This window comes from Glycine max, chromosome 4 (genome assembly GCF_000004515.6).
Source record: "Glycine max cultivar Williams 82 chromosome 4, Glycine_max_v4.0, whole genome shotgun sequence".
Taxonomy (NCBI): domain Eukaryota; kingdom Viridiplantae; phylum Streptophyta; class Magnoliopsida; order Fabales; family Fabaceae; genus Glycine; species Glycine max.
This window is the reverse complement of record NC_016091.4, coordinates 18,700,610-18,772,698: the sequence shown is the minus strand read 5'-3', so window position 1 is coordinate 18,772,698 and position 72,089 is coordinate 18,700,610. Positions and strand designations below refer to the sequence as shown.

The 72,089-nt window shown below is 35.2% G+C and overlaps 3 protein-coding genes across 3 annotated transcripts; all 3 read left to right on the top strand.

The window, feature by feature from the left end:
* The first annotated feature begins 23,105 nt into the window (after window positions 1-23,105).
* LOC102669613 (leucine-rich repeat receptor-like kinase protein THICK TASSEL DWARF1) lies at window positions 23,106-24,619 on the top strand. The gene is made up of 3 exons (XM_006579109.1): window positions 23,106-23,189; window positions 23,929-24,242; window positions 24,370-24,619. Exons 1-3 carry the CDS (start codon window positions 23,106-23,108, stop codon window positions 24,617-24,619), a joined length of 648 nt encoding a protein of 215 aa, XP_006579172.1.
* A 57-nt stretch (window positions 24,620-24,676) lies between these two features.
* Window positions 24,677-25,603, top strand: LOC102669479 (uncharacterized). The gene has a single exon (XM_006579108.1). It carries the CDS (start codon window positions 24,677-24,679, stop codon window positions 25,601-25,603), a length of 927 nt encoding a protein of 308 aa, XP_006579171.1.
* Window positions 25,604-26,584: 981 nt separating this feature from the next.
* Window positions 26,585-28,378, top strand: LOC102669343 (uncharacterized). The gene is made up of 3 exons (XM_006579107.1): window positions 26,585-26,677; window positions 27,177-27,448; window positions 27,547-28,378. The coding sequence occupies exons 1-3, from the start codon at window positions 26,585-26,587 to the stop codon at window positions 28,376-28,378; spliced, it is 1,197 nt and encodes a 398-aa protein (XP_006579170.1).
* The last annotated feature ends 43,711 nt before the right edge of the window (window positions 28,379-72,089 follow it).

The following is a 72,089-nucleotide window of genomic DNA, read 5'->3' as shown; positions in this document are numbered from 1 at the left end:
TTCAAAGAAAAATATAAATGTAATTTTTACAATCAGTTAAAATTTATACAAGTTTACTAATGTTATGTTTGGTGGGGGAGGAAAAAATTGAAGGAGAGGTAGATAGGTGCATGAGAAAAAAAAATAGAAGTTGTTTGGTACACGAAAATAGAGTAAAAATAATGAAAAATAGTTTGATTGTTTAAAAAATAGAAGAATTAAATTTAAAATAGAATTATGTTAATACCCCTATAACATTCGTGTGTTATTTTGTTTTATATTGTTAACGTGATTTTACTTTGTGAAAATGGATACTAAAAAACAGGACATATAACGGACATAATCGATCATATGGAAAAAGTGGTTGTATAATTTATTATATATACAATAATTTATATAACCTTCACAGGAACTCATTTTTTCACATGGTCATATAATTAATTATAACCTAACCATAATTGATTATATGACAATTTTCATATTTCAAATTTGTTCAACGGGGCATATAATCTATTTATGCCCCTCACGATCTCACATAATCAATTATATGACCTTTGACAATGAGGAATTTGTTATGGATGATGATCACGAGGAGAAGGGTAATATCATAAACTTTGTGGAGCAATGAAATTTTCCATGTCTTTTTGCTCGTTTTCGAATGGAACTTTTGAATCGTAGGCCCTACAAAGATTTTGAATATTTCATTTATTTTTTCGCTACCAAATCACCTAAATTGAAAATGATCCGCATTCTTCTATCATCTTCTCTTCTCTTCCGCACTATTTTTGCACTACCAAACACATGGCAAACATGAGTTTAGGGATGACTAGATGTGAGTTTGCCTATCCCATGCAAAACACGACCGATTCGAGTTTAGGTTTATAAAAGATGGGATGAAAAATAAAACATAACCTCATTTTCCATCAAATTTGGGAAATCCATCTCATATTTTTTAATAAAATTATTTATTCATATATTTTAAATAAATCATAAATTAAATTATTCATTAAATTTTAATTCAATTAATATATATAATTTAATAAAAAATAACGTAAAAATATTTAAAAATTAACTTGTATTTTTAGTTAAATGAATAGTTTTTAATTTTGTTATAACTAGTATTATAATTATAATATTATTTATTTAACTATTAAAATAATTATTCTATATTTTTAATAATTATAAAAATTAAAATATGAAATAATTCATAATTAACAATTACATATAATTATATAATAATTCAACTATATAAATATATAACTACATTATTAATAATTATAAAAATATACGTAACGAGATAAGTACTGGAGTGAGAAGTGACATATCCATTCCCACCCCCACTTTTCCTAGTTGAAAAAAATTCAACCCTAATTCTTATCAAAGCAAATTTTCCCCGTCAAATTTGAGACAGGTACCTACAGGTTTGGTTTTTATTACCATGCCTACATGAGTTTAAGTTCTTATTTGGTAGTCTTATTTATATAATGGTAAGACTTATATGGATTTTAACTAATAATAAAAATATATTGGAAAAATTATGTTTAAGAATATAATATAATTTAATTTAAATGTATTGATAATGTAAAATATTTTTTTGACAGTCACAATATAAAGATATATTTTTATTTATGTTAAGTTTATTTAGTTTTACAATAATGATTTTAAAGATCATATTTATCATTATTTTAATAGTATTATAAAAGCTAAATTCAAAAGAATATGCTATTAGTATTTTTTATTTTTTTTTGTATAAAATCTTAGGTGAGTTAAGTCTTAGAAACTCTCTAGATCAAGCATTCTAAACTCACAGTATTTAAAGAAGTCCTTAAACATGTGGAGAGAGATTTAATTCTTTGACCATCCATAAATAAAAATACCATACTTTTAGAGAGAGAAAACTTACAAATCGCCCCCCAATAACATCAATATCCAGACATCTGCTATTAGTATTTCTCTAAACTCAAATTCTGCTTCACTTTTTTTGGGTAAGTTAATCAACAATTTTAACTAATTAGTAGCAACATCGGTCTTTTGAAAGGACTTCCATCTCTGCATACCTTGTGTATCACCAACGATGTCTGTGAAAGAGAGGTTATGGTTGCAATCAACTCCAGGAGTTCACACAAGCAACCACACGTTGTTGAGTTCCTCGGCCTTCCCATAGTGGCCATTAAACCATTTTTTGTGGTGGTAGGAAATGTGAATCCATTTTGTGTAGTGGATGTTGTTATAATGTGCCATTGACTATGGCTAACTAGGGGTGTGTTTGGTTTGTATTTTCATTTCTTGTTTTCATTTTCTGAAAACTGTTTTCATTTTCAAAAGATTAAAATTCTGAAAATATGTTTGGTTTGACTTCTTGTTTTTTGTTTTCATGAAATAAAAATACTGAAAATTTATGATATATTGACTTCTTATCTTTTTGTATTTTTAGATTTGCTTAAAATTACATTCATTGTCACCACAATTTCATTTTATCCGAAATGAGGTTTTTGTTCTCAACTGAAAACGAAAATTTATTGTTTTCATTTTCTGCTTGTTTCCTGTTTTCATTTTCACTGAAAATGTTTTCAAAAATCCAATCAAACACATTTTCATCACCGTTTTCTGTTTTCAGTGAAAATGAAAACAAAAAACAACCAAACCAAACACCCCCTGGATTTTTCACATTTCCTTTTATATATTTCCAATCCATGTGCAAACCTCGTGCTCGGAGTGCAATGGTTACAGACATTGGGTGCATCATTGTCCGATTACATTGTTCCTTCCATTTAGTTCACTCACAACAGTTTACCAGTCACCCTTGTTGGTAATACTTCTATCTCTACCGCTCTGCAGCCTATTAACAACTTTTGTCGTTTCATATTCACTGATACTATTGAATTTGTTCATACCATGGCATGGTCGGATGTCTGTTATTCGAGCCTTGCTGAGGAGCCATCCTCTATTAGTGGGGACTTTCATTCTTTTCCCCAGGAGATTGCATTGCTTTGATTCTTACTTAGTTTGCGATTGTGTTTGATATACCCAAGGACCTTCCTCCATATCATATCCAGGATCACAATGTTTCTCTTATTCCTTATGCTAAACTGGTCAACATTTGACCATATCAATATCCCTAATATCATCGACAAGGATGACAAAGATGAAATGGTTTATGTTAAAATGAACATTTTATGTTAAAATGACCATTTGACTATGTTATTTTAACATAAACCATGACAATACAATAAGTATGGGGTATTCTCTCTGATGTTCTTTTTCTATATTTTCTCTTAATCACGAATCTTCTATCCCTTGTGGTGAACTCCATAACAATAATGTCGTCTTTTTTGGGAAATTAAAATTAAAATTATCCCACTAAATATAGACTTAATGTGATTAACTGAATCAAATGAATTGAATTTATTGTATGTTTTTATTTTACAAAATTAGGTCTATCATATCTTGGGATGTTTTTCTTATTATATCTCTTTCCCATTTTTTTCAAAATTTCAAATCCTTAATTTTTTGGCAATTTTACACGGTCAAGAAAATTATATCGCTTTAAAATTGTTAGTAAACATATCAAATAAGCTACATTAAACTGGTAGCCCACATGAAAAGTCATGCGATAGTCACATCATTGCTTAGCAATAATATTTGATGGAATGGACAAAAATAGTTATGAATATAGTTGAGAAATTAAGATGGATCAAAAAATTGTTGAAAAAATAAGATTTGCGAAAAAATCATTAAGGGACTAATAATTGAATTTTGTGAAAATGAGATAAAAAAATGCTGAGGAATTAAAAGTAAATTTTCGGGGAAAAATGAAGGATTAAAAATATAATTTATATAGAAAGGTTGAATTATAATTTTGGTTCTCCTATAATTTTAAATCAGTGATTTTGGTTTCCCTATTTCTAAATCAAGACATTTAGTCTCTTATTTTTTAGAATAAATGTTTTTGGTCATACCGTTCTATCTAAAGTTAAATGTTGATTTTGATGTGCTGAAGTTGAACTCATGACCTTTTATTTAATTTAAACACAAAATAATAAACAACTAAAATAATTGGTCTGTTCAGTTAATTTTATAAATACTATTTTACACATATCATTCGTCAAGAGTTATTAATTTCTTTACTAATTACAAAAATTTTAAAAATAAAATATTTAATATTTAATTTTACATGTCTTTTTATTATAAAATTTATTTTAGTATAAATTAATAAATTATTATATAAAAACAATTGGTTCTTATTTTACTATAATTTTTTTAAAAAAATTACATAAATTATTTTGTGTAATTTATAAAAAATACATAAATTTAAAAAATATAAAAATTAAAAATGTATTATTTTTTATAATTAAAAAAATTGGTATTATTTATATATAAAAATAAATTTACATAATTTTTAAAAATTACATAAAGTAATAATATATATATATATATATATATATATATATATATATATATATATATAATTTACATATTAATTTATGTAATTTTCTTGATTTGTATAATTGGTATTAAAAAAAACTTATTTACTAAATAATTCTTTATAGCTAAAATGAAAATATTAACACATAAGTTTCCTTAAAAAATATTAAAATTTATTAATTTATATAATTAGAATAAAATAAATTTATGCAATTTATATCATTTATATATTAATTGATGCAATTATATTGATTTACATGATTAGGGTAAAACTAATTTGTATATTAAAATTAATTTACAAAATAATTGATGTAAATAATTTATATATTAATTTATGGAATTTAAATAGAAATTGGTAAAATAAAAATAAAAATATATAAAATGTTATAAAATAAAATAAAATAAAACACACTTATATTAAAAAAATTAATTTTATAAAATTTTATAATTCAAAAATAATTTAAAAAATTTACACAAACGATACATACAAATGTTATTTATAAATTTAATTAAACAAAACAAGTCTATTATTATCTTATCTTTAAATAAAAGGTCATTTGTTCAACTTCTATTAAGATTTCTTTTATTTTTAACTTTATTTAATTCCTTGTCATTGGATCTAAAAAGACTGCACATAAATATTATTATACTAGTTGATGACATGATGGTTATACCATAACTTAAAGTAATACTTGATGGTAGAAACTAAGATATAACAAAACATTATGTACTAAGACTTCTCAAAATTTTAATTCAAGACTAAAAGAAATTTTTTGAAGAAGTTTAGGTACAAACAAATATCAAAACTTAAATTTATTTAACAATTTTTCTTACAAAATTAGGTCTATCACATTTCCTAAAATTGAATTCAACTAATCATGTATTTTGTATTTTTTTTATCTAATATTCGAGAAAAAATTTCTTCATCCGACCCAAGAAAAATTTTCTTTAAAAAATATATTTTATTTAGTATTTGAAATTTAAAAACTATTATTAAGTTTTTTATGATAAACTTTTTATTGATAAATTAGAGTGTTTGTGGGCCAGTTCAAACCGATTTTGATTAAATTTAGGACTCAACCTAATCAAATTTGATCAGTTCGGTTTGGTTCGATTATCACAATTTTTTTAAGTCAACCCAACCCAACCCATTCATGAACGGTTTGGTTTGGTTCAGGCCAACGGATTACCCATTTGAATTTGGTCTTTTTTTCTTAGAATTGTTATTTTATATTATGATTCTTTCAGATATCTAATACAATTAACACAATATTATTACATGTATGAAAGTAATAGAATTGATTCATTTAGCACCATCAACTTAATATTCTAAAATAGACTAATATTAATTAAAACAAAATATTCTTCAATGAGATTTACTATAATAGTCTGAAACAAAATTATTTCCTACAAACTAATTTCTTGCAACCAAATTTGTTGAAACAAATGAAAAAAATATGATTAATTAATATTATAAACATGATAGAAAAAATAAATATGAAAAAAATGTGAAACAAATAACAATGAACCTGAAAGTAATACTTTAAAAAGTTTCAACACTAGTAGTCCACACTTGGAGTCTCAATACTCGTAGTATTTAAACCCAAACCAAACAACTCTAAAAATTTAAGTACAACCATGTTAGCACAAAAATTAATTGACATTTTATACAAATATAAAAAATGAAATAAGAGATTACACATATGATTCAATTTTTTCCGCTTCATTTATTTCAACTTGCAAGTCATTAACATTTTGCTCAATAGATCTACACCAATTTTGGGCATAAATGAGAGCTTCGACAGTAGTAGGACTCAAGGAACTACAAAATGAATCTAGAATTCTACCTCTTGTACTAAATGCAGACTCAGATGATACAGGAATAACTAACATATCTCCAGTTATATAGGAAAGAATATAATATTTGGATGCTTTCAATTTTCACCAATTCAAAATGTCAAACTCAGCGTGGTCATCTTCAATATCATCCTCCAACTACCTATCTAACTCATTTTTTTGCACCTCACCCTATTTTTTTTTTCATTTTCATTCTAAATTCATCATCCCAATCATCACCCTTATCACCCTTATCAGCGTGTTTGAAGCCAATGTACTAGAATTGGCTGAATTGCTACTAAAATAAGAAATTGGATGATCTAGTACATATTGTTGAATCAATTTGTGAATGAGGTGTTTTAATTTTTTCATCATGACCATGCTCTTCTCCACACCATACATATGATTAAAACAAAATTAAATGTACTCACATTTATAACAAGGATCAAGAAAAACAATAACAACCAAAAGGTAGTTAATTCCACCACTTTCCCAATATTTGTTAAACTCTAACTGCATATTTGTTGTCATCCTTTGTATCACTAAGTCATCACTATGCCTCCACTTATTTAGCGATGTTTGAATACTAACCAACTTCTTAAAGAAAGTGTTAGCAATAACATGCAATGACCCATAAAAAGAAAGAGTTGCATCACAGACAGTCTTTAAAAAGCTAATAAAAACACAAGCACGTTGCTAATCAATCTCTTTGAGACATCCATCCCCTTCACTAGATATGAGATTTAACACATATGTAGCCTCAACATACTCATAGAGATCAAATGCATGCTCATATTTTTAAGCAACATATAACATCAAATAAGTAGAGTTCCACCTAGTTGGTACATCAAGTATTAACATGACCTTAGTGGATTCACGTACTTCTTTAGCACGCCTCTTAAAAGTTGCAAATCTACTTGGAGAAGACTTCATAAACTTACATGCAACTCTTATTTTTCTAATGAATAGGTCAATTTCTTTCAATCCATCACTAAAAATTAAATTCAAAATATGAGCAAAACATCACATATGCATGAACTCTCCATTCAACAAAGTATGCTCATTCCAAACACTTAATGCTCTAGCTAAATATGAAATAGTCAAGTTATTAGCACTTGCATTATCCACTGTTACACAACAAATTTTTGAAATCCCCCATTATTTTAAACAATTCTCTAGGGTTATCCTCATGGTTTCACCTTTGTGGTAAAAAATAAACAAAATTTCAATATTTTGTTATTCAACTCCCATCATTCATCAATGTAACAAGTTGTCACACACATGCAATTCATATTTTGAATTGACGTCCAAGTATCTGTAGTAAGTGAAATCATTTGTTTATTTGCAGAAAACATATGCTTCAACTTCTCATTTTCATCATTAAACATATGCAAGCAATATCTAGCAATAGTGACACGCGAAGTGTTGAACAAGTGGCCTCAGATATCTTAAGAAGGGGGGGGGGGAGGGTTGAATTAAGATATCACAAACTATTCCCCCAATTAAAAATTCTACTTTAATTTTAACCCAAGTCCCAAGATTCCTTTTAAAATGAATTCCTAAATAATAATTCAAATTAAACTTACTGAATAGAAACAATAAGCAAAAATAAATAAAAGAGTTTAAGGGAAGAGAAAGTGCAAACACAATTTTTATACTGGTTCGACAAAGTTCGTTGCCTATGTCTAGTCCCCAAGAAACCCGCTTGGGAGTTCCACTATCTCACAAATCCTTTACACCTTCTGAAACACACAAGGACAACCCTTTCTTTGTGCTCAGATGCTTTACAACAAGAGACTCAGAGTCTCTTAGCCCTCTTTTAGAAGTAAGAAGAAGAAGAAGAAATGATCTCTCTTGAAAGAGATAGATGTTACAATGAAGCCCTCAATTCCTTATTGAATAACACAAGTGTTTGGCCAAGGAATTTTCGAAGATAAGAGATTTTCGTTTGAAAGGATTATGCCTTTTGTGAACAGTGAAAACTCTGAAGAAAATTCGTGCCCAAGTCACCCCTATTTAAATGCCTTTGATGGCCATTCATAAATCCAATGAAAAGTTGTGACTGTTCGCAGATTTTCTCGAAAATCCTCTTTGGTAATCGATTACAACATTGGCATAATCGATTACACAATTATTTTTATTCAAAATTCAAATGTCCAACATTCAGAAGCTCTGGTAATCGATTACATATGATGTGTAATCGATTACACACTTACAAAATCATTTTTAACCATTTTAAAGCATTGGTAATCGATTACGTAGTTTTGGTAATCGAATACAACTTTGAAAACTTTGAAAACATTTCTAGAAAGCTTTGTGGCCACTGGTAATCGATTACAACCTTTGGTAATCGATTACCAGAGAATAAAATGCGTGGAAAAGTTTTTGTTAAGATAGAAACTCACTTGGCCAATCATTTGTGCTTTTCAAAAACTTTTCTAAGAGTCTATCTTAATTCTTATCTTGAGATCTTTGCTTTGCTTGACATCTTGCTTTCTTCATCCTTGAAATTCATCTTGAATGATCTTTGAAATTCCTTGGCATCATCAAAATAATTCTTGAAGCTTTGCTTCTACAAGAAGGAATTTTAAATTTAGGTTGAGCATATTTCATGAACTTCCTAAACCCTTCATTTTTAACAAACTTAAAGCAAGTTTACCAATAATTATCATCTTTGCAAGTGCTATTAGAGTATGCTCTTGATTAAAATCAAAAAGTTTCATACTAACTTTATCAGATTAAGGTTGTTGTCCTAGCCCTTGTTGTGGTGGAGTTTCATGTCCTTGTGGTTGTGAAGGAGCTTTTGTCCCTTGCTGTGATGGACTTTGAGTATGATATGGAGAGAGTGCTAATTGGTGGAATTGGAGATGAATCATTAACACTCCATGTACCTCTTTTCTTTTCCAATTGTCTCATTTGCAAATTCTAAAGAACCTATCCACAATAAAACATTACACAGTTTACACCTTTATTTGAGGATTTCAAATTTATTTTAACTTTTTTTATTTAATTCCAAAACCTCATGCTAACTGCTAATTCCTTGATCCTTGAGGAAATCATTCTAAGAGTCAAACTCAAAATAAATAAATAAAACGATACACGATCCAGATAAATCAATTTTGGAGAATAAAAAAATATGCTACTCATTTGGAATCTAAAATCAGGAAGTTGCCACTCAAAATAAAATAACCGCATCTTGATAAAAAAAATCTTGATATGGATAAATGTCCATATCAACATAATATATTTTTCCAAAAACTAAATTAGGGTTCGTGTAAATTAGAAAAAATAACCAAATTTTATCTGGGCATCAAACAAATAAAAAAATATGAATCCCAATAATCTAACTATAATAGTTACTTTGATACCACATAAAGTTTTAATAATATTTATAAAAATATGTGATACATACAACACACAATCAAAAAATAAGTGGTATATAAAAAGAGTTGTTAATTATGTTGGTTGGTAAAGAAAATCTGAGAGTCGAAAGTGAATGTAAAGAAGCATGAAGCATAATTTGTTGTGGAGTGAAAGGATTGTTACCTGTTGACTCAGAAACAAAACGACATGGCACAACACAATAGAGCACGAGTTTTCCTTTCAGTGTATGGGTGCTTTTTATAACAATTCAAAAATTAGGTTAAATTCAAATTTTAGCCCTATATAAGAAAAAAAAGAGTTTTTGATTTTATCACCGCACGAAAAAATATTTTAAAATTAGTTCTTTTTAGATATAAAGAAAAAATAGGATAATAATTATACCCATTTTATGAGTTATTTTTTTAACGAAAATATTTTTATCTACAAAAAATCTTCAACTAACGTTTTTTTATGGATTTTTCTTATCTCTTTCTCTCCTTTCCATTTGTTTAAAGTTTAATTTCAATATTTTTTTTTTAAAAAAAATTATCAATTGTTGAAGTTAATCTTATATCACAATATAAGTTATTTATCATAAATTTTAATTATATAAAAAACATTTATCACAACATGTTCTTGGTATATTGCGGTTACGAGGTGGATTTATCCCCCAACTAATTAAATTGTTACTATTTTATTAAAAACACTAAAGAAAATAATGCATTACCACACCTTCCTTAATTATCAAATTATTGTTTTAGTTTTTAAAAAATATATATATATATATATATAATAAAATTTATATTTTAATTACGGGTTCACGGATCCGCAACAGATTTATATATCTAAACCTATGATCCAACCCTTACATGAACCATTTTGATCAGTTCGATTCGATTTTAACCCAAATACATAAATGGTTCAACCCAAACTATTCAGATCGGTTTGAATTAATTCAAGTTCGCAGGTGACCCAAGCCTATGAACACCCCTATTGATAAATTTATGTTTCTTTCATATTTTTTGAAATTAAAGTTTTGAAAAAAATATAATTTATGAACTCGAGAATTCAAATCAAATAATGACACTCTTTGTTGAATTAATTTAGTTTAAACGTGTTGAGAAAGAAATTAAATTTAATCCAAAGTAAATTAATTAATTGTTAAATTACTCATTTGGTATCATATAGTTTCACAATTCATACATTTTTAGTTCCTATAGTTTGAAAGTGATTTTTTAAATCCTTATAGTTTACATTTTAATTCTCTTTTAGTCTTTATAGTTTAAAAGTGGTCTTTTTAGTCCTTATATTTTATATTTTAATTCTCTTTTAGTCCCAATAATTTGAAAGTTATCTTTTTAGTCCATATAATTTAAATTTTAATTACCTTTTAGTCGTTACTACAAAAAATATATAAAAATAATTAGTTACAAATTAATTATAATTTATCAATTATTTTTTAATTATAAATTATCTTGCGATAAATTAGTTAGAATTAATTACTAATATTTTTGTAGCTAATTGTAATTGATAATATTACTCATATTTTGATGGTAAAGACTAAAACAGAATTAAAAATATAAAATATAGAGACTAAAATGATCACTTTCAAACTAAAGAGACTAAAAGAAAATTAAAATGCAAATTATAAGAACTAAAAAAATCACTTTCAAACTACGTACACTAAAAGATAATTAAAATATAGATTTTAGGGACTAAAAGATAATTAAAATATAAACTATAGGGACTAAAAAAATCTTTTTCAAACTATAGGGACTAAAAAAGTATGAATCTTGAAACTATAATGACCAAATGAATAATTAAATCTTAATTAATTAATCTTGATTAAGTTAAATTTTTGTTCTAAAAAATTGAAGTAATGTGACTCGATCAGTCCAAGGGAAAAAAATGTAATGAGACTCGTGTACGTTGTAGCCTTCAATCTTCATTTCTCACATCACATAAGTAAGAATCAGGGCTGAGCATCGGTCGGTTTCGATTGGATTTGGGCCTAAAACACTCAATTCGACCAAAACTGAACACTGATATTTGGGAATTGCTTGGGGCACCCAGCATTTTTGCTGGGGCACCCAACAAATTTCCTAAATGTTGAAAATACCCTTATGGTATTTTCGGTTATAAATACCAGTAGGATTTTTTGATTTCTGCAACGCCATTTTTTTCCATTAAGGGCGGTTTGGAAGTGTATTTGTTCTCCAGTGGTGTACGTGCGTTGGTGAGGAGTATACGGTGGATTCTGGTCGATTTTCATTGTTGGAGAAGAAGAGGTATGCGAAGTACATATGGATTGGTGATCTGTATGGGTCATACGGATTGGTGATCTGTATGACCATACGGATTGGCAATCCGTATGAGTCATATGGAATTTTTTTTATTTTTAATTGTTAAATTAATTATTAATAATTTTGTAATTTTTTTTACTAGTTTTAGTAATATTACATTGCTTAAAAATGAATATACCAATGATTAATAATTAAACAAATTTGTATGAGAATGATTATGTATTTAATGTTTTTTATTGAATGATGTATTTATTAGATTTATATGATATTTTAATGAAAACGTCATGTAAAATATTTTGTGTAAACAACTATATTTTGTGTGAATTGAATTTGAATTTGTTGTTATTGAATTGAATTTGTTAAATTTTTTATTAAGATGGATGAAGACCAGTGGATGTATGATAGTATCATGTCTGAAGAAGTTGAAATGAATGTTGAAAATGAGGAAGATGCTGACATTAAAGTTGATTGTTTTGATGCCTTTAATACTTTTGAGGTATTTGTGCAATTTGTTGTTGTTGGTACAGTAATTATATTACATAGATGTTTACTCATGGCAAACCTGATTTGAATTGTGTTCTAGTTGTTTGGTAGCCGTGATGAAGTTTTATAATGGGCTCGATCGTTGGCTCATGACATTGGATTTGTTGCCGTTATAATGAGGTCAGACATCAATACCGATGTTCGAGGAAGAGTCTCATTTCTGTTGATAGCTTGTGAAAGGAGTGAGGAGTATAGGCCTAAGAAACATAATTTGGTAAGAACATGCACTGACAGTAGAAAATGTGGATGCCTGTTTAAGTTGCGTGCGAAGCCAGTTTCAGGAGGAGACGACTGGATGGTCAAGTTAATTTGTGGGATTCACAATCACGAAATGGAAAACTCATTGGTTGGGCATTCATATGCAGGTCGAATGACAAAGGATGAGAAGATTGTTGTTGTTGATATGACGAAGTCTATGGTGAAGCCAAGAAATATTTTGTTGACGTTGAAGAAGCACAATGACAACAATTATACAACAATCAAACAAATTTACAATGCGAGACATGCTTACCGTTCTTCCATAAGAGGGAGTAACACCGAAATGCAACAACTGATGATGCTGCTTGATCGAGATCAGTATATTCACTGGCATAGGCTGAAGGATGATAATGTTATACGTGACTTGTTTTGGAGTCATCCTGATGCAGTAAAGTTAACCAATTCTTGTAATTTGGTTTTCTTGATCGACAGTACCTACAAAACAAATAGGTACAAACTGTCGTTGCTTGATATTGTTGGTGTTACACCAACAGGAATGACATTCTTCGTTGGTTTTGCTTACTTGGAAGGAGAACGTCTTAATAATGTTTTTTGGGCTCTAGAGCGGTTTCAGGGTCTTTTCATGAGAGTTGATGCACTCCCCGGGATTATCACTATTAGAAATTACACTTTCAACATCGATTATTTTGGGCATTCTACATCAGCTCTAAAACCGATGTTGAAAGTGACGATGTTGAATGTATCATCGGTAACATCGGTTTTGAAAAATCGATGTTAACTTAAATATGATAACATCGGTTTTCTAAATAATCGATGTTAAACACAAAGAACTACAGCAAAAAAAAGTATGCATGACGAAAGTTGACATCGGTTTTGCAGTTAAACCAATGTTAATGTTATATATTGACATCGGTTCTCTAGAAGAACCGATGTTAATGTAATATATTAACATCGGTTTTCTAAACCGATGTTAATATATTACATTAACATCGGTTTTAGTCGAAAACCGATGTCAAAGTTGATGATGCATATACTTATTTGTTGTACGTCTTTGTATATAACATCGGCTATTAATAGAAAACCGATGTTAATGCACAACGTTAACATCGGTTATTTATAGATAATCGATGTTAACATTTGTACATTAACATCGGTTAGGTATAGATAGCCGATGTTAACTTATGTACATTAACATCGGTTATGTATAAATAGCCGATGTTAATATATAAACTGTAACATCGGTTATGTATGAATAATCGATGTTAATATACAAAAGTTAACATCGGTTTTTTGTATGACCGATGTTAAGGTTCATATTTACATCGGTTTTTGTAAATAACCGATGTTGTTTACCATATTAACATCGGTTTTTGTTAATAACCGGTGTTATTTTCAAGTATTTTTTTATATATACTTTCTGTTTTTATAGTAAACCCAAAATTGTACCTGTAAAATGCAATTTCAAGTCCAATTCACAGCAAATAAACATTTTATTCTGCTTTCAAGCAGTTTTAATGATAATAAACATCAAATAATTGATTTATCATAAAGAACAATCATCAAATGAATTCAATGCTCATATTACATAGAAAATGTCAAAAATGTTAAACCAAAGTAAATTAAGCTAAAGATAATGTCCCTAAATCCTAGGCCTGATCTCTAACTCGGAGATAAAACTGTGCCCACTGGATCCGCAATGCCTTTAATCTCTCTGGCTCCAATGGTCTAGGATCGTTAAAATACTGCATGATGAAATAAATCATAATAAGTTAATAATGTAATACAATTTATAAATAAACCGATTTTGTTTGAAATAAACTTATCGCTTCCCAATTATTCCTAAAAGTTCATAAAATGATGGTGGACATCCAGTGCATCACATAGTAGCCGCACTCAGTACTTCCTTTTTGTCTATTACACTAAATACATAATGAAATTTGGATATTAATTAAACAACTAGTGTACAGACACATAAAGAAATATATATATAAGTGGAAGTTTTATGTAAATGACGTACCTTGACGACAATCCACCTAGCAGGAGCCTTCGATTTAGGCTGTGGAGCATCATCAAGACCTTTTAAAGCACTGTTCCAGATGAGTAACAATTAAAAACTAGTGTTGTACGTTGAGGTATTTCAATGCAAATGTATTGAAAAGAACACTAACCTATTAATAATCCCCTTAAGGTAGTTGTCTGGCCTATTATGCAATGAACAAAACCAGACAACTAGGTGTTCTTTGGGCAGGATGACCACCATCTGCCAGTGTCCGCTGCAGTGGAGATTAATATGGGTTAGTACATTAGTAAACATTAATTAAATTCAGTTATTTTGTGACTTACCCATTTAGGTAGGCTCCAAGATAGACATCGCATTTTGAACTCTGCATCCAAGTCTTTATGTAACTTTCAGACTCAAACTGTGATTGCCTAGACCTCTGAATGGACTGTGGCTTGAGGAATCCATAGATATCAGAATTTCCCGCTCGCATACATGTTTCAGTGAGATGCCTGTTTATGTTAAGTCAAAGTTAAATATTTATGAATTGAAAGCAATAACTTAGGTAATTAAAAGTAATATAAAATGACTTACAGAATCCACAACTGTAACACTGATATGCTGAGACATTGACCACCGTGTGCGATTTCGGAGAGATCTTCGTGCTTTATGTAGAGGGGGAAATCTGGATTAAAGACCCCAAACACGGTGGCATCCCATCTAACTTGATAAGGCCTCAGGAAAAGCTTTGGGATGGTCAATGTCATCAGATAAAGCGGATCATCGACCTCCGGATCGGGCTTTGGAGGTGGTTTTGTCAGAGACACAGCTAGCTGTTCATGAAACAAAGTTAAATAGCCTAATTTGAGGCACGCTTAATGAATTAATTTAAAAAGAAGAAACATATAGTAAGGACAATAAGTACCTGCTGTGATAAAGACTTGACCAGATGTGTCGGCCAAGCAAGGAAGGTGTGAAGTGTTTGCTCCACTAAGGAAACCTCATCAGTGGGTACAGGAACTGGAGCATCTGCATCTGTAACCTCCTCCACATTCACCTTTACTTGGCCAGGCAACAAAGGAGTGTTATGAACAACAGTGGATCCCTCATAAACTCTCCCCATGGCAACCAGGCGGGCAGGATCTGCTTCTATGTACAAGCCACACCTATCAGAGTCACCTATCTCAGGATCGTTTCCTGAGGGATCAACACAACTCCCCTTTGTGCTCACTCGAGGACCGGAGGGACCAACCAGAGGGTGCAAGTCCCTGAGATTGCATCTGCGACTGAATCTGGCTGAAGGATGCCATGACCTGCCGCGTCACTCTCTCTGTGATGGACTCCTCTAGCTGGTCCCTGATTTGTTGGGTCAGCTGTTGCAATTCTTCAGGAGGCAGGGAGGAAGAGCTGCGGGACATCCGTGGAGCCGATCCAAAGTATTGCTTGATGGTGACACCGGCTCCAGCAGCATGGACACGTCCAGGGTGCTCTGGACGTCCAATAGCAACGGTGAGAACATCCTGATGCCCATGGGGGACGAAGGATCCCTGTGTGGCCTGCTCCTCAAAGGAATCCTGCACAGAAAACACACAGTGGTACATGGCATTCACAAAATATTGAAATATAATTGTAATAGTTAGTTGAAAATGACTTACAATCTTCTCAGCGATTTCCTTTGTGGCCTCAGTCGTCATCTCCTCTGTTTTCTTTGTGCGGACCATCTTCCACTTCACGTGGCGTCTGACTGGGGATGGAGGGTCGATGACGCCATCAACGCTTCCTGACTGTGCAGGTTCTTCTTCGTCTTCTCAGCCAGGAGCTTCTGCTCTAAATACTCATAACCCCCACGAGACAAAACGTGGGGGGCAGTATTCTGCTTCTAGATGGCCTGTGCCTTCTTGCGCACATCCTGAAAAAATTAAACAATAATGTTTCAAATTGGTGGAATGAAGTATAACAACATCATGTTTTTTGAAAAACAACTTAAATGGCAAGGAACATACCTCCCAAGAAGGGTCTCTGCGAGTCTGGCAAAACTGGGCCCATTTTTCCTTGCTGATGCCGTATTTCTCACAGACAGTGTCCTCGACACCGTCCTGCTCGGCTGCAAGGGCCCATTTCCTCGTGAGGTCTGATTTAAACTGCCTCCATCTCTCCCCCACGGTCTGAAGTAACTTCCTTTTTGTCCTACTGTCAGAAGCCTCTGGGATATCAAATTCCGCCTGACAACATCAAATAAATTTTATTTGTTACAATAATGTATTTTTTGGCTATTAATTAAACAAAATCAAATAAGAAAAGAAAAATACCTGAATATCCTCCCAAATCAGGTCCTTCTGAGCAATAGGGACCTCCTTCCAGTTCTCGTAGGTGACGTCCACCTTATCACGCGCCACAATCCCCAAATATGTTCTTAATTTCTTCCTGTGGGGACCGTCGGCCTTGCCGGTAGCAGGATCAACATGGACCACTGGTCTCTCAGCACCAGGTGGTCTAGTGGACAACGATCGTAGTCGTGAGGCTTTGCGTGTCCGCTTCACGGCAGACGGCAAAGCCGATGCGTCCAAAGGAGGAGGAGGAGAAGGAGGAGGAGGAGGAAGAGGAGGAGGGGAGGTAGGTGGAGAACCCATGATCTTTTATACAATAACATACAACAACATACAAAATAGGATTAATCAAAAGAGGATAAGTCATAAGTGATTTAGTTGTGCTTTTTAATTGTGATTTGGGGCAAGCATGTTAAAAAAAGTCTATTACATGTAATCAACAGTCAATGGATGCGTGATGGAATATAAATACTATATCTTCAGAAATACACATGTACATGGCATCCTTAGGACTTCATCCAGCTGATGTTTGTCGCCAGTTTCATCATCCACCACCCTTACCTTCTATGCCTTCTCACGTTTATTGTTGTTAAACCCATATTTATGCCTTTTTCCCTTCATGTCTTGTTTTATCACAACTTTAGCCGAATTTCCTATCTTCAGCACAGTTGAATCTCCTGTCTTATTCTCCAATGACACACTTTGATGGCCTGTATCTCTTTTCTTCATATGTTCTAGTGCTTCAGCTTCAGAATGCATAGAGCAATCTAAACTTTCCAGTGATCACCAAAGGCTTCTGCATCAGCATTGACACTCTCCACCCTCTTTGGTTTATGCTTCTGTGCTACATTCCGTGCTTCCTTCTTATAATTCTCAGATTTATTAGAGGTTGCACTAGAAGAATCAGCACCAATCCGTGCCTCTTCCTCCTCTACCAGCTCAATATCTTTCGTTTCACCTTTGCTTTTGTAAACTACACTGTAATTACAAAACGAACGAAAGTTGAAAGGAAAGATATTGAGCTGGTAGACGAGGAAGAAGCATAGATTGGTGCTGATCATTCTAGTGCAACCTCTAATAAATTTGAGATTTATAAGGAGGAAGACGAAATACAACACAGAAGCATAAACCAAAGAGGGTGGAGAGTGTCAATGCTGATGCAGAAGCCTTTGGTGATCACTGGAAAATTCATATTGCTTTATGCATTCTGAAGCTGAAGCACTAGAGCATATGAAGAAAAGAGATACAGGTCATCAAAGTGTGTCATTGGAGAATAAGACAGGAGATTCAACTGTGCTGAAGATAGAAGATTCGGCTAAAGTTGTGATAAAACAAGACATGAAGGGAAGAAAACATAAATATGGGTTTAACAACAATAAACGTGAGAAGGCAAAGAAGGTAAGGGTGGTGGATGATGAAACTGGCGACAAACATGAGCTGTATGAAGTCCTAAGGATGCCATCTAAAACAAAATACCGATGCCTCAATCAGAAAAAATGTAGTTGTCACTTACTTGCTTTGGTGACCTCTGTCTCTGTAGAAAATTGCATTAGACGATGTTAATCAATTCTCCTTCATCATGATCATTACGATTAGCATGAACTTCGTCAGCTTCTTCTTCTCCGACAATGTTAGGAGTGATTTGAGCGGTCAAAGGACTAACATAGGTGTCCATGTATGAATCATCATCTTCTACATTAACACCAATTGTTTTGCCCTGTAGAACCACGCACCACCTTTCATCACAAGGGTCTTGCACGTAAAATACTTGTCTAGCTTGTTTTGCCATGATGAAAGGGTCATTGTGGTAACCAAGTTTCTTTAGGTCTACCAGCGTAAATCCTATATCATCGATGCGCACACCGATGTTGTTGTCAACCTATTTACATTTGAAAACACATACCGTAAATTTCACATAGTTAAGCTCCCAAATTTCATCAATGAACCCAAAGTAAGGGATGGAAAGCTACACAGGGATTGGCATCATTGACACTTGCAAAGTGTTGAGATTCAGCCCTTAGGGTGACCCCACTGTTCTGCATTGTACTTTTGTCATCTTGTGCTTTTGTGTAAAATGAATACTTGTTTATGTCGTATCCTTGCCAAGTTATAACATTTCTTTTAGGCCCATCTGCTAGCTTTCTTAATGTTTCTAAAGCATTCTCATCTGCAAAGATTGTATCTTTAAACCAATCACAGAGAGTCTTGTTATGCTTTTTCAACACCCAATTCTTTGACATTTTTGGATTATTCTATTCAACTAAAGCTTCATGCTTAAGTATGTATGGCAAAAATTCATTACTGTTGTTCAAGACATACAAGTGAGCTTGTAACAAATGTTCTACACTTGGAGTGATCACATGCAGTCCTCTTGAACCCTTACCACCCACTCTGTCATCATGCCAAGACTCAGGAAGGCCAACAGGTTTAGCCTTCTCTAAGTATTTTGAACAAAATTCAATGGCTTCTTCTGCAATGTACCTCTCAACAATAGACGCTTCTGGACGATATAGATTCTTTGTATACCCTTTTAAGATCTTCATGTATCGCTCAACCGGGTACATCCACCGTAGATAAACAGGACCACAACATTTGATTTCTCTGACCAGATGCACAATCAAGTGAATCATGATGTCAAAGAAAGCAAGGGGAAAATACATCTCCAACTGGCACAGTATAATTACGGCCTCATTTTCCAACTCATCAAACTTGACAGGATCAATGACTTTGCTACATATAGCATGGAAGAAAAAGCACAAGTGAGTTATCGCTAACCTGACTTTGTTTAGCAAGATGTCTCGTATAGCCATGGCTAACAATTGTTGCATGAGCACGTGACAATCGTGAGACTTTAACCCTACAAGCTTAAGCTCCTTCAACTTCACAAGGCTCTTAATATTTGAAGAGTATCATTGGGGAACCTTCACCCGACGAAGACACTAACAAAAACTTTTCTTCTCCTTCTTGGACAAAGTATGGCAGGCTGGGGGTAAGTAAATATTCTTCCCATCAGACCTTGGATACAACTGTGATCGTATACCCATATCAACTAGATCTTGACGGGTATTCAAGTCATCCTTCATCTTGCCTTGAATGTTAAGGAGCGTCTCAATCACACTGTCACAAACATTTTTTCTTCTTTTAGTTATTTTGTGTTTAAGGAAATTAGATGGGTTGTTGAATTTGTTGTATTAGCAAACTGTCAGACCCTTTAATTGTTATAAGATGAAGTGGATTAAGTGGGCTGCTATTAGAAAGCTTAATTTAAAGTATAAAGTGGATCTTGTATGCCTACAGGAAACAAAGAAGGAGAATTTCACCAAGCTCATTTGCCAAAACATATGGGGAGATTCTAATGTCTCTTGGGACAGTGTTCCATCAGTACACACAGCTGGAGGCTTACTTTGCATGTGGAACAATTCAGATTTCGAGGTGGACAGGAGGGTGAAAGGCAGAAATTTTTTAATGCTTGTAGGGACATGGATTAAGGACAATTTGAAGTTGTTCATTGTCAATGTATATGCTCCATGTCATCTTGCTGGGAAGAGAGATTTGTGGGAAGAACTGAGGCAGTTAAAAGCTTCTAATCCTGAGGGTTTATGGTGCTTCCTTGGGGATTTCAATAGCATTAGAAGCCAGGATGAAAGAACAGGCTCATCTCAAAGGAGTGTGGGCACATATGATGGTTTTGGTTTCAATGATTGGATATCAGACATGGAAATTCAGGAAATTAAAAGCTTTGGTAACAGATTTACTTGGTGTAGGCCAAATGGATATGTGAGGAGTAGGCTCGATAGATGCTTGGTTTCAGAACAGTGGCTACTTAAATGGCCTGATTCTTCACAACAAGTACTCCACATGGATTATTCTTATCACTGTCCAATTATTTTGAAAACAGATCTGGTGGATTGGGGCCCTAAGCCATTTAGGGTGATGGACTGTTGGCTTAAAAATAAAGAGTATCAAAGACTGGTTAAAGAAGTGTGGTGTGGTGACCAACAACTTGGATGGGGGAGTATTGTGCTTAAAAACAAATTGAGGAACCTAAAATCCAGCTTAAAACAGTGGAGTATAGAGAATGGGGATGTCAATAACAACAAAATTCAGCAACTGATGCTTTAATATAAAATCTAACAACTTTAACTTCCCAATCAACTGTAACTATTCTAACTGTTTAGCTTTTGCCTCACTTCCATGTTCTTCAGAGTGTACATCATCCTCACTTTCTTTTCATTCTTCTAGGTTCCATAACTAGTGTACTCAGATGTACAGTACTAAAGCTATAACGGTTTGAGAATTGGGTTGTATGCATCCCAAAAGATCTTTTCGTTAACCTTTACCTCTTATAGCCTAGGCTCAAGACAATAGATTGGAAAAAGATAGCAAATCACCAAAGTGAAAAAATAAAGTATAGTAGCTATGTTTTTAAAAGTAACTTCAAAGGAACATAGGGCCCTTAACTCATTTGAATAAAATTAGATGCCATCAGAAAATAAAAAAGTCATAGCCATAAAATGGTGTTTAGCGGGAAACCCACTATGCTATAGCACCATGGCTGCTATTTAACAAACAATGGATATGAAATGCATATAGCCCAACTAATCTACTTGAGTAGTATTTTTATCTATTCCTGATTTTTCTTATCAAGTGCATTAGTCAAAACAAACATGTCTAAGTTTAAAGATTATTTTAGAGGGCAAGAGCTAATTCTAGCTCTGTGTGTGTTCTAAATTCTAATTACATCAAAGGAGCTACAGTGAACAACACCAAATCTAATTATGAGGAGCTCAAAGCTATTGGCAATTGGCACAGGATTGAGGAAACCATTTCTTAAAGCATTCTCAGTGTAAGAAATTGATTTCAGCAAGCATGAATCAATCTTCAGTAATAAACTAATCTTCGGTGACACCGGACTTAAGAAGTTTAGGGGCAAGAGAAACCAGGTTGAGAAGGGAAAGCTTTTTCCATTCTTCTACTTAGAAAGATGCATCATTAGTTCTCACTTCTCATAGCCGCAAGGGCAATCTAGGAGTTGTTTTGGTTATGTAAAATATGTCAATTGCATTGATAGAGCTACCTTATCAACAGATTTAAAATTGGTTGCATATATGAACTAAGTTCAACATAATAACAATTTGTTCAAGCTCATCAAGCCAGTCTTCAGATCCCTATCAAATAAATTTAAAATTATGGAGATACTACATAACTACAATTATGTGTAGTCATCAGATCCATGATAAGAAAAATAGACTCTGAATAACACATGATAGGAGAGACAACAACATTTAAATTACATCACAGTCAGAATTTGAAGCATCAAGAGCAAGAAAAGAACAAACTAAGATTTGAAACATAAAATTGGTTCACTTTAAAAGCTTAAAAGTTAAAGAACCGAATTGAATGACATTTATCTATCAAGTACTTAAATAATAGATTTTATATTACAGCAGCTAAAATAACAACTCCTATCTTCTTCTTCTTCTTCTTCTTCCCAGGAACTCTATATTGCCTACACAAACTACCCTTCTCTTATTTCTTTTTTCCTTTCAATCTCATTATTATTCTTGTAAGTTCCTCTTTCTTTTCATAATTCATAATCCAAGTTTAGTTCTCTTATTATTCCAATTCTTGTTTTTTACTTGCTACAAATCTACCAATTGGTATTTTGAATCCGATTTGTTTACACACTCTTATTATTTGTCTCATGGTTTATATAGCTACACATAGGATTCTTGTTTTCCTGTACTGTATGCACTCCTTGTCAAGTTAATTGGTTGTCTTAAAATTGTTTGGCCTCTCTTTAGAACCAAAGGACAATGCTAAAAACGTGTGTTCCTGTTTTCTGAAACCTCATATTCGATTTGGATTCCTTTTGTTTTTAATTTCTCATTGATTTGTTTATTCTCAACAGCTGAGGTTTATGTACACTTGCAAATTTATTATGATCCTGTGATACTGTCTCATTTATTAATACATAAAAATAAAGCTCTTTTATATTAACCACTGATACAGCTCATAGATACACTATGTCCTCTCTGCAGAACCCAACAAGAGGATGCATCCCATCTTTTCTTTCACTGCAGCAAAGTACAACCCATATGGTGGGAAACCATGTCATGGTTGCAAACTAAGGGTGCTTTTCCATTAGGCCCAAAGCAGCACTTCCTTCAACATTTGGGTGTTCAAGCTGCTGGTGTAAGAAATAATAGATGGCAATGCTGCTGGCTAGCTTTAACTTGGTCCATTTGGAAACTTAGAAACAGTAAAGTCTTCTCTAATGCAAATTTCGATGCTAATAAACTATTTGAAGAAGCAATATTCCTCCTATGGTCTTGGCTTAGGAGTTTTGAGAAGGATTTTACAGTGCATTTTAATCACTGGTCAAGTAATTTACCACAAAGTTTTATGTATCAGCAGGGGATTGCATAGTTATGAGCTCTATACTTTTAAATTCATATGCATTATGTATCCATAGCTTGGTTCCCCCTCAGGATTTTGCAGACTATTGAAGCATGCAATGCACACAAGTAAACTTCTGACTGACAACATATTTATTTTAACATTTCTAGAAAATTCTCTATAGAGACTAAATGGGGCTCTATGATGGGCAGCTATTCTTTTTCAGAAGAACAACCAATTCCGGTTGGATGGGAGGAGTTTCTAATAGAAGTTGCTGCAGAAATCCTAACTGATCCATCATTTTCACGGCAAGAAACTTCTCTTTCTATGTTATGTTCTATAAGGGAGAATGAGAAGCTAATAACATCTTATTATTTGGGTTCTGAATACAACTAAGTTGTTTTACTTCTATTCTTTATAAGACTGGCTTATTTGAAGGCAGAAACAATATAAGTAGCATCATTTTGTAACTTTAAAATTGTCGATCAGATTATGGATTAAGTTTTTAATTTGAATTTTGTTATTGTTTTATCAGCTTACAGGAAGAAGTCATGTCTATAGCTTTGGAGTGGTGCTGCTACAATTACTAACAGGGAGAAGGCCAGTGGGGAATTTTGGGGAAGAAGGTCTAGACATTGTTCAATGGACCAAGTTGCAAAAAAATTGCAGCAATGACAAGGTGGTGAAGATTCTTGATGAGAGGCCATGTCACATTCCCTTAGATGAAGCAAAGCAGGTATACTTTGTGGCCATGCTATGTGTTCAGGAACAAAGTGTGGAGAGACCAACCATGAGGGAAGTGGTTGTAATGCTTGCACAAGCAAAGAAAGCAAACACATTCCAAAAGCAGTTTATCCTTTGGGGGGGAGAGGAAGCTAGCTAGATGGAAACAATGCAATTTATCCTTTGGGGGGAGAGTGACCCTTATTCAATCCACCCTATCATCGATCCCCATTTATTTTCTATCTTTTTTCAGCTTACCCAGAAAAGTAGCAGATAAGCTCATTGGAATCCAGCGCAGCTTTTTATGGGGAGAAGGGTCGGAGCAAAGGAAAATAGCGTGGGTCAAATGGGAAACTATCTGCCTCCCAAAACAAAAAGGGGGCCTGGGTATAAAAGACACAAGGACCTTCAACAAAGCTCTTCTTGGGAAGTGGAGATGGTATTTGTTTCACCAAAGCAAGGAGTTGTGGGCCAGAATATTGGCTTCTAAGTATGGTGGGTGAAGATCACTGGTGGATGCTAAAAGGGTCAACAATGAGTCAGTGTGGTGGCAGGATTTGATGGCGGTGACCCATGACCAACAATTCAATAATGTACTTCAACAGGGAACAATATGGAGGGTGGGTTGTGGGGATAAAATTTGTTTCTGGGAGGATTGCTGGACTGGAATTGGTCAACCACAAATGTTGAAATACCCTAGGCTATTTCAGATATCCCGCCAGCAACAAAAATTAATTCTGCAAATGGGGAGCTTCACAGATTCAGCATGGGAATGGAACCTCTCTTGGAGAAGGCCCCTATTTGACAATGAGGTAGCCTCAGCTGTAGGTTTTTTGGAAGATATATCTCACACTGCACTCCAACAACATGCAGCAGACAGCTGGGTATGGAAACTTGAATCCAATGGATACTATTCTTCTAGGAGTGCCTACATTCTGCTGCAAGGGAACTCAGAGGAGGGAAACATGGATGATATATTCAAGGACTTATGGAAGCTAAAGATCCCAGCTAAAGCATCAATTTTTGCTTGGAGGTTAATTAGAGATAGATTATCGACTAAGTCTAATATGCGGAAAAGGCAAATTGATATAAATGATAGCCTGTGTCCTTTCTGCAGTATTAAGGAGGAAACTGCATCTCATCTCTTCTTTGACTACAGCAAAACACATCATTTTTGGTGGGAATCCCTATCATGGATAGGCACCTCGGGGGCCTATTATATAAATCCAAGGCTCCACTTTTTGCAGCACAACAATGGGATGAAAGGTGGGAAGAAATACAATAGGTGGAAGTGTTGGTGGGTAGCTCTAAATTGGTCTATTTGGCAACATAGAAATAAGGTTATTTTCATGAATGCTCCATTCAATGGCAGTAAGTTGCTAGAAGATGCACTGTTTTTGGCATGGACATGGTTCAGAACAATGGAGGAAAATTTTACAATGCATTTCAACTATTGGTCTAGCAATCTACCAGCTAGTTTTCTGTAAACTAGGGTAACACCAGTTGTGGTTTTGTAATTTTTGCCGCTTTGTAGTAGGCTAGTAAGCTCCTATCAGTCTGTATTCAGCCTAATATGAGGATTTACCAGCCTTACTTACATACTCTTGTATTTATGGTACCTCTGGTACTCCCTCATATATTAATATATATTATTTTTGCTAACAAAAAAAAAAACATTCCAAAAGCAGTGATCTACTACCAAAGAAACAAAAGACAATTTGTTTATGACTATATCTGACCCTAGTCCTACATATAATTGAATCTATGTTACAAATTTCCATAAAATAAGCTTACTCCTGCTTATGCCACATCATTTTTATGCTATGGTAACTTAATGCGTGCAGACACCACAATATAAGTTATATATCAAACAAATTTATATGGAAGGCATTTGAAACATTTGTGACATACCAAACAAGTGCCCCAAACTCCAAAATAATTGCAAGAAGTGTCAGTAACTTGTTATGAACCTGTTTAATGCAAAATAATGAGATTGTGAGCTAAATTACTCACAATAACAGGATCCTTATCACTAGTAATCTCTATTGGTGCTCCAAGAAGTCTATAGATTTAATAGAGACAAACTTCAACATGTTTCCTAAGTAAACTACAAATGAAAAAGAGACCAAGCTTACCTCGAACCCAAACAGTGACAATGGCAGTGAGATCTAACAAAATGGCACGAAACTTTAAGCTTTCCTTGTACCTCAATCAACAATATTGCAACTGAAGACATATTATTATTATTATTATTATTATTATTATTATTATTATTATTATCAATAATACATGAACACCCACGGAAACTTAGCATACAAAAAGTTGACCTATGTACCTCGCGGAGAAAGCATTGAGCTTTGAGCACCCACGACTATTTCAGCACCCTAGTAGCAACAGTGTATGTTAGGTTTTCTTCAAGCCAGACTTCCAAGAACAGTGTAGGGGTTCTGTGGGTTCGAGCGAGGACAATGTGGGTGTTGAGGGAGCGGTTTCCGGCAGCTTTCAGGCGGGAGGAGAAAGAGAAGAGTGATTTCAGGTTTTTGAGCAAGAGGGAGGGCAAGGTTTTCGAGCGCGCGCGGCTTGTGAAATCTCAATTTTTAACATATAAACATAACAACATCGGTTTTCATCGGTTTTTTTATGGATAACCGATGTTAACTGAATATAGTTAACATCGGTTTTTACAAAACCGATGTTAACATCAAATACATTACATCGGTTTTTTAACAAATCGATGTTAAAATCAACTCCTTAACATCGGTTTTCTCAAAACCGATGTTACCATATTCATCTTAACATCATGTTAACATCGGTTTTTTAAATAACCGATGTTAACATCAAGTAGTTAACATCAGTTTTGCTATAACCGATGTTAAGTAACTCCATTTAATTACGAAAATGCCACCGCGCTTTCGTTAACATCGGTTTTAGCAATAACCGATGTTAATAGGGCAATGTAGAAAGCCTTTTTTTTAGTAGTGTATTGTCACTAACAGGGATTTGTCTTTGATGGATGCAGTAAAAATTGTATTCCTGAATGCTACGAACTTGTTGTGTTAGTTCCACATTTACAAGAATGTCAAGGCAAAGTGCAAAACCCCAGTTGCTCAAAAGAATGCATGGGATTATGTGATGGAGGCTTGGGGGAGTTTGGTTGATTGTCCCAATGAGAGTTCTTTTGATGAGTACCTTAAAAACTTTGAAATGGCTTGCTCTTTGTGGCCTATGTTTGTGGACTATGTGTGTCAAACATGGGTGACTCCATACAAAGAAAGATTTGTGAAAGCATGGACAAACAAAGTGATGCATCTAGGAAACACAACCACTAGCAGGTATGAATATTGATTTTTGTTTGTTTTCATTTGTTGAAGTGTTGATTTAAATGACAATGATGCGATTGTTTACATGTTTTTGTATATTTCATCTGTAGGGTTGAGAGTGCTCATTGGTCATTAAAGAGACTCCTACAAAACTTTGTTGGTGGCATATGCAAGACAAGCATGCATGTGGTTGGTCATGTGTTTAAAGTAACCTTGTACGAAAAACTACTTGGCATGCTATCAAGGCACACTTTAAATGAAATTGCTGCTGAGTATGAGCATGTAGCTTATGCAGGCAAAAACCCTTCACGATGTGGATGTGTCATGAGGAGTACCCATGGTCTTCCATGTGCATGTGAGTTATTCAAATATGTTGTTAGCTCCATACAACTGGAGACAATCCACATTTTTTGGCGAAGACTTAGTTTTTCAAATCAAGGGTTAAGTGAGACACAGGTGACCATAACTGAGGAGATGGAAACCACATCGAAACGCTTTGAGCAGCTCGATGTTTGTGGTATAATACATTTGAAGTCAAAGCTGCGAGAAATTGCTTACCCTGATATGAACTCCATGTGTCATCCTCCAGAAAAAGTGAAGACCAAGGGTGCTCTAAAAAAACCGCTTGCCAAACAACAAAAGTCAACAAAACGCAATCCGTCTTACTGGGAGTATGTTGATGCGTTACACTCTATACAAAATAGTAATTCCTTAGTGAAACGTAGTGCATCATCATCTCAGGACCCAATACAGAGACGAAATATTCCAATGTTGAATCAATTTCATCCTTGCATCCAGTATTCTATTGAAAACATTATTGATGTCAAAGCATATGGTAATTATGGTTATTGTGCAATAGTTGCATTATTGGGTATGAGTGAAGAATCGTGGTCATTGGTGAGGAACCATCGACTAGCTGGTCCGAAGAGTATATCAACCTAGTTGGTGGCATAGAGAGATTTGAGGAATTAAAGTGTTCTCTACTTGTTGACAACTTATCTAAGGTGCGTAATTTTATTATTATGTCATTTTTTGTTAAAATAACATTTTAAGTAACCAGTATTTGTTGTTTGTTACATGTAGGTTACCATGGACAAGTGGATGAATATTACGGATATGGGATACGTCATTGTTTCACGATACAACGTGATCGTTGTTTCTCTTTCACGACAACAAAGCATGACATTTTTTCTCTTAGAAGTCAGTCGCCACCAGATTCTTCTGTGCATCGTGTAATATGCATTGGTCATGCGTATGGAAATCATTTTGTACAAGTAATTGCATAATTATGAATTTAGTAAAACTGCTAAAAATTTAGTGATACAGTAACGTTCAATTTGTTTGTCATTATGTAACAGATTTTGTTACGAGACCACTGTCCTTTACCACCAGTGGCGTTGCTATGGAGTACACATTGTCATTTTAAGGCAAAGCAGTGGCCCACTCCGTACATATCTAGAATGCAGTGTTACACAACTTTGTGTAGGCTGAATACCGAATTTGTTGATTTAGGTGAACCATGAACATAAAATTTTATTAGCATTGACGTTTGTGTAAATTATTATTTTTTTGACATTCAGAATTTTGCTTTCAGTCAATATTTTTAAAAGGTACAAAACAATTAAAAGCTTTAAAAATAATAATCATATGGTTTCATTAGCTAATGGACACGAATTTAAACATTACATTAACTTGAACATCGTGGAAACAATTAAAATTTGCATGAAAAACTACAATTAAGTAATACTAATTTTGCATTGAATTTGCACGTCGTCTTCCATTTCCATTACCTGTTTACTAAAAACAGCTAAAATTTCTATTGGCCCAAATTGTTTCTACTAGTTAGACTGTATTAAGACCTTTAGCATGCCATCGTTAGTTTTCAGCTCAATAATTTCAAATTTGATAACTTTATCTAAATACTCATAGTGGCTTGGTTTTTGAAAAAATAATTGCCTTATCATTTGTGATTCATGAATACCATAAGGGGGAATCCCATAAGGTGCAACTTACTTGATCAAATCCTTCAATTCATCGATGGTACATCTAGAAGGAATGTCAAACTTTTTGGATTTTTTCCTGTGAACGAGTAACCGACAAACTCATGTTGGCATGGCATATTCCACCTCCCGTTGTAATATAGCAGGGCATCATGAGTAAGGGTCATAGTGGCTTCAAGTAAGTTTAATATACCATCTGGTGCTCTACCAATGGTGCATAATAACTCAATCGGGCCAGCACACGAAAATTGATTACACATTAACATTGTGTTAACATCATCGTCATTTTTCAATTGCATACATTGAAAGCGAAATTGGTTACTTGTATTTGTGAATGGCTGCCGGTAGTAAATTTCATCCAAATATTGTTTGTCGGTTAGCTGAAAGGGTATTGTGTATTTTGCTTTTTAGCAATTCAAAATCTCTAGCGTTAGGTACTCGAATGGGTACTGGAGTGGAAATTTGAAAATAAACACCACTATCGTTGTGAACAATCAATCCATTTGGAAAAATAAAACCCAATGTGGAATTCACAATCGTCTGACTGCTTGTTTCTCCCAAAAAGGCCATACTTTGTTCTAAAAATTAGGTTGGGAGAGAATGTGTTATTTTTTAGAGTGTTGGCGTGTGTCATATATATAGATGGTTTTCACTGATATTGCTTCAATTTTTCTAATACAAATAAAGATGCGTGCACATGACTTCTGTTTGTGTTGTCAACTACAACAATGTGGTGTCTAGCTTTATCTTGTATCAGAATGTGTTGTCAAGTCTAAAAATGTCGTGTCACACTTTATCTTAATATGCATGCATTTCACAATGTGTTGTCAATTCTGACAATGATGTATCATACATGCGTAATTTATTTTACTTGCACCAATTAATTTATTTCTTAATGCAACAATTAAGTAATAATTAAGGATAAATGAATCACAACAATTTATAACACATAATGATTAAAATTAAATAAACAAGTGTCACTGTCCATAAATAAATATACAAAATAAATAAAATATCCAAAAAAATAAATATACAAAAATTATAAACTGGAAATTTACAAAGCCAAAATAAAACTTCAATGTCCGTTCATACGCCGCCTTCGCCTCGATATGTGACGTATAGTTAGTTGGCCAATGTAGCGTCTTGTGATGCCCACACATTCTTCAACAACAGTATAGGCTTTTGTTCCTTTGGTCAAGATCCTCAAGTTCAGTAGCATGTCCAACCTATCAGCAATTGCTACAAAGTCATCCTAGCAAGTGAAATAAAACAAACATAACAATTATTAGTGATCAAATACTAAACAAAGCAACAAACAAAAAAACCAAAAAACAAAAATATTACCACTACATGCCGAAGATGATGCTCATCAATGTCTGCCTCATTAGGTGTCGTTGCCGCCATTGGTTGCTGATACATATCCGGTTCAACAAATTCTTCATGTTGTTGAACCGGTGGTACTCTAAGAGGATCCCCTGGCTGCATCGAACTCATGAATGGGTGTGAGATCATGTAAAACCAATCCATGTAATCTGGTGAACAGTGGCCAGGCACTGCACATAATTGCCCTACAGGTGCAATGTAGTCACCAAACTGCATCCATCCATCATCAATTTCTACAACAAACAACAAAGACGTAGCAGGGTGTGGCAGAATAGTCTGGATGTAGCCAAACTGTGGTACAACCCTCTCCGGTCAGTGAATGACCGTTAAGGGGCCCCATCTGAGATGGCCGGAAAATAATGAGATGATCTCCAATTCTCTAAATGAACGATGGTCACCGTATGGAATCCAACACACTGCGTCAAGGGTCAGTCTATCCAGACGCCTCCGATACGTGGAAACGGGCAGTGCCTTGCCAGAGGTCCAATGACATGCATGCGGTCTCCTCTCATCGTAATCCTCGACAAGAATAGCGGAAGCAACGAACGGAAAATGCTCGTAGATCCAACACTAAATATATTTTACAAACATATTTATTAAAATACACAACAACTTACAATAATAAACTTCAATGAAAAAACTTTTTGTGACATCTTAACTAACCTGTAACAGAGTGATATATCCTGCAAGCTACCTCGTTGTGCTCTTGGACGCGTAATTTAAATTATCATGCATGTGCACAAGTGTAGTAGCGCCCCAAGCGTAACCTCCACTCCGCGTCAAATCACGCAGTGCATCCAAGAATACCACGTACACGTGTGTGGCACTCTTGTTAGCAAAGAATGTGCATCCAAGAAGATGCAATAAATAGGCTTGTGCTGCTACGATCCAGTCACATGCCTCGATCTTCAGCTCATACATGTCGCGCATCCACGATAGTCGAACATAAGAGCCATGACACTGAATCGTCTTAGCTCTCGCCTCTGCAGTGCTGACCTCGAGCAATTCCACCAACATCTCGACAGCATCGTCGACATGAAGTAGCTCGAAGCTGTGGAACGCCCCTACGACAGGAAAATGTAGCAACGACGCAATGTCATCCAAGGTGATAGTTTCCTCTCCGACGGGAAAATGGAAACTGCTAGTTTCCTTATACCAGTGTTCGACAAAAGTAGACATTAGTCCCCGATCGCCCGTATCTAGGGAACAAGCGATCAAAGGACTCAGTCCACTGGCCGCCACAAGGCCTTCAATCTCTGGGGCAAGCCTCCCGAACTTAGCCATCTTCTTTCCATGGGAAGATAGCTTCAACTCAGGACGTTTCCTGCAAACAATAATATGGATGATGTACAAAAATTATTAACTAGTAAACTACATTCTTTATGTTTTTTAAAAATTACATACCTCTCCATTCCACATTCTCAAAGCATGTGATTTTCAAAATCTATGAGAACTGATGTGTCATGGGGTCCGCCTGGAAAACCCTCAACATCAGTAACACCTTCTTCAACAGGTGCTTCTAGCTAGTTGTCGACCAATTCCTCCTCGGCCATAGGAGGGTCCTCGACAACAACCTATTGTTGTCGCTGTCTACTGGCTTATGCAGTAGGCCTTCGCCGCTGGGGGGCATCATCGTCACTTTCATCTCTCCTCTCCAACACTTTTCCTATTTCTCGGCCTAAAGCCCAACCAAGACCTCTAGTTCTAACCATTATCTGCATAATAATTATCCTATTTTTTATATATAATGGTCCAGATTTGAATAAATGATTTCAATCATTTTTAATAACTTACAAATTTGTTATACAATTAAAATATTTGTTTCAATGTTTTGTATAATATTTTTTTTTTAATTTTCAGTTCAATTATTTTTATAACCAATTTTAATTAATTTAAATATAGTCTTACTTTTGGAAATCTTAGATAATCTAATCTTAGTCTTAATTTGAGAAATCTAATCTAATCTTACTAGTCTAATCTTACTATTAATTTGAAAATTTTAATCTAATCTTACTCTTAATATGGGAAGTCTAATCTAATCTTACTCTTCATATGGGATATCTAATCTAATCTTAATAATCTAATCAAATTTAATGTTATATTACCAAACATAATTAAATAAAAAAACTAGCCAAATAATATAAATAAGGGAGACTAAAGAAAAATAATCAACAACACTAACCATATCAGTCCATACATAATAAATTTTCAATAATGATTCAATTACACAAATGATTACGATACTACAAAAAATAATTACACTAAATTTTATTAACAAAATCACTAAACTAAAAAACATTTCAAAATAAATACAACAAAATTAAATTAAAAAACTGGTTTTCAAATTAATTTAAAAAAATTCAAAAAATTCAGCCTTCCTTTATAAATTTTAAAAAAAAATTATAAAAAACCATTCATATGGATTGACAATCCGTATGAACCGTTGACAAAGATTTTATAAAAACATTTAATAGTACTTTATAAATTAAAAAAAAAAAACATACGGATCACTGATCCATATGGCAAAGTCTTTTAAAAACATTTAACAGTACTTTATAAATTTTAAAAAAAAATTAAAAAAAAAATATACGGATCAGTGATTCATATGGTTCATAAAAAATTTAAAAAAAAAATCATACGGATCAGTGATTCATATGGTTCATACGAATTGACAATCCGTATGAACCATTGATCCAAATGGCACAAAAGCAAATACAATTTTAAAAATCAATTTAAGCATTTTTTAAAATTTAAAAAAAAATCATACGGATTAGTGATCCGTATGGTTCATACGGATTCACAATCTGTATGAACTGATCCATATGGCAGTAGCGATAATTATTTTTTAAAAAAAATTGTTACCAGCCAATATTTAAACATATTTTAATAATTTTAAAAAAAATTAAAAAAATCCAATTAACTTTAAAAAAAACCCATACGGATTACTGATCCGTATCGGTCATACGGATCAGTAATTTGTATGGTTCATACAGATTAGTGATCTGTATGGGTTTTTGTCTGCAAAATGAAAATTTTCCGGCCAAGCTTCACAACAAATTCAAAACCAACAACAACAACCACCCAAAACCAATTACAAACAACAATACAATCATGCAACAACATCACAATAGCAAAAAATCATTGAACGCTTCAACAAAAGCAGCTTCAAAGGGATGGGACCACTTACCTGGAAGAAGATTACCCAATGACCGGAAGAAAATGGGAACAACCGCCAACGGAAGAAGTGAACGGTGGAAGAACACCGGAACAGGAGCAACCACCAATGGAGGATCGGAAGAGGAACAAGCAACAACCGTCAAACACCAGAAGAGGAAGACGAACACGCGCGTAGGCAGAAGAAGACGAAGAAGCAAATGAGAGGAAGATGAAGATGAAACAGTGTCGTATGAACGAAATGTAGCAAATGCACTGTACGGACGACTAACTTTGGGATTTTATAGTAATAGGGTGAATGGCATTTTGGACTTTTCGCCATGGGTGTTGGGTGCACAAAGTAACACCCCTGATATTTCTGGACCGTATCCGCCCGTGAAGGGTTAGTCGAATTCGGGCTTGTTGGGTGGCGGCTGAGTCGGGTGGTTTGAGGAGGGTTTAGTTTATTCCGAGTACAGTGTCGGCTAGGTTGATCTAAACATCGTCTGGGTTACTTTGCTGAAGGTCTTGATATAGGTGTTCCTGATAGTGGCGGAAAATGTTTGAAGGCTTGCAAACTTGCAGATAAATTACCACCTCTTGATCTTGGGGCGTTGGTTTCTGTGGTGCTTAGTGTGAGATTTAGTTTTTTGTTAGTTTGGCCATAGTGTTTAGATTGTGTGGAGTGTGGGGAGTTCCTGGTTGGGTTACGATGCTGGACTAGTGTTGTTTCTTGGCTTGGGAGATGGTAGAAAGAAAAATTGACAGGAAGAAAGAAAGTGTAGATGCAAATGCCTTTGGTGTTTTGATGATGATCATGATGATATGATGCAATTGATGCAAATGGGATTTTCAAGTTTAACTTCAAGACAGTACTTCAAGAATACAAGTCACAACATCAAGATGATCACTAGTATATTAGGAAGGGAATTCCTAATTGAATTAGCAAAAGGTTTGGCCAAGTAATTTAAATTAAAAAGTGTTTTTCAAAGGATTTACTCTCTGGTAATCGATTACTAGAGGATGTAATCGATTACCAGTGGCCAAATATGCTTTACAACAGCTACTAAAAATTTGAATTCAAATTTTAGACTGTGTAATCGATTACACAATTTTGGTAATCGATTACCAGCAGTTAATAAACGTTTTAAATTCAAATTTTAAAAGCTGTAATCGATTACACAAATCCTGTAATCGATTACCAGACAAGACTTTCAGAAAAATAATTCTAAGAGTCACAACTTCTCAAAAGGCTTTTTCATGACCACCAATGGTCAATATATATGTGATTTATAACACGAATTTGCTCAGAGTTTTTCAGAACAACAAGTGTTTATTCTCTAAAAGAGCAAAATCATTTTATCCTCTTAAGAATTCCTTGGCCAATTCAATTGCAATTCATTAAGGAATTATTTGAGTGCTCAATCTGTAAAATCTATCTCTTTCAAGAGAGATTCATTCTTCTTCTCCTTCTAATTCTCTAAGGGATTAAGAGACCGAGGGTCTCTTGTTGTAAAAGAATTCTAAACACAAAGGAAGGATTGTCCTTGTGTGTTTAGAACTTGTAAAAGGAATTTACAAGATAGTGGAACTCTCAAGCGGGTTGCTTGGGGACTGGACGTAGGCACAAGGGTGTGGCCGAACCAATATAAATCTGAGTTTGCACTTTCTCTTCCCTTAAACTCCTTTATTTATTATTGCTTTATATTCATATTCAAATTGTTTTATTTGAATCAATATTTAAGAAGTTCATTGTTAAGGAAATTTATAACTTAAATAAAAAGTGAAATAGGTTTTTACTTGGGGAAGTAGTTTGGAATATCTTAATTCAACCCCCCCCCCCTTCTTAAGATATCCGAGGCCACTTGTCTAATAGAAAGAGAATGTAATAAAATATGGTTTTGGTCTTTTTGTGGCGTGAAACATGAAGGAAGGAAGAAAGGCTTGTCAAGTCTAGGACCTGGTTTTGTGCAGAGTGCAACAGACTACTTGATATTATCACATGGTCTATAATTCAGAATTAATCTAGTTGTCTTAATCAGTTGGGTTCGATCATCGTCAGAATTTTTTGGCCACCCAAACCTGCCCACCCTTATCCGATTTAGACTTCTTTCAAAATCGTTTAAATCCAGTTACGAATATTTACCAGACCGCTTAACTTTTAAACACCTCGTGTGCGTCGGTTTCAAACGATTATGGATTTTCTAGTCACCCCCTTGTAAGAACTCCTATTTTTTTGCACAAATTAAAAATTTATGAGTCGTTCAAATCATTTAAATGATGTGGGAACTGTACTCTCACTCTCTTTTCACCAATTTCAAGTCTAAATTCGAGATTTGCTATATCATCAGATGACAATGTCGCAACCTACCCTTTGGCGGGAGGGCGACGTGTGACTCGCGGGATGCGTGTTCCACGAAAGGAATACGCACGGAGTTGCCACCAACGTTTATTTGAGGAAAACGTCGAAAAAACCAGAAAAGACGCGATCTACGAACTTTTAAGTGAAAGGCTCGGGAGTTGTATTTACGCGCGGGGAAGGTATTAGCACCCCACACGTCCGTCACAAGGGACGACAGCCTTTAATCGAATGTGCAAACATGACTTTGATTTTTACGTTCCCTTTTATGTCCTTATATCCTTTATACCCTATTTATATTTTTTCTCTTTTTGTGGTCGACAAGGGTGTTTCCCTTTGCTCCTACGTATTCCTCAATTGGGATGAGAAAATCAGACCTACGTAGTTCTTTTGGAACAAAGTGTTTGGTTAAGTTGTTTTTGTCTTTTTTTGCAAAATATGTTTTTATTGAACAAAAGGTCATTTAAGGTGTTGGACCATTAAACGGTCTTTTGATTTTGAAAGGAGAGAAACGTTAAGGCATTGGACCATTAACGATCTCTTGTTTTTGAAAGGAGAGAAACATTAAGGCATTGGACCATTAACGATCTCTTGGGGTGGTCGACAAAAGCGGGGTTTTTGCTCCTACGTATCCTCAATTGCGATGAGGAAATCAGACCTACGTAGTTCTTGCTTTATGCGTGAATCAAGTGATTCTTTTTTACTTAAAGGTGATCATTTTAAGGCGTTGGACCTTGAAAATGATCCATTTTACTTAGTAAGAAACAGAAATGATAAACTTTCAAAATCCTATTTTTGTGGACGAGCTTGACTAGGCGAGTCGATTTTAGCCTTAGTTTCACTTTAGTTATTTAGTCAATTCAATTAAGAATGAGAAATCCCAAAGAGAAAACGTCCGATTGATTTTTCGCTTTATTTTACTAAAAGGTATTTTTTTTATTATTATATTATTATTTACCTCTTTTTTTTTATTTCCAACGTGGTTGCGGCACGACCGATCGGTCGGAATTTATTTCAACCAAAGTTAACGGATGATACAATTCAAACGATCGGTGGAAATTTATTTTATTTTTAGGTTAAGCGAGAAATGACTTAAATAAATGGCTTAAGCACGTCAAAAGGGGCTACGAAAAGTAAATGAAATGTAAATGAAAGCACGTAAAAGCAAATGAGGACCACTAAGGGTACATAGAATGAATTGAAAAGTTTGATTTAGGGAACTTACCGGTTGAAGACCGAAGAACGATGAAGAACGAAAGAAGAACGTCGAAGAACGGTCGAAAACCTTCGCGAAATCACCCACGGAAACGTTACGGAAACGTTACGGAAGCGCCTCGGCTTGGATTTTCTTCACGGAACCAATTTTTTTCACTAATTTTAAGTGATTCTGAATTACCAGGAGGGCTGAACGAAATTTCTCTTCACTTCTCCCCCTATTTATAAGAAAATGGGGGAGAAGCTTGCCACCCAGCTCGCCCAGGCGAGCAAGGTTGCTTCCTCCAGAAGCAATAGCCTTCTGGAGGAATCTTCTGGAGGGCCCAAGTGGGCCTGGTTGCTATTTGCACCCCCATTTTTACTAAATACACCCCCTGCCTTTTTTTTGGTGATTCTTTTTTTCGTAAAGTTACAGAAACTTACGAATTTCGTAACGATACTTGTTTTCTTTCCGTAATGTTACAGAATCTTGCGGATTACATAATCATCACTTTTTTGACTTACGGAATGTTACGGAACCTCACTAATTGTGCAACGATGCTTCCTTTTGATTTCCGGTGTGTAACGGAACCTTACGGATTGTGCATCAATATTTTCTTTTGATTTCCGGCACGTCACGGAATTTCACAAATTGCCTAATGATGGGTGCCAAGCACCTCAAAATGACCAAACACAAGTTGCATGACACCAAGCATAGGTCCCCGGACGAAATTAGGGTATGACAGTTGCCCCTCTTTACTTGTCTTTTATTGGAGATAAAAGGGAAGTAAAGATAAGACACTAATTTCGTTCCTCTCGGTTGACGAGAGTCGCGGGTGACCATAAAATCTCCGCATGCAAATGACTTGTTGTCCCCGGGGGAACAAAGGGTGCAGAAGACGATGTCAGTCTCTGCATGCTATCAAGCGTTCTGTCTTACAGATAGCAAAAGAAAGTTTATACGGATAACCACTTGGGTATTTCCGCCCGTCAGCGTGACTCAAATGTCAGTATGACAGATCTTGTGAGCGCGGAAGATGACGTAAATCTCCGCGTGAGAACGGGCTTGCCGGCCGCGATTGACGAAGGGCGCAGAAGATGACGTTAGTCTCTGCGTGCTGTCAGGCTTTTCGTCTTACAGACAGCAAAAAAGAATGTTTATACGGATAACCACTCGGGTATTTCCGCCCGTCAGCATGACTCAAATGTCAGTATGACAGATCTTGTGAGCGCGGTAGATGACGTAAATCTCCGCGTGTTAACGGGCTTGTCGGCCGCGATTGACAAAGGGCGCAGAAGACGACGTTAGCCTCTGCGTGCTATCAGGCTTTTCGTCTTACAGATAGCAAAAAAGAATGTTTATACGGATAACCACTCGGGTATCTCCGCCCGTCAACGTGACTCAAATGTCAGTATGACAGATCTTGTGAGCGCGGAAGATGACGTAAATCTCCGCGTGTCAACGGGCTTGTCGGCCACGATTGACGAAGGGCGCAGAAGACGATGTTAGTCTCTGCGTGCTATCAGGCTTTTCGTCTTACAGATATCAAAAAAGAATGTTTATACGGATAACTACTCGGGTATCTCCGCCCGTCAACGTGACTCAAATGTCAGTATGACAGATCTTGTGAGCGCGGAAGATGACGTAAATCTCCGCGTGTCAACGGGCTTGTCGGCCGCGATTGACGAAGGGTGCAGAAGACGACGTTAGTCTCTGCGTGCTATCAGGCTTTTCGTCTTACAGATAGCAAAAAAGAATGTTTATACGGATAACCACTCGGGTATCTCCGCCCGTCAACGTGACTCAAATGTCAGTATGACAGATCTTGTGAGCGCGGAAGATGACGTAAATCTCCGCGTGTCAACGGGCCTCTCGGCCGCGATTGACGAAGGGCGCAGAAGATGACGTTAGTCTCTGCGTGCTATCAGGCTTTTCGTCTTACAGATAGCAAAAAAGGTTTTGAAAGAGCGGACAACCACTTGGGTATCTCCGCATGTCACGTGACTCCAGTGCCAGCATGACAGAACTTGTGAGGGTGGCCGACAAAAGCGAGGCTCTTGCTCCTACGTATCCTCCAATGAGGAACTCAGACCTACGTAGTTCTTGATAACTTGTGAGACTTGAAAAAGTCTCCACCGGAAGATGCTGACATCTCCGGAAAGGGCGTAGATGACCACATTGGCCTCTGCTCGTCAATCACACTTGGGGTCACTGAATGACGAGGTGCGGATAACCGTAAGGTGTCTCCGCGGGCTACTAGCTCTTGGGTCATGGTAACAAAAAGCGGTGTGGTCGACAAAAGCAAGGCTTTTGCTCCTACGTATCCTCAAATGAGGAACTCAGACCTACGTAGTTCTGGATAACTTGTGAGACTTGAAAAAGTCTCGGTGTTTTCTCCACTAAAATGCAAACATGCTTTAGCAAAGAGACAAATATTCCAACTGATTAGAGCAGCATATGCTTTTTTGAGTGAAAAACAATGCGTCTACCGGGGAAGGAGAGTATGCTGATGAAATCCCCCATAACCGTAAATGAGATTTTGGATGTTAGCATTTCGTTTCTAAATGACCATTTAGAGGAAACACTGGGTTCAACTAAAATAGAAGAAAATCACTCAAAGTGTATCAACCTCGCACAGGTAAGTGTTTCATCCTAATTCCGAACCATAGATATGTCACGACTTGACTTTGCGAATTATTTCCTATCAAATCAAAGATTACATGCGTGATCATGGATCAATAGGACTTCCCTTGGAAACGGGTTCTTTTGGTGGGGTTTTCGGCTTTTGAGTTTTTTGGCTTTTTCCTTTTCTGTTTTTGTTTGACGCAAGGCGAGCAAGTCACCGACGCACAGGATTTTGGTGACAATTCTGTATTGTTCAGATATTGTCTGGTCAAAAGACCTTTCTGCACATTTCTTCTGCTTCTTTGATCAGGAACTTTCTTTCCTTCCTTTTTCTTCTTTTTTTACTTTCTCCCATTCTTTGATTGGGAATTTTCTTTCTTTTCTTTTTTTTTTTTTGCTTTCTCCCACTCTTTGATTGGGAATTTCCTTTCTTCTCTTTTTTTTTGCTTTCTCTTTGATTGGAAATTTCCTTCTTTTCTTTTTTGCTTCCGGGGGTAAGGATTGACATTCTCACCCTGGGTCAAGGTTTATGGTAAGTTAGGATTTTGGCTCAAGGCTTGTAGAATGGCTAGACATGATACATGTCGGGATTTGGTTTGGTTCAAGGATAAAAGGGATGCCCCACATTATTTCCATGACACAAATGCAAAAATGATGATTTGGAAACTTTATGCAAAACTGGTCATGCATGCACCTATGTGGACACTCAAGTGTCAAATTTTTTTATGGTCATGTGACATTAGGGCTCAGGATTCATTTTCCCTATTTAAGTCAACCCAGTGTTTCCAAAATATGTTCTTTTATCAATTTGTGCATTCATCCGAGTCCATTTTGGGTACTCGGGAAAATTTCACAGCATTCACCCTTCAGGTGTACACACATTTTTTCCAAAAACTAGCTATGATCAGCGAATTTTTCTTCAAAGAAAAGTTGGAAGTCATCTCTTTTCAAAAGCATGTTGGTTTTTCAGCTAGACAACTTATTTTTCTTTTTTTCTCTCTCTTTTTTTTTTCTTTTTATGAGGTATTTTGCTACCTATACATGTGTATATTTTTGTGAGGTATTTTTGCTATATACATGCCTATCCAAGGTATCTTGCTACCTAAACATACATATATATATTTTGTGAGGTATCTTTTTGCTACATACATGCATATCTAAGGTATTTTTCACTACCTAAACACGCATACATATATTTTGTGAGGTATGACTACCTTCCGAGCTTGCGCTTGTTTTATTTAAATTCCCATGATATTGAGCAACTAGGTGTGTCCTACTATAAAAAGTGATCAAATAGCAAGCAGAAATTTAAAAGTTACTAGGTTGCCTCCTAGTAACGCTTCTTTAACGTCTTGAGCTGGACGCCTTATGACTTGTCGGTCACTGACCTAGTACTTTGCTTACCTTTGGCTTTGGACTTGGTCGCCTATGGGTCGGCCATGTGTCGTAGGCAACGCTCTAACCTTTTTATGGATGAGCTGAGGTGAACTCTAGAGGTGGTGGCGGTGTGTCTATTGCCCGCTACCGGCCATCCCAATGCTGATGTGGTGTTTCGCCCTGCGCCTGCCTGGGGGCGCAGTACTTCTTGATGAAAGCTCAATTGGTAGGGGGGCCTGATGACCTTGCTGGGGGCGACAGGCACTCCCTAGAACTGACAGAGACCCGTATTTAGAGCTGGCAACTCCAAGACCCTATTGGCCTTCTTCGGGTCCACTAGGTGTCTTGCGGGCACAATCCCTACAAACAATAGATGACATCAGAAATCAGTTGGGGGAGGTGCATACTTACCTATGCCATGACGACATGAACTTGCTGGGGGGAACGGGCGCCCTGTAGGGCCGACAGAGGCCCGTAACCAGAGCTGGAAACCCCAGGGCCCTGTTGGACTTCTTCAGGTCCACTGGGTGTCTTTGTGGGTGCGATCCCTGCAAACAATAGATGGTATCAGAAATCAGTTGAACCATATGCATACTTACCCATGTCGGGACGACACAGACCAACTGATACTTTTGCAGGGGGAGATTGGCATTGCGGTCGCTGGGCAGAATGTTGCTAAGTAGCAATGTCATCTATATCTGTGTAAGAGTGGTCATGTTGGTGCGCATGATCCGCACTCGTCTCTTTGCAGCGGCACGGGTGAAATCTTGCCCCGGTATGCATAGTAGCTGTGTGATAGCCTCCCTCTCTGGTTGTGCTCGCACAGTTGGCCCTCCTCCAATATCAGGGGGTGGCCCAGGAACCGTTAAAAGGAAATTACTGGCCCCTTAACCGGGAATGCAAGTCTCGGTTAAGCATTTAAGGGCAGAGGACCTTAAATTCTCTTAAGGTGTGGATATGGAGCCCACTGAAAGTGAGGACGCGTAGCCCTCTAAAGGCGAGGGCGTGTAGCCCTCTGAAGTTCAGGACGTGTCGCCTTTTGAAGGCGAGGGAGTGTAGTCCTATGATGGCGAGGACATGCAATCCTCTAAAGGTGAGGGCATGTCCCCCTTTGAAAATGGGGGACATGTAGTCCTCTGATGGCGAGGACGTGTAGTCCTCTAAAGGCGAGGACGTGTAGTCCTCTAAAGGTGAGGGCGTGTAGCCCTACAAAGGTGAAGGTACATGACCCTTTGACGACGAGGACGTGTAGTCCTCTGAAGTTAAAGGTACATGACCCTTTAAAGGCGAGGATGTGTAGTCCTTTGAAGGTGAAGGTACATGACCCTTTGAAGGCGAGGACGTGTAGTCCTCTGAAGGCGAGGACGTGTAGTCCTCTGAAGGTGAGGACATGTAGTCCTCTGAAGGCGAGGGCGTGCGGCCCTCTGAAGGTGAGGACATGCAGTCCTCTGATGGCGAGGGCGTGTAGCCCTCTGAAGGTGAGGACGTGTGGTCCTCTGATGGCGAGGGCGTGTAGCCCTCTGAAGGTGAGGACGTGTGGTCCTCTAAAGGTGAGGGCGTGTAGCCCTACGAAGGTGAGGACATGCAGTCCTCTGATGGCGAGGGCGTGTAGCCCTCTGAACGTGAGGACGTGTGGTCCTCTGATGGCGAGGGCGTGTAGCTCTCTGAAGGTGAGGACGTGTGGTCCTCTAAAGGTGAGGGCGTGTAGCCCTACGAAGGTGAGGACGTGTGGTCCTCTGATGGCGAGGGCGTGTAGCCCTCTGAAGGTGAGGACGTGTGGTCCTCTAAAGGTGAGGGCGTGTAGCCCTACGAAGGTGAGGACATGCAGTCCTCTGATGGCGAGGGCGTGTAGCCCTCTGAAGGTGAGGGCGTGCAGCCCTCTGTTGGCGAGGACGTGTAGTCCTCTTCAAGGTGAGGGCGTGCAGCCCTCTGTTGGCGAGGACGTGTAGTCCTCTCAAGGTGAGGGCGTGCAGCCCTCTGTTGGCGAAGACGTGTAGTCTTCTCAAGGTGAGGGTGTGCATCCCTCTGTTGGCGAGGACGTGTAGTCCTCTAAAGGTGAGGGCGTGTAGCCCTACGAAGGTGAGGACGTGTAGTCCTCTAAAGGTGATAGGTACAAGTACCCAAGGGTCCACCCTTATGAGAAAGCAAGAGATCGACTCATCGAGAGGGCTGGTCATCCCAAATCCACAAGATTTGGACATTAGATGTAGGAAATCTATGCAATTAACATGATTTTTAGGGATGCAGATGCATGCAACCTTTGTCGTGAAATTTGGTAAATGCGGACTTCATATGAAACAATGCAATGTAATGGAAAGTTGTACAATGTTCATGACATTCTTTCCCTATTTTGTGATTTTGATTTTGATTTGATTTTTTTTTTTTTTTGGAAAACACAAATTGACTATCCTTTTGAAAGAGGTGATAGTCCATGCAACCTTATCCTATCTTTTACAAATCTCTCCGAGAACTCCCTCTGAGTGTTGTTCTGTTTGATTTAGTCATTTGACCATTTTTGGAGTGACGGCAATGGAGTCGTTTGATGTTTAATCAATCCATTGAAATCCTAGGGTTTGTCCCCCCTTTTTTTTGTTAAAAACATCGATGGGTGAGAACTTTTGATCAGCCCCTATGTTCACTTGAGGCTCATGCACGGTGCCCCTCATTGCCCCAGTGTAAGGCTTTGAGGTACCAATCGTTGTCTTTCATCATGACCTTGTAGGAGGGAACCTATTGGGTGAGAACTTCTAATCTGCCCCTAGGTTCACTTGAGGCTCATGCACGATGCCCCTCATTGCCCCAGTGTAAGGCTTTGAGGTACCAATCGTTGTCTTTCGTCATGACCTTGTAGGAGGGAACCTATTGGGTGAGAACTTCTAATCTGCCCCTAGGTTCACTTGAGGCTCATGCACAATGCCCCTCATTGCCCCAGTGTAAGGCTTTGAGGTACCAATCGTTGTCTTGTTTTCATAGCCTCGTAGTGAGGAAGAATGAAAGAAGGAGTTGATTCTTGCAAAAAGAATTTTTTCAAGGACGAGAAATAGTTGAAGGATTTTTCGATGGATTAAGTCAAATGACTCCTATGTAGAAGCAAGATGTTTTGATGTTTTGATGATGCCAAAGGATCAAGTGCTTCCAAGTTTTATTCAAGAAAAGAATCCAAGAATCCAAGAAAATCAAGATATATGATCAAGTTGATCTCTAGAATCTTAGGAAGAAGTTTCCAAATTGAAAAAGCAAAAGGTTTGGCCAAAGAATTCTATCTAAATCATTTTAAATTGAGATTTACTCTCTGGTAATCAATTACCAACAGCTGAAAATGTTTATAATAGTCACTAGAAATTTGAATTCAAAATTTATAATGTGTAATCGATTACATATGGATGGTAATTGATTACCAGCAGTTTATTCAAATTTTAAAGCCTGTGATTGATTACACAAGTCTTGTAATCGATTACCAGAGGAGATTTTCAGAAAATAATTTCCAAGAGTCACATCTATTCAAATGGTTTATGAATGGCCATCAAAGGTGACTTGGAAACACGAATTTAAAGAGAGTTTTCATTGCCCAAAAAGTTTTATCCTCTCAAAAGATTAAGAGTTTTTCTGAACTGAAATGTCTTATCCTCTCAAAAAGATTCCTTGGTCAACCACTTGCATATTCAATAAGGAATTTTGATTGATCTTCATTGTACAATCTATCTTTTTTAAGACAGATTTCTTCTTCTTATTTCTGAAAAGGGATTAAGAGATCGTGGGTCTCTTGTTGTAGAGGATTCCTGAACACAAGGGAAGGGTTGTCCCTGTGTGGTTCAGACTTTGTAAAAGGAGTTTTACAAAGAGAGTGGAAAATCTCAAGTGGGTTGCTTGAGGACTGGACGTAGGCGCGGGAAGTGGCCGAACCAGTATAAATCAAGTTTGCATTCCTCTTTTCCTTTAAACTTCTTTTATTTATTGCTATTTATCTTTTGCTTTAAAGAAGTTTATTTTGAATTGTCTTTTGAGTAATTCATGTTAAGGGTGCATTGTTAATCCAAAAAGAAAGAGTGATAGTTCAATTGGGGAATAGTCTTTGCATCTTAATTCAACCCCCCCCTTTCTTAAGATAACTGAGGCCATTTGTCCAACATCCTATTCTTGACAACTCGCTTCTCTAAGAAGAAAAACTTTCCGGAATGATAAAATGAAGTCACATGAACGTCTATATTTTTACTTGAAAACACAGTCAATCAAATGCCCCCTCTTCTTTTTTTTTTTTACTTTACTCGTCATTTTACGACACCCCCACCAATGTGCAAGATGAGTAATCTCTGATTGAACTGTCTTGGAAGTCAACACTCAGGAGCGCAGGTTGCTTGAGCAAACAAACCAATGGCTCGCACTTGAAAATCCTGATGAGTCATTAGAGACATCTAACAACAACTTTCAAAATTGCCCCATGTGTGGCATCTCTTGTCAATGTCAGGATTTACACGCGATTCTCCTCAAATTTCAGCCAGCCCGCATCAATTAGACCTTGCACCTTACGCTTGAGGGTCATACAGTGCTCAATGGAATGCCCCAGGGCCCCTCCACGATATGCACATGTTGCGTTCGAGTCATATCCTCAGAAAAATGGGGGTTTGAGGGAACCTAGCAGGGGTTATGGCTACCATTGCATTATCAAGTAGATATGGGAGCAAGTTAGCATATGACACCGGAATTTGGGGTGAATCCTACAAGCTTTTCGCTGCAAAATTCATTTCTTGGTTGGTGTTTTGGTTTGTGCCAAAGGTGGTGTTTAGCATTGGTTGTGTGGTAGGTGGGTTTTGTTGTCGATTTAGGGATGGCCTTTGTGGATAAATGGGCAGTTGGTAAGGAGAAGGGTTGAGTAATGACATTGTTGGGTTGGTGGGAAACTTGGCCGTACAGGAATGGCAGTCATTGCATGGGTTTCTCCCTCATCCTCACCCTCTTCATTTGCCCCAGTTTTCTCATTCGTCCAAGCAGGATGATTAAATTTGCCTCTTTTCAGACCCACTTCGATCTTTTTGTTGGCGAAGACCAAATCTGTAAAACTTGAAGGTGTGTAACCCACTATCTTTTCATAGTAGAATACCGGTAATGTGTCTATTATCATTTTTTCTCTGTCATTGAGGTGCCACTTGAGCTGCCAGGTCTCTCCACCTTTGGGCGTATTCTTTGAAAGATCTGTGCCCCTTTTTGCACATGTTCTGTTGTTGCATCCTATCCGGAACCATATCAAAATTGTACTGATACTTCCTAATGAAGGCAACCATTAGGTCCTTCCAAGAGTGGACTCGAGAAGGTTCCAGGTTAGTGTACCAGGTAACAGCTACCCCAGTAAGATTTTCTTGGAAGGAATGTATCAGCAGTTCCTCATCTTTGGCGCATGCCCCCATCTTCCGATAATACATCTTTAGATGGTTCTTGGGGCAAGTAATCCCCTTGTACTTGTCAAAGTCCAGCACCTTGAACTTGAGAGGGGTGATGATATTGGGTATTGGGAACAACTCTTCTAGGTTAGCAAAGGAATAATCTTCACCTCCTTCAATGGCCCTGAGCCTTTCCTCTAGATGATCCAACTTTCCCATTCCTGCCATAGTCATGAGGGTTTTTAATCCCTGTGGAACGTGAGGGTTGTGGTTGTGGATGATACTGAGGGCCCTCCAAAGTGTTTTGCAGGGGTACACCACCAACTGCTTGCCCTTCAGCGGCATATCCGAGGCAAGGCTCGAAGTCGGCTAGATCGTGGTGGGGAATTTCATGCGTCTCCTCCATGGGTCGAGAGACATGTGCATGATCAGATTGAGGTTGTTGGCTCTTAATGAGTATGGGAGTGGAGTTATTGACATCCTCATTGGGAATGTACGCCACATTGGGTGGTGTATAGTTTGGGAGGCAAGCCATATGGCGGGAAGGCGTGCTTGTTTTGAATTTGCACATCATGGGGTCATCTGTACTTCCCAAATCTTTGCCTACCATATTTGAGGTTGGATGATTCATTTGCTTGAGGCCAGATGGGAGCATCGGGTTCACCTTAGCGACAGCGCTAGTAGCGGCAACTATTACCGCATTGGCTTCCATTATCTTCTTCATGCTCATCATGGCCTCCATCATTATGGCCATTTTCTCTTTCATGGCCTCCATGTCGGCCTTCATCTTCTCTTGCAGCTCCTCTGCTTCACCCATTACTCTAGCTCTAGCAGGAGTTTGGTAAGGGCGCCGTAAAGCGTGTCCTTTTCTTTTTGATAACAATGATTAAGTTCATTTTATTTTATTTTATTTTATTTTTCAAGGAAAGAATGCAATGAGCAATGCAACCAATGAAAAGCATAGATGTATGCGAATGATGTACAGTTGAAGTATTGCGAATTTTTACGCAGGATATGAGGTTGAATCAATTTAGATTTTCAACATGGTCCATGACATCTTTGTCAAGGTGAAACTGGAAGTAACAAGGACATCAACAATCCTAAATATGTTTGGCAGTAGACGAAGCAGTGATGTGACTCGATTCATCTTTTGCCCCAATTTTGCAAGACGGTTACTTCCATATTTCAACTTGACTTGATGAACCTTTTTGTAAAAGCATGAGCTTGGTTCACCCTATAATCCAAGGAATGGCAATTCTGATCGCCAATACTTCAACAACATCTCATAGGGATGAATGACTCGGGCATACTTTAAGCTATGCATGGAAAATGTAATTATGAAATTGAGATGCCCGAAGAAACATCCTTTCTTAGTTAACCATGCATTAGGTACCATGTTCAATTATTTTGTTTTGTTGTTGTGTTTTTTTTTTTTTTAGAAATGGGTTTATGATCCCAACATGGTTGGCTCATGGTACCGAATATATGCAACCAAGAATGCATCATGAATTTTCATGCTTCCTTTTTTGTTTTTGTTTTGTAGAGGAAAATGCATGGATCACGCACGAGCAAACATGAAAACAAAAGGTATGCAGTTTGTAGAACAAAAAGTATGTTGAACGCATATGCATGATGATGCAATGACTCATGCAAAATGTGATGCTGGAATATGATAACGGACAAATGCAGGAACGATATGTTCATTATGATGCCATGAAGAGATGCTTATGTCATGCATGATATGCATGCGTGCTAGAGATAAAATGCGGGAGTGATTTGATTCGCACTGATCTTTGGAGTAAAAAAACGCGGGATACACTCATTTTATTCAGAAAGTTATAACTAGTCAAGATTTGAGCGACAATACAAACTTCCTAGCGTTTTCTAATCATATGGTCCCTTAAGTCTATCATATGCTGACAATAGCTGAGAAGTCCGTGGATCTCCTCGGGGGCGGAGTAGGTGTCCGCCACTGCTTTGTCCTTGGCTAGCAATCGGGAAAGTTCTTGGTTTCCGTTCAAAGTAAGAGCAAATCGGTCCATCCACATTGTTGCCTCTTGATGTAACGAGTCGATCACCCTTCCTCTAGCCTCCTTTTCCGCGTACACTTGGGCATACTCGTCCGCCACTCTATGCTCGTGGGCCGTGGCTAGACTTAGTTCCTCTTGGTACTTGGTGATGATAGCTAACATGTTGGTCTCTGTCTCACATAACCGCTGAGACAAACTTCTTTTGGACCTCGAGCAAGCCTTTAATTCATCTTTCAAGATCAAACTGTCTACTCGCGATTGGTCCCTTTCCTCCCTCCGAAGTTTAAGCTCGTTGTTACAACCCCACAGAGCCCCTCGGAACTTGTTCCGGCCGTGCTCTTCCCTACGAGCCCTCTTGGTCTCTTGTTCCAAAGCCTTGGTGGTAGCTATATTTATATCTCTCAGTTTGGCATTCTCCTTTCGGATTTTAAGAGCTGCTGATTGGAACCTTTCTTTGATTGTTTGAGCTTGCTTGAGTTCCGTCCTAAGGGCCTGCACCTCTTCGTCTTCCTCCAGTGCCTCATCTTCCTCCCTTTTAGCGGTTCTCAAACTTGGGAGCCAATCCAAACCTTGCACGTGGGCTTTCAACCACTCACGGTAGCCACCAATGGGCCCACTGCCTCTGAGCTCTTTGTCTTTCTTTTGTACCACCCCCCCATGCCTTGCGGACCTTCTGAAGTGTCTCCACGTTGGTCTTATTGAAGCCTCATGAAATGACAGGCGCGAACCCATCCTCTAGTGGCGCCCCTCTCATAGGGTAGCCAAGTTGTCTTATTGCAAGAATGGGATTGTAGCTGATGCAACCCCTCGTCACCATCAAGGGAACATTTGGAAATCCTCCGCATGAAATAAGAACTCCGGTTCTTCCTTCCTTCCATCGAGGGAACCAGTTGACAGATGCTCCTTCTTTGCTTGCTAAGAGTTGGTCCCAATTTGCCCCTCCTTTCTCTGTGTATGAACGGTGACTTTCTAGCGGGCAAGCATGCCTCACCTCTTGGCGAAAAAGGTGTGAAACTAACCATACATAAAGAGCTGGAGTACAACAAACAATCCTTGCCTTGCTCTCTTCACATCTTCGGTCGAAGGTGTCATATAGGTCGGCTAGCATAGCGACAACCGGGCTTTCCTTGTGGTTATGATAGGTGAGAAAAACGTCGATCGCTGCCAGGTCCACCAACCCATCCACATTCGGAAAGAGGACTCCTCCGAAAATCAACAGTGCGAGAATATCTATGAACGGGGCCCACTCGCCTTTACCTGCCAAGATTCTTGCTTTTGCCTCCAAATATTTTCTCGGTATTCCAACCACCCCATTTTCGACTTGCTTCCTGTGGTCTAACTCCTGCGCCAAGATTTGGACTATCTTAGAAATTCTAGCTAATGAGGGATAGAACCTTGTGAAGAGGTATGGTTTCCTCCCCCCTAGAGGACACCCTAGGACCTCTTCAAATTCTTCTACCATGGGTGATAGCTGGAAGTTCCCAAAGGTGAAGCACCTCATCGGCTGATCATAATACTGGGCAAGGGATGCAATCGGTTCCATGGAGACTTCTACCCTAGCTAGGTCCCAAATCTTACCATAGGCTTTGCAGAAGGCTTGTCGTTGAAGTTGACCCATTAATTGCCCCAACTCTCGTAAACTAGTGACCTCTAAGCTCTTGATTTTGACTTGATAGAACCTCTTTTTAAGCGAAGGCTTTTGACTTGATCCCATGTTTTACTAAAGTGAAATAAAATCTAGTGCGAATCAAAACTCCGACATCTATCATGGGTGGAATGGATGAATGCATGAAGAAATGCATATGACACAGATGCAATTTACGAATACGGGAGCACGAGAAACTGTCTCCTTCTTAGATACAACGTCTAGGGGTAGCAAAGTGCCCCAACGTATGTATTTAAAACGGTGACACAGACCCTTCGTTGGTTTGTTTACAGAGGGGATCAAGACAGAACCCATGTGCGATGCATATGCGAAAGGCGCAACACGGGAATGTACATAGTATGACAATACTCACTGAATATAAGCAAAAGGATATATGACACTTATGCATGGTAGTGTGAAAAATGGCACGCAGCGTGTTTGCTCCGTGCCCCTATTTAAAGGACCTATAAGGGAGAGAGCTAACTAGGCTTTTAGTAATAACCCCCAAGGTAGTCATATCTCTCTTGATGGTTTCTAGAGGTATCATCCCCTTCGAAGAACATACTGCAGCAGTAGGGACTACTAGCAACAATATGTTTTCAAAGAGAAAAACTCTAGATGAGGGTTCACTGTAATCAAGCAAGTCGGAGACCTAGCATGATCACGGATTCACCTCCACTCCTTATGTTCCCACGAACCCGGGTATAGGGCCCTTTTTCAACTCACCGTGTGTGCAAATAGTGTTAGTGTTTGTGTGCATCAAATGAATAAATATTTACCTCAAGCATACAAAAAATGCACTAAAAGCATCAAAGAGTTATATATACAAGAACATAATGAAGGAAAGCCAACAAAGGAGTAAGTCATGGTAAAACATTGCACAAGATTAAATGGCCTAACTCTCTAAAAACAGTCCCCAGTGGAGTCGCCAACTGTCGCAACCTACCCTTCGGCGGGAGGGCGACGCGTGACTCGCGGGATGCGTGTTCCATGAAAGGAATACGCGCGGAGTCGCCACCAACGTTTATTTGAGGAAAACGTCGGAAAAACCGGAAAAGACGCGATCTACGAACTTTTAAGTGAAAGGCTCGGGAGTTGTATTTACGCGCGGGGAAGGTATTAGCACCCCACACGTCCGTCACAAGGGACGGCAGCCTTTAATCGAATGTGCAAACATGACTTTGATTTTTACGTTCCCTTTTATGTCCTTATATCCTTTATACCCTTTTTATATTTTTTCTCTTTTTGTGGTCGACAAGGGTGTTTCCCTTTGCTCCTACGTATTCCTCAATTGGGATGAGAAAATCAGACCTACGTAGTTCTTTTGGAACAAAGTGTTTGGTTAAGTTGTTTTTGTCTTTTTTTGCAAAATATGTTTTTATTGAACAAAAGGTCATTTAAGGTGTTGGACCATTAAACGGTCTTTTGATTTTGAAAGGAGAGAAACGTTAAGGCATTAGACCATTAACGATCTCTTGTTTTTGAAAGGAGAGAAACGTTAAGGCATTGGACCATTAACGATCTCTTGGGGTGGTCGACAAAAGCGGGGCTTTTGCTCCTACGTATCCTCAATTGCGATGAGGAAATCAGACCTACGTAGTTCTTGCTTTATGCGTCAATCAAGTGATTCTTTTTTACTTAAAGGTGATCATTTTAAGGCGTTGGACCTTGAAAATGATCCATTTTACTTAGTAAGAAACAGAAATGATAAACTTTCAAAATCCTATTTTTGTGGACGAGCTTGACTAGGCGAGTCGATTTTAGCCTTAGTTTCACTTTAGTTATTTAGTCAATTCAATTAAGAATGAGAAATCCCAAAGAGAAAACGTCTAATTGATTTTTCGCTTTATTTTACTAAAAGGTATTTTTTTTATTATATTATTATTTACCTCTTTTTTTTTATTTCCAACGTGGTTGCAGCACGACCGATCGGTCGGAATTTATTTCAACCAAAGTTAACGGATGATACAATTCAAACGATTGGTGGAAATTTATTTTATTTTTAGGTTAAGCGAGAAATGACTTAAATAAATGACTTAAGCACGTCAAAAGGGGGTACAGAAAGTAAATGAAATGTAAATGAAAGCACGTAAAAGCAAATGAGGACCACTAAGGGTACATAGAATGAATTGAAAAGTTTGATTTAGGGAACTTACCGGTTGAAGACCGAAGAACGATGAAGAACGAATGAAGAACGTCGAAGAACGGTCGAAAACCTTCGCGAAATCACCCACGGAAACGTTACGGAAACGTTACGGAAGCGCCTCGGCTTGGATTTTCTTCACGGAACCAATTTTTTTCACTAATTTTAAGTGATTCTGAATTACCAGGAGGGCTGAACGAAATTTCTCTTCACTTCTCCCCCTATTTATAAGAAAATGGGGGAGAAGCTTGCCACCCAGCTCGCCCAGGCGAGCAAGGTTGCTTCCTCCAGAAGGAACAGCCTTCTGGAGGAATCTTCTGGAGCGCCCAAGTGGGCCTGGTTGCTATTTGCACCCCCATTTTTACTAAATACACCCCCTGCCTTTTTTTTGGTGATTCTTTTTTCGTAAAGTTACGGAAACTTACGAATTTCGTAACGATACTTGTTTTCTTTCCGTAATGTTACGGAATCTTGCAGATTACATAATCATCCCTTTTTTGACTTACGGAATGTTACGGAACCTCACTAATTGTGCAACGATGCTTCCTTTTGATTTCCGGTGTGTCACGGAACCTTACGGATTGTGCATCAATATTTTCTTTTGATTTCCGGCACGTCACGGAATTTCACAAATTGCCTAATGATGGGTGCCAAGCACCTCAAAATGACCAAACACAAGTTGCATGCCACCAAGCACAGGTCCCCGGACGAAATTAGGGTATGACAGACAACATCACTATCTATGACAATGTGACTGACGCATAACAGTGTTTCAGGAAATAAAAGGTAAAGAATATGAGAAAACAACGAAGAAGACAACTAGTAGTTTGACGATTTGAACATTTTCTAAAGAAAAAGGCTTATCAATTATCATCTATTCATTTCTCCTTTTTATTTCACTTTTCTTTCATATTTTTTCTATTTTTTCTCCTATCATATCTCTTATAACATTTATCATTTCCTTCTCCACCTCTTATCTTTTCTTCCTATTTTTCTTATTTCTACCCCCAATTCATCCCAACTTAGAATATATGAATTTGAATATCAGGAGTCAATTTCTAACTAATAAAAAATGATTTCAATAAGGAGAAAAAAGTATATGAAGTATATGTAGTGGGAATGTAATTTTGTTTATACGGTCATTTTTCATAAAATATTGTATATCGAGTTTATTAATTTTGAAAATAATAACCATTCTAAAAAATTGTATCAAAATTAATTTCTAGGGGCGCTCTTGGCCGGTTTGAATCGGTTTTGATCAAATTTAGGATCCAACTCAATCAAATTTGATTGGTTTGATTTGATTCGGTTTTTATAATTTTTTTAACCCAAACCAACCCACCCTATTCATGAAAGGTTTGGTTCAACTCGAGCCAACAAATTATCCATTTAAATTTGATCTTTTTTTTCTTAGAACTACTACTTCATATCATGATTCTTCCAAATATCCAATACAATTAACACAATACTATCAAATATCTGAAAGTAGTAAAATTGATTCATTTAGCACCATCAACATAATATTCTTAAATATACTAATACAAATTAAAATAAAATATTCTTGAATGAGATTTACTATAATAGTCTAAAACACAATTATTTTCTACAAACTAATTTCTTGCAACCAGATTTACTACAACTACATTTGTTACAACCTGAATTACTGAAACAAATGAACAAAATATTATTCATTAATATTATAAACATAGTAGAAAAAATAAATATGAAAAAAGGTGAAATAAATATCAATGTACCTAAAAGTAATACCTTAAGAAGTTCTAACATTAGTAGTTCCAACACTTGGAGTCCCAATACCCACCGTATTTAAAGCCAAATCAAACAACTCTAAAAATTTAAGCATAACCTTGATAGCACAAAAACTAATTGATATTTTATACAAATATAAAAAATGAAATAAGAAATTACACACCTAATTCAATCTTTTTCACTTTATTTATTTCGACTTGCAAGTCATTAACATTTTGCTTAGCAAATCTAAGTCAATTTTGGGCACAAATGAGAGCTTCAACAGTAGTAGGAATCAAGGAACTACATAATGAATATAGAATTCTACCCCCTTTACTAAATGCAGACTCAAGTGATACAAGAATAACTAATATATCTCTAGCCATACATGAAAGAATATAATATTTGGATGCTTTCAATTTCCGTTAATTCAAAATGTTAAACTCAGCGTAGTCATCTTCAACATCATCCTCCAAATACCTATCTAACTCATTTTTTTACACCTCACCTTGTTTTTTATTCATTTTCATTCTAAATTCATCATCCCAATCATCACCCTTATCACCTTTGTCATCATTATGTTGTCAGGCCATGTTTGAAGCCAATGTACTAGAATTGGCTGAATTGCTACTAGAATGAGAAATGGGATGCTCTAGTACAAATTGTTGAGTTAGTTTGTGAATGAGGTCTTTCAATTTTTTCATCATGCACATGCTCTTTTCAACACCATGTATACGATTAAAAAAAATTGAATGTACTCACATTTATAACAAGGATCAAGAAAAAGGTAGTTAATTCCACAACTTTCCCAATATTTGTTAAACTCTAACTGCATATTTGTTGTCATCCTTTGTATCACTAAGTCATCACTATGCCTCCACTTATTTAGCGATGTTTGGATACTAACCAACTTATTAAAGAAAGTGTTAGCAGTAACATGCAATGACCCATAAAAAGAAAGAGTTGCATCATAGAAAGTCTTCAAAAAGCTAATAAAAACACGAGCACGTTGCCAATCAATCTCTTTGGGACATCCATCCCCTTCACTAGATATGAGATTTAACACATATGCAGTCTCAACATACTCATAGAGATAAAATGCATGTTCATATTTCTCAGCAACATCTAACATCAAATAAGTAGAGTTCCACTTAGTTGGGACATCAAGTATTAACATGACCTTAATGGATACACTTACTTCTTTAGCACACCTCTTAAAATTTGCAAATCTATGTAGAGAAGACTTCACAAACTTACATGAAGCTCTTATTTTTCTAATGGATAGGTCAATTTCTTTCAATTCATCACTAACAATTAAATTCAAAATATGAGCAGAACAACGCATATGCATGAACTCTCCATTCAACTAAGTATGCCCCATTCCAAACACTCAATGCTCTAACTAAATATGAAATAGCCAAGTTATTAGCACTTGCATTATCCACTGTTACACAACAAACTTTTGAAATCCCCCATTCTTTTAAACAACTCTCTAGGGTTATCCTTATGGTTTCACCTTGTGGTCAGAAATCAAACAAAATTTCAAATTTTCTTTATTCAACTCCCACCATTCATCAATGTAATGAGCTGTCACACACATATAATTCATATTTTAAATTGACGTCCAAGTATCCGTAGTAAGTGAAATCATTTGTTTATTTGTAGACAACACATGCTTCAACTTCTCCTTTTCATCATTAAACACATGTATGCAATATCTAGCAATAGTGACATGAGAAGGAATTTTAAATTTAGGTTGAGCATCTTCCATGAACTTCCTAAACCCTTCATTCTCAACAAACTTAAGGCAAGTTTGTCAATAATTATCATCTTTGCAAGTGCTATTAGAGTCTACTCTTGATTAAATCAACAAGTTTCATACTAACTTTATTAGGATCACTCTCACTATCACTTCCAAAAAAAACCGTCTTTTGCTTTTTATCAGCTTGCCTGTGTGGGTTTTTCTTACATTGTTGGAACACATGTCTTCTCAAGTTAGAGGTTTCATAGATAGAACTAGTTGTTGCATATGATGCATTACAGTACTTACAATAAGCCCTACCTCTTCGTTCTTAATAAAATGTTCCCAAACATTAGAAGGGGGCAGCTTTTTTTTCTTACCTCTGCTTATGCAGATTCAGGTTGTTGTCCTTACCCTTGTTGTGGTGGAGTTGCATGTCCTTATGGTTGTGAAAGAGCTTATGTCCCTTGCTGTGATGGACTTTGAGTGTGACATAGAGAGGGAATGCTAATTGGAGATGAATCATTAACACTCCCTATACCACTTTTCTTTTCTAATTGTCTCATTTGCATATTCTAAAGAACTTATCCATAATTAAAAAAAAATAGAAGTGAAAGTAACACGGACATGTGGTTGTAGTAGGAAGAAAATGAACAGCAAAAGCAACTTAAATTAACAACTCTAGACATGCACTTGAAATATTCATTATAGTACTTTGTTATTTCAAAAAATTAAACATGTAATAGCTTATAAAATTGTAGTAAATTTTCAATAGAGTAATCAAAAGAAAAAAGACTCAACTACCCAGCACCTACTTTTTGAAAATTATTAGCAAATCATATAACTGAGCAGAGTATATACCTTTATGAGGGATCACATAAAATGTTTCTTATCTTTCTGAGAGTATATAACTTTGTAAAAAATTAACTTTACCATGCTTACAAAAAGTTAATAATCTACTAATTTTACATCTATTAATCAAAGAGTTGTGTTACTTATAAAAATAACTCGTTCACCGTTATGTTTCCCTAAAAAAAAACTCATTCGCCACTTTATATATTTATCTCTTTTCATTGCATCATTTACTTTATATCATATGCTTCTTCTTCTTTTTTTCTCTTGATTGTATAACTTATTGTATGAATTACCAATAACATTTCTATTTATTAAATGGTGGGCAGTGATCTTTAGTTTAAAAACTTTCTTAATTGTGTCAAATTAAGAAAAAAAAAGGACAACAAAAACCTTTGCTTGCTAATGAAAGAGAAGTCAAAAATCAAAGTTGAAGTAAAGTCACATTAGCTAAACTAGAGTTACAACTTACAAAATGTATGTTATCAATGCCAAGTGGACAATATATATATATATATATATATATATATATATATATATATATATATATATATATATAATTTTAGGCTGCAATTGTATTATATGCCATTAAAATAGCATTATAGCTGCAATTGTAGTATATGCCATTAAAAAATGAGCATTGTTACATGAACAATGTGTTCCATGGGTTCAAATTTAGTTCAGATTGAGATGGGAAGACATTAATGACTTCACAAACAATAGCTTGTTCTTCTCCCCCATCGCTTCCTCACCATCGCCTGCACCCCCTTGTTCTACTCCCCCATCACCTCGAACAGCGGCTTCACGAACAGCCCACAGTCCCCATCGTCACAAACAACGGCTTTAAATATTGCACAATGAGGGCACCCACGATGTTGTGGCAGGCTTTGCGGACAGTGGGGTCAGTGTCATTGAGGCGGCGGACGACGTGGGCAATGATCTTGGTGAGATTGGCCGTCGCGGTGATGAAGTGTGCGACGCAGACGATGGTGAGGAGGCAGAGCACGTCCTACTTGACGACGGGCTTGGGGTTGATGGCAGCATCGTAAAGAGAGTGAAAATTATTAGCAAATGATATTGATATAGCTAAGCAGAGTATATACCTCTATTCGAGGATCTGCAAAAACACAGACTTGGGGCAGCGAGGCTATGTGGTGGAGCGGTGGCATGATGTCGCTCTATCAAGACCACGTGACTGCCAACAAGTATGAAAGGGAAACTTTGTAACCCTAGAATAAAAGAACAGAAGAGGAGGAAAGGAAACAACGTGTTCTTAGCTTCTTGCGATGGCTAGGTGGATTTATCCCCTAACTTATTAAATTATTACTATTTTATTAAAAGCACTAAAGAAAATAATGCATTACCACACCTTCCTTGATTGTCAAATTATTTTTTTAGTTTTTAATATATATATATATATATATATATATATATATATATATATATATATAATTTATATTTTAATTACGGGTTCGTGGGTCGGGTCAACGGATCTATAAATCTAAACCTGTGACCCAACCCGTACATGAATGGTTTTAATCAGTTCAGTTTGATTCGATTTTGACCCAAATACATAAATAACCTAACCCAAACTATTCGGATTTGTTTGGATCAATTCGAGTTCGCAAGTGACCTGTAACCGTGAACACTCCTATTAATTTCTAATTAATTAATGATATAAAATATTTTACATTAACAATACACATCAAACCCTTAAAAGAATCTGCTAAATATATTTTATTACTGCTTCTCAACCATGTTATTATATATCTTAATTTAGTTAAGACATATGTTAACGTTGGAGTTAAAAATAAAAAATAATATTTTTTAAGAAACTAAAGAGTTTAACCAAATATATTATTAGTGTAAAAAATTTATACTTCCAATTAATTAAAAATATATCTATATAAGTTTTAAAATAATTATTATAAAAATTAATAAATTTACTATAGATAATAATTTGTAAATGCATGGAAATAAAAAAACTTATATTAATTATATTCTTTCATATACTTATCATTTAATTATTAGTAAATTTAATAAAATAAATAACTTTATATATATGAAATATGATATCTTTAAGTTGACGTTTTGATAGATTTATCAATGATTTTAATATATTTAAATATTTCATCATAAATAAATTAAATATAAAAACTTATATAAATACTATAAAATGTCATGTTCAAATAAATTAAAGTCATCAACTACTTTATTAAGATATCTGTTTTGCTAATTTTGATGGATAATATGTGGGGAAAAAAGGTGTTCAAAAACACACATTGCGGAATAAAAGGATCTATTTTATATTTAAATTATATTATAAACATATGACATATTAGAAAGTGTACATGTTGATGAGCTCTTGAAGTATAAAAATTCTTCAGTAGTGTGTGAAGACTCTACGTGTATCCATACCGAGACTCACCTCTATTCGTCAACAACTTTGACAAGTGAAAAAAATAAGAATAAAGAAGTAATATTGGGGATCATTTCAATGTCCAGCCTAAGCTTTATTTATATAGCACACTAAGGATACTAAATTTCTGATCAAATCAAAATCATTATTGATAGTATCCGTTTTTAAGCTATATTATTTTTTGTTACCTTTTATTGTTAATCATTTAACAATTAAAATTGAAATAATAATTGACCAAGTCAAACTTGTATCTAGTCGCCTTTTCAACCCAAATTCCAAATACAAAATCATACATGTTTATTTCTCTTCTTTCACCAAATATTTCATATTATTTATATTTTCAGTGCTAGCAAAAATATAATAATATTCCACCTTTTTTAAATCAATTAATCATTTGATCATATTAAATTCTCTAACTTAATTAATCATCAAATATTAAAATAATTTCTTTAACAAAGATTAGAACACTCGTTTGTATGTGACCCCGTAGGTTCAATACTAAGCCAGTAATATATTAATCAAATTAATATATTAATTAAGGTAGGCGTCTAGCAACACTCCTTAACGTCTGGATAGCATGAAGTAACATTTTACTTTCAAGAACCATTAGAAGAGTAGTATAATAATTTCTTCCATCTTTGCAGCTATGGGTTAACTCTATAATATGGTATTGTTGTCAAACTCTTTTGAGTTAACTCATAATGACTTAACAAACTCATTTCTTCTTTCATTTAATTTTCTTGGCCAAGATATAATTTTATTCATAGAGCTCAAACTCATTACCAAGAGTTGATGGATTCCTTCTTGATTAATCATTAATTCTACAGGTATTTAATCATATCCAATATTCATTCAACAAGTGTTCTAAAGCATTAGGTGTCCAAAATCAAAATACAACAAATAACCTATAAATTACTATGACAATCTCAGGTCAAAAAAAGCTATTATGCCTCTTCTTGAGAATTTTCTATTGACAGTTTATGGTAAATTTTAATCATTAAAAAATTTCAATTGAGTCAGTTTAATGATCACATCAACATATGACTCATCTATATATGCAAATTAATAAATGAGATCTATTAATATTTATCCAATAAATACTATCACATATATATTAATCTATCCGAACTATTGATATTCTATTTACAATAATCCTATGATCAAGAACGGTTTAGATTAAAATTAAAACAAACTTGTTTCTCATTATCATTATCTCTATTATAATAACAAGTCTTTAATTTTAATCAAGGACATTATCAAATGGATCATTTAATCAAACAGTGAAATATGACAATGAAAATAAAATAATACTTTATTATTAAAATTAGAATTGATTACATGATGACTTGGATCGTGGGCATACAAATTTGTTCCCAGCATAATAAATACAACTATTATTAAATAAACTTTAGAGAAAAATAATATGATTAATTAAATATATATAAATGTTTACAAGCTAAGAGAAAAATAAGATCATGCATGTCATATTGTCATGCAAGGATAATATCGAAGAAGGAAGCGTTTTTTCGAAATATGTGGTGATTGTGGTCTAATGAAATTGAAAATGGTAGATGGTTTATGATTAATTAACTATATATTTTTTTAGGGGAATTATATAAATTTTACAAGCTAAAAGATTGACTTTTTTATTCTTTTTTTATAATAAGGAGGTATAATTTCTCTTCCATTGGATTGAGATCTATTTTTGAGATAAAGTATATTACCTTTAATTGTCACTTCACACTTAAGTCGAGGATCAAACTCCAGACCTTAATTAAAGAACCCAAGTGTCAAACTACTTGTGCCAATAATTTTTTAGTAGATTCACCTTTTATAAGTGAAAAATAAGATCATGTTATCCAAGGGTAACATGGTTTAAAGGAAATGGAATCATTTGAAATATGTGGTTCAACGAAAAATGTTGGATGGTCCAATAAAATACTCCCTGGATTTTATGTTATATGACGTTCTAATAAAAAGAAATTGTTCTAAATTAATCTACTATAAGAAAAATGCCAATTTTCGACAGACAAAATCCAATAGTAAGGTTGAAGATTCGTCAGTAAATATGCATTTATGAAGGACAACAATCTCGTGAAAAAGTCGACATAATAAAAAATTTATGTCAAGATTCCGTTAGTAATCCATCAGAAATAGTTGTCAATAATTTCTGACAGACAACCTTCGTTAGTAAAGGTTACTCTTTTTTTCGATGAATAATTTGTCGGTAATGATTATTTTTGTTTTTGACGAATATTCCGTTGGTAATTATTACTATAGTTTCTGACGATGGATATTCCATCGGTAATTGTAACTATAGTTTTTTGAGGGATTATCCGTCGATAATGATCAACGAATGCCATCATTATTTTATGTATCACCAATGGATTATCCGTCAGTAATATTCCGTCGTTGATATTTTGTAATTTTTTAAAATATTATCAGGGTATTATATAAATATTATATGCTAATACAAAATAATATTCTACAATAACGGGATATAAAGTAATAAATTAAGAAAGATCATATTTTTTATAATAATTCAACGAAAAAGTTATTGTCATACATATTAATCCTATATAATTGTCTTTAACAAATCAAACCATTCATAAATTAAAACATACAATAGTTTTAAAACAACATTCATATAAAAGGACAAGTAATAATAAGTCTTTTAAAATAATATACTAAGTATCATAATCTCGAGAGTTTGGTTGCTACTGGTCTTCAAGTTGTTGCTCCATCTAATCATTTTGCTGCTCTTGGTTGTTGTTTTGTTGCTAGTTTTGTTCAAATATATTATGTGTCAAGTGGGAGGAGTCGCATGACAATTGATTGAAACTACTGAAATTGTTGTTGAAATTGATGACTCATCTACTCATTTTTCTCTCTCGTCCGACGAATCTCCTTCATCATTAGTGTTAAGCCTAGGTCTTATTGGGCCTTAGTCAATAATCAGTACTATATCTAACTCTTATTAGGCCTCAGTCAATAATCAGTACTATACATAGGCCTTGGCCAACCATCAGTATTTGACCTAGGTCTTATTGGACCTTAGTCAATAATCAGTACTCCACCTAGGCCTTATTGGGTCTTGGTCAATTATCAATGATACACTTGGGCCTTATTGGGTTTTGATCAATCATCAGTTATACCTAAGTCTTATTGGGTCTAAGTTAATCATCAATATTACACTTATATCTTATTGGATCTTGGTCAATCATCAGTATTACACCTAGGCCTTATTGGACCTCATTAATACTACACCCAAGCCTTATTGAGTCTTCGTCAATCATCAATATTGCATTTAAGCCTTATTGGACATTGGACAATCATAAGTGTTATACTTAGGCCTATTTGGGCTTTGGTCAATTATATTTGGGTCTTAATCAATTATAAGTGTTACACTTGGACTTTATTAGGCCATAACTAGTGCTACAGTATTTAGTAATTAGGTCTTAGGCTAACCATCTATTAGAGTTTTTTTTTAGGCTGGCCTAGCTTAACCGTTTTTCGACCTGACCTGGTATAACCTAGCTTCATTTTTAAAATTAACCATGTTAATGTCTCCACATAGTTACATCTTTTTGACCAATTGGGCATAATAGGTTTTTTTATAAGCCCAATGAGCCTAGCCTATTAATTATCTAAATAGATTTTTTTTAAAAGTCCAAGCCTAACCTATTAAATTAACTAAATATTCTTTTCTTACAAGCCCAAACCTAATCTTTTAAATAAACATACCAGGTTTTAAAGAGGCAAAATCATAGAGCCCTGTAAGAGACTTGGCCTATTCTCATCCCTAGGGCTAGGAGTGATATATTTCACGATGAATTTAGTGACATGTAGATCTAGAATAATATTTTTTTTCGAGTGAGAGCCGAAAAATAGTCTAATATTTCTCAAATGAAAACTAATATAAGCTTTAATAAGATGGTAGTAGCTTTGGAAGCAATAAAAATTAGAAGGATAAAGGTAAAAATAAATTATTACACATATTTATCAATTTGTTTTCTCTTCTTTCTTTACAACTTTTTGTAGTTATCTTTTTTTAAAAAAAAATTAACTTGTGGGAGCAAAATATAAATTCTTTAATATTCAAGTAATATTATTTAATATATGTATAAGATTAAATAATTTATATAATTTATTTAAAATTATAGTTAACATTAGAAATTAAAAAATAAATTCTTCTACATATTTATCAACTAGTATAGTACCCGTGTGGACGCATGGCTAAGTTGCAAAATTAAATTATAATATAATTGTATACATTTAGTTGTAATTGTGTAAAACTTAGTAAATGAGAACCAAAACTAATAAGATTGAAATATGCCATATATTTTATAAAATAACATTGTGTATTTAGCTTATAAGTTCACAAAACCAAAGCAGCATCATTTTTGCTAAAATACACCAGAAAAAAGCTCTAAACAAAGTTTAGAGAGATTGGTAGAGTATAATGCACTTAAATTACAATTAACAAATCCATAATAGAAAAAAGTTAGATTTTGAATCTCGGAACTCAAATATAATTTCTTGGTCAGCCTCCAAATTGTGGTAATTTGCAAAAGACTTTCATCTAGAACCAATCTTTGCACTCTTCCTCCAGTGATTGTAAATAATCTTACATTCTGTAATCCCTTGCAAATTTTATATCAATTGTCAAATGATATATATGTGAAATGAGAAATTAATTAAAACTATATATTTAAGAGAAAGATATACTATTGTTTGACTTTTTAAAAAGCAAATTATTGTTAGTGATTATCTTTTTAAATGAATGTATGTAACACAACTAGGATTGAAAACAAACTACATAGCCAAAAGGACAAAGTTACAACATTAAGAAATAAGTTTAATCAAAGTTGCATTCTATGACTAGTTGCTTATTTTCTAAATCCACCTTTCTTCCATAGCCACACTATAGTTTCCAAGTAATTACAAATCCATTGTGTTTAGATTGAGTCATAGATACCTTGATTTGTATAGCACATGAAACAGGTTACAGTACAGGTCCTTCATCTTTCTCTATTGTGTGTTCTCTTCTACCTTTTAGTTTTTTTTTAAATTTCATTTTTTAATTGTTGAGCATTTATGTGTGTAGATTGAATTGTTTAATGTGTATATCAAAACTTTAGAATACTTGTCATCCTGCCACCTACTATCCCTCTACAACAGATTTGGGCATTTAGGGTTGGCTGATCTGCTTTGACTTTTGGGATTGACAACTATTGTCAATAATTGTCATTCACGTAGAACATTTTGGCATCATTTGATTTATGTAGCCAATTCCACTTAGTGGAAAAGGCTTGGTTGTTGTATAGTGCACATATGTTCTATTGACACTCTTTGTTTCTAAACTTCTTCCTTCGCGACAAAGTACTTCAATTTCATATGCTTAGCACCCTTAGAGTATTTATCGTTCTTAGAAAAAATACAGCTACGGAGTTATCACAATACATTTTTAGTGGCCTAGCAATACTGTTGACAATTCCAAGCCCTGAAATAAAGTTCTACAACCAATTAGCCTGAATTGTAGCCTCAAAACATGCTACAAATTCAGCTTCTATGGTAGATGCAACAACAACTAATGCATACGGAATTACTTCCATTTGTTTTCGTTCCAGATCTTTTAGGACATCGTGCAAGACTAAATTTTGTCTCCTTTCTAAATTAGAATGGGTGATGTTCAACACTTTCCCATCCTAAATCTCTCTAGTACTTTATTGATATATGCTTTTTGAGATAAGCTTAACAATCCTTGTGATCTATTACGGAATATTTCTATCCCTGTCACATAGCTTGTCACCAATATCTTTCATTTCAAAGTTACTAGAGAGAAACTTCTTAGTCTCATGAAGAAGACCAATATCATTAGTTGCAAGCAATATATCATCAACATACAAGATTAGAACAATAACCTTACTCCCACTGACCTTCTGATATATACACTTATCAATAGTATTTTCCTTAAATCTAAAGGAAACAATGGTATCATTAAACCTCAAATACCATTGGTGAGAAGCTTGCTTAAGATTGTATATTGATTTCTTTAATTTGCACACCATGTGTTCCTGTCCTTCTACTGAGAACCCCATTGACTAATCCATATAAACATTCTCTTCTAAATATCCATTAAGAAAGAGAGTTTTCACATCCATCTGATGTAGCTCCAAGTCATAATAGGCTACTAATGTCATGATAATCCTGAAAGAATCCTTTCGTGAAACCAGGGAAAATGTCTCTTTATAATCAATGTTATCTTTCTAAGTAAACCTCTTAACAACAAGTCTAGCCTTGTAACGTTCGAAGTTGGCATGAGAGTCACATTTAGTCTTGAAGACCCACTTACAACCAACTCTCTTACAACCCTTTAGCAATTCTATAAGGTCCCAAACACCATTATGTTCCATGGAATTTATTTTTCCCTTCATGGCATTTAACCAGTTCTCAAAATTATCACAACTTACAGCTTGTGAAAACGAAACTGGATCATTATCATTAATGCTTAAGTTTATTTTTGTTTCATGTAGGTATACCATATAGTCATTTGAAATAATTGATTTCCTTTCTCTTTGAGACCTCCTTAATGCTACTTCTTGTGGTTCTTCTACAATAGGTTCATTATGTATCATGGGCTCATTATTATGTTGTTCCTCTTCATTATTATTTTTTTGAACAACAACTAAAGGAGCAATCACCTTACTGCTAGAGGCACAAGCTAAAGGGACTTGCACTCTAACTTATTTAATTTTGACAACTTGTGGAACTGTACTCCCACTGATTTCACCATTTTCAATGAATCTTGCATTTCCAGTTTCAACAATTCTCATACTATGATTAGGACAATAAAGCATATACCCCTTTGACTTTTCTTGATAACCAATGAAATATCTATTGATTGTTCTTGCATCCAATTTTCTTTCTTGTGGATTATAAACCCTTATTTCTGCCTGGCAACCCCAAACATGTAGGTTCCTTATACTAGGTGTCTTATTCGTCCATAGTTCAAAAGGTGTCTTTGGAACTGCCTTACTAGGAACCCTATTTAACAAATACACGATAGTTTTCAAGGCATACATCCACAAAGATACAAGTCATGTTGAATTGCTTAACATACTCTTAACCATATACATTAAAGTTCTATTACATCTTTCCAATACACTATTTTGTTGTGGTGTACCAGGCATTGTGTATTGCACACAAATGCTACGTTTCAGAAGGAGTTTAGCAAATGGACCTGGGTGTTGCCCAGTTTCATCGTATCTTCCATAATGCTCACCACCTCTATCAGATCTAATAACTTTCACCTTTCTGTTTAATCGCCTTTCTACTTCATTCAAGTAAATTTCTAAGGCATCCACCACCTAAGATTTCTCATGCAGTAAGTAGATATAATCGTAACGTGAATAGTTATCAGTAAAGGTGATAAAGTACATTTCAATTTCATTTTCAAAAGAATTAACATCAAAAGGTCCACAAATATCAGTCTGCACAATTTCAAGAAGCTGAGTGCTTCTTGTAGTTCCTTTCTTTGTATGTTTTGTTTGTTTTCCCTTAATACAATCCACACAAATATTTAGATTAATAATATCTAGATCAGGAAGAATTTCATTCTTTATTAATCTTTCCATCCTTTCTCTAGAAATGTGACCTAAATGTTTATGCCACAAGAAAGCAGATCGTTCATTCACTAAACTATGTTTAGTGCCAACATTATCATACAAAGTTAAAATGGTTTCGGCATACAAACCATCTAATTTCAATTGATATAAACCATCATAAAGAACACCAGTACCGATGAGATGATTATACTTAAATAAACTGAAACATCCATTACCAAAATTAAAAGAGTATCCAGTAACATCAAGTTTAGATAATGAAACTAAATTCCTAGATAAACTAGGTACATAAAGAGTTTCCACTAAATCTAAATGATGTCTAGTGTCGAGTTTTAAACGATAAGTCCCGACTGCTTCCACTGGAGCTTTCACTCTATTCCCCATGAAGACGAGTTTCTCATTTGCGCTTATGGTTTGGATTGTAAGGAATCTCTATATAGTATTAGAAACAGGAGTCGTACATCCAGAATCAATCCATAATATATTATGGGGAACTTCAATTAAGTTTGATTCAAAACATACAAGAGCATTAAGCTCACCTTTCTTTTCGAACCAAGACTTACACTTTAGGCAATCATTCTGAAAGTGTCCAAATTTCCCACAAAATTAACAATTATTGCCCTTTGATACCTTCTTCTGGATTTGCAAAGAGTCGTCATTGATCTTTAATGACCTTTTGCCTTTATCATGCTTCTTCATAAATTTCTTTTCAGCTCCTTGATTCCCTTGGTGGCTTACATAATGGACTGAGTGACTTCGTTGATTCTTAAGCCCTGTTTCTTCCTGAACTAACATACTATGCAATTCATGCACATTCCATTTATCTTTCATTGTGTTATAGCTCATTTGGAACAAGCCAGACTCAGATGGTAATGAGTTCAAAGTAAACTGAACAAGGAAGTTCTCATTCACTGTCATTCCCAAGGTCTTAAGCCTTGTTGCAATGTTTGTCATCTCGATGACATGTTCATGCATAGTACGCAAACCATTAAACTTCATGGTGGTTAGTGTACTCATTAATGTCCTAACAAGAGACTTATCAGCTGTTTGAGAGCATTCTCCCATTAACCTCATAAACTCTTTAGCATTATCGGTCTTAGGGAGAGTTGTCTTAATATTGTCTTCAACAGTCATTCTCGTGAACATTAGGCAGAGTCTGTTAGATCTTTCCTAAGTTTCATAATGGACTTTCTCTTCATAATAAAATTCTTCATAATAAAATTCACATAAGTGTTTTGAGACATAAAACACATGTCATACATATGATTCGTTCAGATAACGATCAATGTATATTTGATGTTCTCCTTTGGGTGATACACCAACACACAATATACAAACATAATGATGCTAATAAAACTCTTAACATCATTAGGCAATTAAATATGCACCAATTAGTAGTACCTATTACCTTTAGGTATATAAATAAAACTAATGATACACACAAATCGCCTATAATTATATTCATTAATTATAAGAACAACTAATCAACCTTTGGACGATCCATAAATGCCTTATAACAATGAATTTCAATTACCCTTAAACTAATATTCATAAAATTTAACATTCATTATTTTATGAGTAATTTAAATAATCATTAATTTAAAATTAAATAACCTTATAAATTTGGCCACTTTGGTGACTAACAAATTCATTATACATTTAATTCCAACCAAATATATGACATACACATACTTATTGCTATTAACAATTCATAGCCATCTTATTAATTTCATTCCAGGCCAAACAAATACCATACATTCACATTATAACCAATAAAATAATAGAAATTCAATCACATTGAAGCAAATGTATAGCATATACATATTTACCGCTACCGATAATTTTAAAGCATTCACGTTCACGTTAATTTAATTGCAAGACATAAAATTTCAATCCTTTAATCACATTTAATAATATATTAAAACAAATAAGCAAGAAGGATTGAGAATAACAAAAAGTGGGTTGCAGATAGCAATTCCAAAGAATTCATGCAAGTTCTTCTTTTTGTTCCAAGGAAAAGGGACAATGAAAGAAATAAGAAAGTACAAGGAAACGAAACAATGTACATGACTACCCACTTTCTTTCTTTCGCTCTCCAATATTATACTTACTCGTGAAAAAATCAACAATCTTTCTTTTTTATTTATTTACAAAATATCATATTTGCAGCGGAAAAATAAAATCTCTAAATTTCTTAATTAGGTTTCATAATAATTGGAAGAAAATAAATCATTATTGGAGAATCAGAAGTTTCATAACACATGATCTGATAACACATGTAAAACTTTTAAGGGTTTCCTAGATTAACAATTATAAGAAACCAACATGATCTTGAAATCTATCATTCTCACAAATAATAGATAAACAATGCGTATCTTTCTCCATAGTGAGACTTTTCTCCAATGCACTCTGATTTATTAGAAAAGGACTCCCTTGACTATTCTTTCTATTTCTCTATGTTTGTGATGGTAGCCAGAGATTAGGGGGAATATTTTTCTGTCAGGAAGGTGATGCAATCCTACCCCCAAGGGCATTGGATAGAAGACTCCAAGAAGATGAGGCCAAAGCTACTGAAGAAGGCCCTAGGGTTCTCATAAGCCTTAGGGTAGATTTTTGGCTCATGGGCTAAGTATGAACTCACTTATCTTTGTACATATTAGATTAAGGTTTCATTATTTTTGGGCCTTGTATTTAGGGCTCCATAGTGTAGGGAGGGTACCCAAGTAATGTAGGATTTTTCAGTCCTTGTATTTTAGAGCACCTAGACTAGTTTTTATATTAGGGGTAGTTTTGTAATTTTACATGCATTAAGTGCATTATTTGATGTGTGTGTTGGGAGAGAAATTTAATTGAATTGGGAGAAGCCCAATCCAATTAAATTTTGAACCTTCCTAAGGGAGAAGTGAACATTTGTTTGCTACACCCAATTGCCACATCATATAGTAACATTTTGTGCATATCCTTCATGTTTTACATGTCTTATGACACCTAAGCACACTTAGTGGAAAATCTTGGAATTGATCTTGGATTAGAGGGCTGAACCATAGCTAAAATTCGCTAATCATAATTAGTGAAATTTTGGCTCAAAATTTGACTCCACAAATTCAAATTCAAGAGAAATTTGAATAGAAATTTAAATTTCCCTCTAATTTTGTGTGACACTTAGGCTATAAATAGAGACCTTGTGTGTGCATTTTTTCAACTTTAATCATTTGAGAAATTACACTTCAAAGTTCAGACCTCATTTGAGACATAAATTTGGTGCCCCTTTTTCTCCCTCTCCCTCCACTCATCTTCTCCTACCTTCAAGCTCTTATTCATGGCTTCCTATGGTGGTGAGCTTGTTTTTGACTCATCTTCTCCTTGAAGTGGCGTCTCCAATCATCTTTTTTCCTTTTCCATTTCGCTGCCATTGATCTTCAAGAAGCAAAGGACTCCATTGATGAAAAAGATCCAAGGCATACAAACTCCACATGGAGCTACATTAGAAGGGAACTTTATTTCACATTAGTGAGTATTAACCCCTTTTATAACTACTACTTCCATCAAGTAGTCGTTACCTTTAGAAACTTCTCATATTTAACCCAATTGTAATTTAATATTTAATTATTAATTATTTATTTATTAGTCCCTACATAAGTCACATGCCTCTCACATGAAACATTAATTCTAACATTTATCATATACGTGCAAGGATAAAAATTGGATACAAATCAATATAGAAAAGAATTAATTGCTATTTGTCTAGCATTTGCTTTGGCAATTGTAACCCAATTTTTTTTCTGCATGTACTTTAACAAATTAAATTTAAATTATCTATTTCAAATTCTAATGTAATAAGAAAACAATGTTTGTATTTTCTATTCCAGTAAGATATATTTTCAATTTAAGTGAAACTTTCAACAATTTTGAGAAATAAAAAAACTAACTATATTTATCTCAATATAAAAACTAAATTTTATAATTTTATTAACAGGTATATTTTGAACATGCATGAAAACATAAATAGGATTTGTGAATGAACGAATATGAATGCTATTAATAAGGTGGATTCTCAATTTAAGTTATTGTCAATTTTGTTTACAGAAAAATGATAAATTGATTGTCCATAAAGTTAGATTCACCCTGCTTAAGGTAGACATTTATAAGGGCAAAAACTGAAAGACTATTACAATAAAGAAGATGACCGACCAAAATGAGTTGGTAGGGCAAGTCAGGATCATTCATTCCATTGAGGTGGTTCAAAGGTTTTAATATTGTTGAGTTATTATCTTACATTCTTTTATATATATATATATATTGACAATACTTTCCCACATGCAAAATATATAATATGGACGAAAATGAATCTCACATGGAAAAGGATATCTCACCTATAGGTGCAAGTGATTTAGATTGAATTTAGTTTTGTTTAATTTTTAATCCAATTCAATTAAATTTGATTGGGATTATTTTTTTTATTTTGCCGCATTCAAAAAATTGTCACCTCTTTAAGTCTTGAAAAAATTTAAAAAAAATTTCAAACTCAAAATTTATAATGGATATTTTTTTACATAATAGTAAGGATATTTTAAAAAATCAGTATTCATAAAACATTATACTATTCATACGATAAATAGAATATATATATATATATATATATATATATATATTATATTCACAATCATAAAACACTGTATTACCTTAAGATGAATAATTTATTACCTTGAGAATAAGATGTACTTAATTTAGAGTTTATATATTAGTGATTTATTTGTATGCGGGTTGGATTTTGGTCAGACTCAAAATTCCAAACTCGTCACCCAATTCAATTTTATTTGGATTCATTAAACTAAAACGAATCAAATTCAATGACCCAATTCAATTCACAAGAATCTAATTCAATTGGATTAAATTGGAAAAGTTTGTGGATTGGGTCCGATCCGTTTACACTCCTAATCTCGCAAATTGTGGATAATAATAGATATGGCGTTATTCTAGGTTTC

Coding starts and splice junctions, on each gene's coding strand:
- LOC102669479 (XM_006579108.1), top strand. CDS start 24,677: ATGGCGGTGACCCATGACCAACAATTCAATAATGTACTTCAACAGGGA.
- LOC102669343 (XM_006579107.1), top strand. CDS start 26,585: ATGTGGGTGTTGAGGGAGCGGTTTCCGGCAGCTTTCAGGCGGGAGGAG. Junction 26,678..27,176: donor TGAGCAAGAGGGAGGGCAAG/GTTTTCGAGCGC, acceptor TTGTTGTGTTAG/TTCCACATTTACAAGAATGT. Junction 27,449..27,546: donor GGAAACACAACCACTAGCAG/GTATGAATATTG, acceptor TTTCATCTGTAG/GGTTGAGAGTGCTCATTGGT.
- LOC102669613 (XM_006579109.1), top strand. CDS start 23,106: ATGTCATGGTTGCAAACTAAGGGTGCTTTTCCATTAGGCCCAAAGCAG. Junction 23,190..23,928: donor TGGGTGTTCAAGCTGCTGGT/GTAAGAAATAAT, acceptor TTGTTTTATCAG/CTTACAGGAAGAAGTCATGT. Junction 24,243..24,369: donor GCAAACACATTCCAAAAGCA/GTTTATCCTTTG, acceptor ATCTTTTTTCAG/CTTACCCAGAAAAGTAGCAG.